This window comes from Chenopodium album, chromosome 5 (assembly GCF_948465745.1).
Source record: "Chenopodium album chromosome 5, dcCheAlbu1.1, whole genome shotgun sequence".
Taxonomy (NCBI): domain Eukaryota; kingdom Viridiplantae; phylum Streptophyta; class Magnoliopsida; order Caryophyllales; family Amaranthaceae; genus Chenopodium; species Chenopodium album.
Genome location: NC_137838.1, coordinates 20,901,872 through 20,973,960, shown reverse-complemented (window position 1 = coordinate 20,973,960; position 72,089 = coordinate 20,901,872). Strand labels below are relative to the sequence as shown.

At 37.0% G+C, this 72,089-nt stretch overlaps 4 protein-coding genes across 5 annotated transcripts in view; 1 reads left to right on the top strand and 3 right to left on the bottom strand.

The window, feature by feature from the left end:
- Positions 1 to 36,896: 36,896 nt before the first annotated feature.
- LOC145630582 (transcription factor bHLH129-like) lies at positions 36,897 to 47,963 on the bottom strand. Of its 2 annotated transcripts, none has more exons than XM_081682824.1 (6): positions 47,493 to 47,963; positions 39,228 to 39,580; positions 38,894 to 39,016; positions 38,495 to 38,560; positions 37,537 to 37,605; positions 36,897 to 37,397 (listed from the first exon to the last, which is right to left on the bottom strand). In XM_081682824.1, exons 1-6 carry the CDS (start codon positions 47,902 to 47,904, stop codon positions 37,344 to 37,346), a joined length of 1,077 nt encoding a protein of 358 aa, XP_081538950.1. In that variant the 5' UTR covers positions 47,905 to 47,963; the 3' UTR covers positions 36,897 to 37,343. The 2 variants fall into 2 exon arrangements, with proteins under 2 accessions (XP_081538950.1, XP_081538949.1); XM_081682823.1 differs by having other exon boundaries at positions 39,228 to 39,598; positions 47,493 to 47,962.
- A 9,340-nt stretch (positions 47,964 to 57,303) lies between these two features.
- Positions 57,304 to 58,202, bottom strand: LOC145632727 (uncharacterized). The gene is made up of 3 exons (XM_081685070.1): positions 57,762 to 58,202; positions 57,532 to 57,672; positions 57,304 to 57,318 (listed from the first exon to the last, which is right to left on the bottom strand). Exons 1-3 carry the CDS (start codon positions 58,200 to 58,202, stop codon positions 57,304 to 57,306), a joined length of 597 nt encoding a protein of 198 aa, XP_081541196.1.
- A 3,930-nt stretch (positions 58,203 to 62,132) lies between these two features.
- LOC145632014 (peroxisomal adenine nucleotide carrier 1-like) lies at positions 62,133 to 69,345 on the top strand. The gene is made up of 5 exons (XM_081684259.1): positions 62,133 to 62,521; positions 66,794 to 67,025; positions 68,170 to 68,316; positions 68,427 to 68,578; positions 68,704 to 69,345. The coding sequence occupies exons 1-5, from the start codon at positions 62,379 to 62,381 to the stop codon at positions 68,981 to 68,983; spliced, it is 954 nt and encodes a 317-aa protein (XP_081540385.1). The 5' UTR covers positions 62,133 to 62,378; the 3' UTR covers positions 68,984 to 69,345.
- A 710-nt stretch (positions 69,346 to 70,055) lies between these two features.
- Positions 70,056 to 72,089, bottom strand: part of LOC145630581 (putative GPI-anchored protein At3g06035) — a 2,202-nt gene continuing 168 nt past the window's right edge. The window contains exons 1-2 of the mRNA XM_081682822.1: positions 72,016 to 72,089; positions 70,056 to 70,657 (exon numbers count right to left, since the gene is read on the bottom strand). The exon at positions 72,016 to 72,089 is cut by the window's right edge and continues 168 nt beyond it. Coding sequence (XP_081538948.1) covers positions 70,155 to 70,657; positions 72,016 to 72,089 — 577 coding nt within the window. The 3' untranslated portion in view covers positions 70,056 to 70,154. The remainder of the gene's footprint in view (positions 70,658 to 72,015) is intronic.

Sequence of the window (72,089 nt, the reverse complement as noted above, 5' to 3'; positions counted from 1 at the left end):
CCCTCGCGCACCAATCAACCACCACGCAGCCACCTCCTATCATCCACCACTCACCTCCATTTCCCTTGCCCCTTCACGCACAGCCACTTCACCGCCAACCCAGCAACAATCAACCACAGCAGTCGTAACAACCACCAGCTCCACCAACAACCAACACCAACACCACCAATCAGAATTCAGAACTCCCCTGCTCCAATTCGCACCAACAACCACCTGACCACCAATTGCAGCAGCCACGCAACTCCCCTGCTGCCACCCAATCCACGCGCCAGCCTCAGCAACCCACCACCAATTTCATCCACCTACAACCAACGCACCTAGCAGCATCTCCACCTTTAGCCACCCAAATCGGCACACACATCAGCCCACCAAAACCAATCAACAACCCCTGCACCACCGTCCACCCAATCCACACCAACCTTAGCAACTTCCCCTGTTCCAATTCGAATCAGTAGCCACTCAAATCGGCGTAGCAACGCCACCAAAACCAAACCATAACAACCGACTGCAACGCTGCCTGGCAAACATCACCACCAGCCACTGCCAAAACCGCCATCAATATCCACCAAACCACCTCCAATCAACCCAATCAACTCCACCTCATAGCTGCTGCCTCTCTTACGCAACCCCTGCTTCACAACGCCAACAATTAGCAGCGGCAACTCCTCCCCGCATTACCAATCTGCAAAATCGCAAATTCCTGCAGCTAGAAGCTACCCAGACCACCGCGGGCGCGGCTGCTGCTGCCGCGGGCACGGCCTTGGGTCCTTCCATCCTTCTCCAAGTTTCGGTAGATGCCAAGGAGATGCCTAGCCGCGGCCGCTCCTTCGGGTCATTAAAAATCACGTGATTTTCTCGTGATTCCATAAGCATTTCAAAATCAAACGGGTGTGATTAGTTGTTGGTTAATGACCATAGCGGTGATGATGGTGTTTTGATGGGTGATTTGAGTCATTGATGATGGTGAGGCGGTCAACATTAAAGCAGCTAATTCGAAGAAGAAGAAAGAAGCTGATGGTTTTGGTGGGATTTATGGGTTTATTTATTTTATTTTCTTTTTCTTTTATTTTTATTTCTTTCTTTTCTTTTCCCTTTTTCTTATTTCTTTCTTTTATTTTATATTTAGTTTTCTTATTTTACTTTTCCTTTTTAATTTATTTTATTTTCTTTTCTTTTATTTTTCTATTTTTCCTAGCTTAGTATATATACCAATTTTTGGGGTAATTAGGGGAAAAAACAATGACCATCTATTCTACTCTCTAATTAGTTTTATGAGAGCTTCTCTCTCTAGGTTTAGGTTAGTATTAGGATAGTTTAGAGAGAGAAAGGGAGGGTTTCACCTTTGTTGAGCTTGGATATTGAAGAGGAAGATTGCTCATCTTGCTTGTAGATTTTCACATTCAATCAATGAGAATCTCTAACTCTCTCTCCTCTATTTTTATTTGCTTTTTTTTTATTATTATTTTAGTTGTTGGTATTTCTTGTTAATCATGTTTATTCTTGATTATTTGTTAATTAATCTTGTTATTAGCATGATTAGTGAGTAATTTCCCCATTAAGGGGATGGTTGTGGTGTAGTTGGATCTTGAGCATGTTCTAGGGTTTAGAATTGATTTATTTGTGATTAAAGTCTTTATATGCTTGATATTCTTTAATCTTCTTGCAAGTGCACATTGTTGGTTGATTAAAGGTGAATCATTGCTAACAAGAAACGGTAGTTGACTTAGTTAAGGTTCATTACTATCGATTGTTATTTAATAGTACCTCCTAGTATATGGTTCTAATGTGGAAACATAGAGGCTATGTTAGGAGAAGCCAATTGACCCCGGAAGGGGGCTAGATTGGATCCTTTACTTCAATATTCATGCATGTTTAGTTCATAATTAATTCAATTTCTATGCCTTTGTTTATGTTCAAGTGAATGTTAAACCTAAACCATTTCCCTTAATGTTTTATTTCTTGTTTTAGCATCTTTAGACTTTATTTTATTTATCTCCTATTCCGGACTAGCTTAATTATCGATAACATTTGGTGGTGTTTATCCGTTCTATGTGGTTCGACTCCTATGCTTGCCTTATACTCGTATTAGGTTTGTTTAGGTTGTATAAATTGTATTTGATCTAGGGATAGTTGTTTGACGACGCAATTATTCCCTCATCAAATTGGCGCCGTTGCCGGGGATGTAGTGTTGTTTGACGACGCCATTATTCCCTCATCAGAGGTCCTCAGAAGGGGAGCATATTGGCCAACTCTCACACAAGACACACTAGCATATGTGAAAAAATGCGACAAGTGTCAAAAGTATTCACCAGTCATAAATCAGCCGGCAAACGATTTAACCCCAATCCTCAGCCCGATCCCGTTTGCTCAGTGGGGAATGGACATATTGGAACCTTTCACCACTGGGTCAGCGGGCAGGAAGTATCTCATTGTGGCGATAGATTACTTTACAGAGTGGATAGAAGCCGAACCCACTAAGTACATAAAGGCAGCCCAAGTCAGGACATTCATATGGAAAAACATCATCACAAGATTCGGGGTGCCACAGTGCATAGTCTTCGATCACGGGTGCCAATTTGACTGTGACACCATAAAAGACTACCTGGGGGACATGGGCACCAAGTATGCAAGTGCCTCAGTCTTCCACCCACAGAGCAATGGTCAAGCAGAAGCAGCAAACAAGCTGATCCTGACAACCCTGCAGAAGAAGCTGGAGGAGTACAAAGGCTTGTGGGCTGACCTAGTCCCAGAGGTCTTGTGGGAAAAAAGGACCACTAAGAAGGAGTCAACCGGGAAAAGTCCCTTCACCCGGACCTACGGGGCTGACGCAGTTGTCCCAGTGGAAGTACAAATCCCCAGCCTGAGGATACAGCATTATGAGCAGCAAGGAAATGAAAAGCGTATGCTGGAAGAGCTAGACTTCCTGCCAGAAGTAAGGCTGAAAGCAGCTCTCAAGTTGGCAGCCCAAAAGAGCAGGATTTCAAAAGCTTTCAACAAGAGGGTCAAGCATAGGGAGCTCCTGCCTGGAGACTTAGTCCTTAGAAGGACAACAGCAGTGGGAAGAGGAAATTAGCATGGAAAGCTATCAGCAAACTAGGAAGGCCCTTTCATCATTCACGAGCAAGTTGGACCAGGACCGTTCCTCCTTGCAGATCAAGAAGGTCAGGTCTTAAGAAACAGTTTCAATGCGGATGTGTTAAAGAAGTATTTTGTTTAAACAGTCTAAAAAAAACAAACACAGTTGTTTTAAGTCCGAGAAATTCTTATTCAGTCCATGTTATGTTAATTAAGGCATTTGAGCCATTTTTATTAAATGAAATACAAGCCTCTACGTGAGGAGTATGCTGCGTAAATTTGTTTAATATATTATGCCCAAGCATCATATGCTAACATGTAGAAGTCAGATAAAGACAATAATAAAGCGTTAGAGGCAAGAAGCACTCTAGCGCAAAGTGGCAAAGTAAACGCATCCCTCCCTAAAACCTCACCTCACCTGCTCACACCAAAAAAGGGCACCACCTCGGGGATGCCTGAGGGGGAAGCCTGACACGTTCAACTTAAGTAGGAGAGGAAAGGGGAAAGAAGAAGAAGAAGAAGAGCTATGTATGCAACACTAAGGCTCTATTAGTCCCACTTAGCCCATCTCTTTGAGGGGGAGAGGAAAGGAGAAGACAACCAAACAATAAGCCCTTACGAAAAGAAGTAAGTAGGCACAAAATGACAAAGTCGCAGCATAAAAAAGTTGAACGACATAAATAAGTCGCAGCATAAAAAAGCTGAACGACATAAATAAGTCGCAGCATAAAAAAGATGAACGACATAAATAAGTCGCAGCATAAAAAAGTTGAACGACATAAATAAGTCACAGCAAAACAATGCTGAATGACAACTCACAAAATGGCAAGTCGCAGCATAAGTAAGTTGAACGACACAGATAAGTCACAGCAAAACAAGCTGAATGACATAAAAGGAATAGGCAAAAAGCTGATCGAAATAAATAAGTCTCAGCAGGGGTAGATTAAACAGCGCGCAATCGAACAAACCAGCCAGTGCACAGGCAAAACCTCTGCTCAGAGCCAAGTGGAGTGCGCAATGCATAAACACTTAGAGCAAATAGAGCAGGATGGATAAAATGTAACAAAGTTCCTGCTAAAGCACAACAGAGTACAAAGAAGCAGGAAAGCGCTAAGCAACTAAACCAAGAAGACATGGAGGCCCAACCTACGAGGCCCCGCCAAATGCAATAAAGATGCTGCAGCGCTAAAAGATCTGGATACTGCTAAAAAATGCATAGTTCCAGGCCAATCGGCAAACAATAAAATAAACAGCAGGCAAAGCAACAGAAGAAGATCACAAAGAGCATACATTATAAAGCTGAACACCTGCCCACCAAGGCAGAGTAAACATTCAGCAAGTCAGTCGCGGGACAAATAAAGCTGAGCCCTCGTCCACCAGGACAAGGAAACACTCAGCAGGTAAAGTTAGGAGAACACAAATCCAAGTTAAGCTGGGCAGACCCAGCAACAAAAGACAAAGTATTCAGGAATTACACAGAGAAACATAATCTTTGGCAGCTATACACCCCAAAGATAGTAACAAAAACTACCTAGTTACAACAAATCTGAGTGAGGGAAACTCAGAGGAACCATTGGAGTAGGAGGGTGACAGCAGCCATAACCTTTATTGATCACCAGTCAAGACTCCACTCCAATAGCTGCAGCAACATCAGGGCAGAGAGGCACCTCCAAGATCAGCACAGCCTGGTTGGGAATCTTGCAGCCAGCAGCACGAGGATGATCAGCAGGGAGGTCAAACAAACCAGCTTCACCTACAGCTTCAACCTTAGCCCAGAAAGCGTTGCAGCGAGTCTGCTGCTCCTCACCTTCACCATATAAACTGCTAACGCACCGAGCTGCAGCTTCCCATCCACCATCATGGCGATCAGCCAGTAGCTTAGCAAAAGCAGGAGAGAGCGCAAAATATCTAAGAGCCTCTTTCCTAGAAGCCTCAAGCTCAACAGTATGCGCAGCCCGCAGATCTGCCATTTCCGCCTCTAACGTCTTCACCCTGGCCTTAGAGGTCCCCAACTGTTCCTCGCAGCTCTTCAATTTAGTCTGAGTGAGCTGAAATTCTCCCAACTTGAGCTTCAGGGCGTCCGCCCTCTCCCACAGCGGAGTCACCTCACTGGCCATGGCATCCCTCTCAGCCTGAGCTTGCTGAACCTCCAAATTCCTCTAAGAGAGAGTTATGCCCTGATTCTGATACTCCTTCTCCACTGACAGCAGAGCGTTGGACAAATCTCCAACAGACATAACAAGCTGCAAGAAAAGCAGAGGAAGAGAAGGGTGAGCCAAAGCGGGAGTTAACAAAAGAAGTTAACAAAAAAAAAGTAAAATAAAACAGTGGCAACGAAATAAGCAGAGAAGAAAAGAAAGACTGAAACGAGAAAGAGAAAGATCGAAAGCAAAAACTAACCTTCTGCAGGTCATGGCAGGCCGTAGCAGGTGGGAGGCTAACTGAGCTACGCGTAGAATCCGCAAGAAGACGACCCCCTGAGTCAAACGGTACCCTAAGGTACCACCCTTCTGGGAGTCGTCCACAAATAAAGATTCGTCAGCCCTCACATTCATTAAGGGCCGAAAGGGAGCGTTCTCAGCTCCATCAGGACAAAGTATCGGGCGGAGATGAACATCAATGGGAACCTCAGCAAACTCAATAGCCCCAGTGGGGCGGAATGTCCCTCCAGTAGAGAGTGAGGACGCAGACAAAGGATTCTTAAAGGCATCGCTCAAGAACTGGTGAACACAGCGGTTAAGTTCACTGGAGTTCTGGGTGTCTTCCCCACCAGCATTCCCACCTGGAAGCCCAGTGTTGGCAGATGTGGAGGCAAGAGGGTCTGGACCAGGAGAAGTGCGAGCCTTTTTTGCTTCTGGCTCATCTCCGGCAGGGGTAGAGGACACCGGATCGTCCTCCAAATCAATCACTGGACGATCTTGCTGGTGAGAACCCCCTGCTCGGGAGAGCCCAACCCGTGAAGCGCTTCGGAGCCGCCCTCTCAGCCCGTAGGGACGCGGTGGAAATCTAGGAAGCTCCATGATAGACTCATCAAGAAGCTGAAAATCAGCAGCTGCAGCAAAAGGAACATCAGTGTCCTTCGCAGCGGTAGTATCATCAACAGAAGAAGGAAATAGCAGAACATGCTCAGCAGAAGAAACGGGTTTTTCACCCGCAGCAGTAGTCTCAATCCCCTCAGAGGGAAACTGGAGAACTCTGTCAGCAAAATCATCGGCAGTAGCCTTTGGTTCATCAGAAGCTTGGTCACGTTGCCTCTTTGCAGCAGAGGTTTGAGGTGCCACCTGGCAGGAAGCTGCGACAGACTACTTCTCAGGAGAAGCATGCAGCAGGCGCCACTAACGCCTCAGACCCCGGCCATGTTGGTGCGAATCTCTCTGAAGTTGCGCGGGGCAGCAAAGTTGGAAGGCACCCCCACCTAGAAGAACTTGTAAGTCCAGTCCCTAAAACGTCCAAGTTTTGGGTAGGACAAGACCCTACTCTCCTTGGGAGCAACATAGTACCACCCCGACTCAGTCCCAGAAGCAAACCTCTTCAAGCTCATGAGAGACTTGAACAAGTGCAGGGACTCAGAATACCTTCGAAACCTTATAAACCACAGTATGCAAATCAGGGTATGAAGGGAAGCAGGGAGCACCAGAGAGATACAGATATTGAAAGCACGAAGCAACTTCTCTAAGGTGGGGTCCAAAGGAAATCTCAAACCCAAATCTAGGTGCGAGGCAAACACAGCAATATGACCTGCAGGAGGAGCTGATAACTTCGCACCATTAGCGGGGAGAACCAACTCGTAACCCTCCCCAAAACCATAGAACTTCTGCCCAACATCAGCCAGACCCAGTCTTTCAGCATCCTTGCGCCAATTGATATCCAACACACAGTTCTTGGGCCCATAACACTTGTCGTCCAGGAAAAATTCAGTTTTGCCCTCCTCTACGGGCCCCACAACATAAATGGTCTGACAATCGTAATATGAGCAGTCACCAGGAGACTCAGTCATCTGCTTGATTGAACTGCTGGGGGAAGGAGACGGTGATGGAGTCCTAGTATTTCCACATCGCACTACATAATGATCAAATCGATGCATGTCATCCATGTCATCAAGCCACGCACAACTGTTTAAAGGCTGAACATGAGGAATGGGGCTAACAAGAGACACGTCGGGGGGATTAGCCTTAACAGCACCAGCTAACGCTTCATGGCGCATTGCGCGTAGCCTCAAGCGAGTAAGATGGGATAAAGGAGCCCCATCCAGCGTGAGCACTCGCTCGCAATAAGGATCAAAGAAATCAGGGCGGGGCCTGCGCTGGAATGGCGAAATGCGCTACCCTCAGCGGGACGACTACTGCCCGACCCAGACGCAGCAGCAGGAGTCGCATCAGTACCCGTCCCGCTCGCAGCGGGGGGAAAATTAGGAGGGATAACAGTTCGTATAGGGGTAGGAGAAGAAGAAAGAGAAATAGGAGAAGTGTGCGCAGGGCGCTCACCTGAAAGAGAAGATTGGGAAGAGGAATCCGATCCAGTGGCCGTTTGAGGCTCACTCATGTTCTGACTATCAGAAGCGTCAGACATTATGAAATCTACAAGGAAATACAGGCCCACAAAGGAAAGAAAAAGTAATGGGGCACCAGAAAATCAAAGAATCAGTTTAGGAACAATGAAGGAATAAGAAGAAAAAAGCCAAGAATGCAAATACAACAACAAAGAGAAGAAAAGGGAACAACGATAATTGAGAAGAATTAAAAGGCACAATCTTGCGAAGAAAAAGCAAAAAGAAGCAAAATTGGGGTAAGTACAAATAACAAAAGGTACAAAGTAAGTACCTTTAAGGAAAAAAGTTGCAGAAGCAACAGAGTACAACAACAATGGCGAAAACAATAGCCCAGCAAGACGAAAGCTCGAATCTGCAATTAAGAAGAACAAAGAAGAAACAAGTCAATGAAGGAGCAAGAATTAAGGAGGGAAAAGCAAATAAAGTGAAAATTAAGACAAAAACAAAGACTTAGAAGCAAGAACTTACCACAACAATGGAGAATCACGAACGCTTGAAGGAGGAAGAGCAAAGAGCAAAAATTTTGAAATGACAAATTAATGAAGAGGGAAGATGAAAAAGTAAGAGGAGTAAAAGAAATAAGTGAAAAGAGGGGACAGTGAAATTAATACAAAGTAAATGGGCAGTTAGACACAAGGCAAAGCAAAACCGCCATGTCACTTTAGTAAAATCAAACTGACAACCCGTATCGTCAACACGTGTCCCACTCATGCAAATACGATTCCCGCCCAAAAAAAAAGAAAAAAATCCTTCAGCGGGAGTGATCGAAAATCCTCTCTACAAGATCGTCATTTCTCAAACTTCAGCGGGAGTGATCGAAAATCCTCTCTGCAAGATCGTCATTTCTCAGACTTCAGCGGGAGTGATCGAAAAATCCTCTCTGCAAGATCGTCATTTCTCAGACATTAGCGGGAGTGATCGAAAATCCTCTCTGCAAGCTCGTCATTTCTCAGACTTCAGCGGGAGTGGTCGAAAATCCTCTCTGCAAGATTGTCATTTCTCAGCCTTCAGCGGGAGTGATTGAAATTTCTTCCCGCGAGATCGTCATTTCTCAGACTTCAGCGAGAGTGATCGAAAATCCTCTTTGCAAGCTCGTCATTTCTCAGACTTCAGCGGGAGTGATTTAAATTTCTCCCCGCGAGCTCGTCATTTCTTAAGACTTGAACCAACGTCACCATACAAACAATACGGCAACAGACTCAACAATAACAGCACCTGACCTCCCAAGTCTCCAGGGCGCATCAACACCCTAGAGACTTGAGGGGCTAGGAGTGTGCAGGTTAATTCAGCCAGACGACCCGTTGAGTCATGGTCGATAAGGCTACACGCTCAAAACAGCTGGCATGAAAAGAACCTCACGCCATCTCTTGAGGGGCTAGTTGTAGGGGCCGGGATAGCTTCTGTTGAGCTATCCCTTCCAGCTGGGCTCAGTTAAGAAGAATGTTCCTACAAGCAAAGAGTCGGCATGAGTGACCTCATACCACCTCTTGAGGGGCTAGTTGTATAGGATAGCTCCCGCTGAACTATCGCCCAGCCCCCAGGGTGCGCACTCACTACCGAGAAAGCAATTAAAGGAGGGCTCACTAGCCCGGCAGAGTCAGCCCGCAGGGCTGACCAGGCTGAACTCTCCACGAAGGAGATGGTACGTCTATAAATAGAGGGTAAAGTACAACGGAAAAGGGGGTGAGACACTCAAGTCATTATACTTTCTACATCTTTCTAAGTACACTTTCTCTCTCTAAACACTCTCTAACTTAAGCTTCGGAGGGGGGTTCCTCGAGCCACCCCCGAGGGAAGTTTACGTGTGCTGCCTTGTGTAGGTAGTTGACGGGACCCAGTTCACCCAGCAGAACCCTTGGATCCACACCCGGAACAAAAGTATTCAGGAATTACACAGAGAAACATAGTCTTCGACAGCTATACACCCCAAAGATAGTAACAAAAACTACCTAGGCACAACATATCTGGGAAAGGGAAACTCATAGGAACCACCGGAGTAGGAGGGTGACAGCCGCTGTAGACACCTAAAAATGTCTCCCCAAAACCAAACCCGATGATGAACAACCTTTCACCGCCATTATTGGTCGGGTTGAGTATTTAATCTTTGAGTGCTTAAATCCATATTTCCATTTCATAAACCAACCCAATTCCTATCCCATTTCCCCAAACCATAACTTATTTTCCTTTTTTCGTGCCTTAAAACCCAAAATAATTCATTTCGTGTCCTTTTTATAAAATGTTTATTTCCGTTTATTTTGGTCCATAATCTGGGTCCAATGATTAAATAGTTGGAAAGGGCTTGAAAAGAGATTTCCAACTATATATTATAAGCCCAAATCCGAGTTATAAAGAATAAGTAATGGCCAAATATTAAACTGAGCCCAAACCGAACCTAAGCCCACCTTACCTACTACCCAATGGTCATCTAGAGGGTCCAAATTATTTAATCCAATTCCTAAGCCAATTAGGATTAATTAGAAGCTTCTATAAGTTTCTAAAAGATCTTAATTATCCTTTTTGAAAAGATAAGATTAAAGAGTTTGAAATTGAATAAAACTCCTTTTTTTGAAAGTCCTAATTCTATCCGAATTGAAAGACGTTCAAAGATAGACAGATATTATTTTCTTGCCTCGTAGTTTTTATCCAAATTTTATATGGTTGGATAGCCCTTGAAATTATCTTTTCAATGATATATTATAATATCAATTCCGAGCTATAACGGAAAAGATATGAATAAAATGTCAAACTTTATCCAAAACTAACACCGTCTCACTATTTCGGCTATATCTTTTGTTATACAAAATATTTTAATCTGATTTCAATTGGGTTAAAAGGTAGACTTCAAGATCTTTCCAACAATATCTTATTCATCTTATTCCAATTTCTGGATCAAAATATATGATAAAAACAAAAATCGCAAAAACTGCTGTCTAACAGGGTAAAGTCGTATCCCCTAATCAAAAATAATTACTTAATTCACTAACTAAAGTAGATAGGGAAGTAGGGTCGATCTCCACAGGGAAACAAGTCTTTTTACTCCTAACTAAATATTATAATCTAAATTATTTAAGTAACCAATATTAAAAGTTGAATATGAAACTAAACTAAAAAGAGTAAGAAAAGGGAGAAAATAATATATAAAAGGATCTAGGGCATAGGTTCACCAATAAATAATACTCCGGGGCAAAATAGGGTAATCAATCATTGACATTGCATAAATAACATGATTAACAGGCTCTCGCAATTTATTAACCAACATAGATCTAACAGGCTCTCGCAATTTACTAGATCTAAGTTCTTATTGAAAATAGCCTTTAATATCAAATTAACATCTGCTCGATTCATCAGTTTAACATTGCTATACTTTTACAAGCCGCAATTGTAAAACATTAAAACAATCCAATAAGAAATCATCATGCAATACCAACAATCAATAATAGTCAATCATCAATGCATCAATTAACCAGATTGTAAAGGGCTCTCGCTACTTATTACAATCACACAATTAATTTATCGGTATTAAATCTCATCTCTCGAATCTTGACTTAACCATTTATAAATTAACTTGCCTATTGAAACTAGACCTAAACATTAATTCTCATCTCTCGATTCTTGAATCAATATTGTCAAACTCATGCATAAAAGATAGGCCTAATCTAGTCACAGAGCATTAAATCAATCAATAGGAAATTAATCTAGCATTGATAATCAACAAAAATAATTTACCCCTTCATATTATTTATTAGATCCCCATGAACCCTAGAAATTAAACTACTCACACATAATTAGATATAAACTAAACAAAGCAATAAAATAAATCATGATCAAAGGAATAAAATAAATAACTAAGATTAAGGGAAAAGAAATCATCACCAAAATAAATCTGGAATTAATCAAAGGAATAAGAACAAAGGTTTAGGGAGAGAGTTTAGAGAGAGAAAACTAAGTAGAAAGAGAAAGTCTAAAAGAGAGGAGATAAGGGAAGAAGAAGAGGAGAAGAAGATCTCCCCAAAAGAAGAGACGATCTAAAAACGTATTACGGAGGAGTATTTATACTCCGTACAAAAATCCTAAACTAAAACAAATTAAAACGACTCTAATTGTTTCCTAAATAAACACGCGCCCGATCGGGCGAGGCACCGCCCGATCGGGCGCGCCTTTTTTCACCTCTAATAACAATCTCGCGCCCGGCCGGGCGCTCCTCCCGCCCGACCGGGCGCGCCTCCGGGCGCCAGCCTTTTTGGCCGGGCGGATCATTTGGGCCACTATTTGGACTTTGATTGGGCTCCAATTCTTCGGGTCAATCTGGGTTTCCTCTTTGGGTCTTGAATACTCGGTCCAAATGCCCCGGTATCACCTTTACCGAGCCCTTAATCACCGGTTCGATGTCTCTAACCGGCCCTGGGCTATAAAATCTGGTCATGCTTCTCCAGTGCTCGTGATTGCTCCTATATATCTCGGGAAAATACTCCAAAAGCATAAATCCCTGCAAAAGTCAACCAAATCTACGAAAACACTAGAAAACACCAATTAGTAATAAAAGTGGCTCTAAAGAGCCAAAAACACTACTAATTATGACCAAGGGACGGGGGTAAAATACTATATAAAATGGATACATCAAACTCCCCCAAGCCAAACCTTTGCTTGTCCCTAAGCAAAGATCTCATCAATGAATCAATAAATATGCTTCACCCCTAAAGGTAAAAAAAATCAAGCACAAACGATCCAGGGTAAATCAAATATACACGCTTCAGAGTCAACCAATCAAATCCATCCAATTACCTTTCTTCCCTAACAATTGTCAAACAGAGCAAACCACAAGAGCATATAGAATTCAAGACTAGTGCTTACACACTCGACTCTCATTTATGTGGCGAGTAAAAGATGTACTCGATCGCTCTCCAACCACCCCTTTAATGTGAACAATGCCCTCCCAACTCACACTCTCGTGTGTATAAAAACATTGAACGCTCAATCCTACTAGTCGACTCGAAATATGCCAAATCATAACTTGCATTGATAAGCAACACTTTCACATTCATACAATTCTATGCACAAAGGTCGGAAGGTCTTTAAAGCTTGTAATGTAAGGCTAGGGTAAAGGGTAGGAATCATTTGAGAACAAGTGAGAGTAAAGCTATGCTTAAGGGAGCAATATCCTAATAAAACCCATGATCAAGAATAAATAATGATCAACATCTCCTACATAACCAACTCTAACATCAACCAAATATACTCCAATCATAATAAATAAACCCAACTCTTACAATTTCACTCATAAGATATAATAATGGAGTAATAGAGTGAATAAACAAACTTTATTTTCCAAACTTGAAATTTTTCCATTGAGGCTCAAAATTATTCTTTACAAACCTCCAACTAGAACATTTGAACATTTTTTTTTTTTTTTATAACATCATGCTTTATTTTTTCAAGAAAAATATAACTCTCAAACTCATCAAAAATAAACATGATCAACAACAAAACAACTTCTCAAAATCCCACCCAAATTGTGCAAATAATAAGTACACTACAAACTCCCTCACCTCACTCACTAATAGCTCCCCCAAGCCAAGCTTGGGACTAGTAACCAATGGGGCAAAATAGGCTTGTAATGTGGCTAATAAACAATAAAAAGTCAAGGCAACAACATGGGTAGCAAGAAGGGAACAAATGTATCTACAATATCTGGAGGCTACCTAAAAGAACAAATGCCTTCGTCCTCCACAATGTGCATAATAATGAATCATATAAATATTACTAATAGTAGCAAACCAATACTCAAATTCATTGACATACTAGGAATTATGGAACTATCACACAATCCTTACCAAATCAACTAGTCAAGCACTATATTCACAAGTAGTTGGACAAAATTGACGCATGTTAAGGTTTCAAGACAATCAAACATCAAATCATGATCAACTAATCCACAATGCTTATCATCAAATACCAGGAATCAAAATAATTTTTCTCAAGTAAGGGGCATAGGGAAGCATGATTTACAATTCATTGGAACAAAACTAACCTAAGAAATTAATAAAATCTATACTAAGAAAAATAAAAATAAAAATAAAAAGAGAAAAGAGAGAGTGAAAGATGTACCATACGAACACGCGAACCTCCCCCCAAGCTAAATCAGACAATGTCCTCATTGTCTTAAAGGGAAGCTAGTAGTCAGGGTGACTACTCTTCATCATCACCACATCAATGTCACCAAAGCCTCGAGGATTGCAATGCATCTCTTTGGAACAAAATTGGGCAAGAAAGAAACAAAGTGTTAGTGGGAAAAAGTTTAAATTTGAGTCAGGTGCACTATTCTGATCATAACTTTTGATGTATAAATGATAATACAGTGATTCTAATTGCATTGGAAACTAGACTTGAAGAGCTTTCCAACGACAGGTCACACGCAAAAATCGGATAAGAAACAGAAAAGTTATGGCCTGTCGAATTTGTCGTAGTTTGCTGACGCGTACGCGCGCCCGATCGGGCGAGCTCTGCCCGATCGGGCCCGTGCTACTGATTTGACGGGGCAGCTTGCTGCTGCTAATTGCCCTGGGATTCCTTTAGCCCTTCGATCTTTTCTCAACTTTTCTAGTATCTGTGCACAAAATCACACTCCCACAAATGTAAGATATACTCTCCTCTACCTCTCTAAAACAAAACAAAAAGAAAACACACAAACAAATAAATAAATAAAAAAAACTAAATAAAAATCAACAAAATACGGGTTGCCTCCCGCAAAGCGCTAGTTTATCAAGGTCCCGCTCGACCATACTCCTTCTCTCAATCGGAAGAATTCAATGCCTTGAGTAACTTATCAAACGCTCCTGCAAACATTTCATTAAGCACTATATAGGGCTTAATAGCAAGCACATTTATCCCTACAAAGAAAAAGTTAGGAGTACATAAAGAGAACTCAAGGTAGAAAGAAAAATCAAAAGAGGGAGATGAAAATATACCACAACCTTCTACTTCCTCCACTAAAAATTTAGAATTAATAGAACGAACATGGAGGTAGTCATTGTCTTTATCATCCAATAATGACTTTAAAATTTTACCCTCACAAATAACCTCATCATCAACAAAGGAATTATCAACCACCGTTTCTACAACTAATGATTTTTCAATCACTGATTCGTCAACCAATGATTTTTCAACCACAAATCCTATAACCGATGGTTCTTCATCCTCAATAACATTCATATTATTATAGTGTTCATAGACTTTTTCATCAAGAGCCTTCCAATAACTTTCATTAGCAACTAATCGTTTCCGAATATGATCATATGTATACGGAAAGACTCTAAAATCATCCGGAGCACGCACAAAAAACTCACTATAAGGGCATTCAGGATTTTCATGAAAAAGACGTTGACAACTACAGTAGTTAGGTGCTGCATAAAAATTATATAATTCTTGTAGTGACATAAGCATTGATATTTTCAACTCATAAAAAAAAATTAAAATTAAAAAATAATAATAATAATAATAATAAATTAAAAATAATCTAGACTCTAATAATAACTAGAAATAAAAATAAAACCGTTTCCCCGGCAACGGCGCCAAATTTTGACAAGGTAAAGTCGTATCCCCTAATCAAAAATAATTACTTAATTCACTAACTAAAGTAGATAGGGAAGTAGGGTCGATCTCCACAGGGAAACAAGTCTTTTTACTCCTAACTAAATATTATAATCTAAATTATTTAAGTAACCAATATTAAAAGTTGAATATGAAACTAAACTAAAAAGAGTAAGAAAAGGGAGAAAGTAATATATAAAAGGATCTAGGGCATAGGTTCACCAATAAATAATACTCCGGGGCAAAATAGGGTAATCAATCATTGACATTGCATAAATAACATGATTAACAGGCTCTCGCAATTTATTAACCAACATAGATCTAACAGGCTCTCGTAATTTACTAGATCTAAGTTCTTATTGAAAATAGCCTTTAATATCAAATTAACATCTGCTCGATTCATCAATTTAATATTGCTATACTTTTACAAGCCGCAATTGTAAAACATTAAAACAATCCCATAAGAAATCATCATGCAATACCAACAATCAATAATAGTCAATCATCAATGCATCAATTAACCAGATTGTAAAGGGCTCTCGCTACTTATTACAATCACACAATTAATTTATCGGTATTAAATCTCATCTCTCGAATCTTGACTTAACCATTTATAAATTAACTTGCCTATTGAAACTAGACCTAAACATTAATTCTCATCTCTCGATTCTTGAATCAATATTGTCAAACTCATGCATAAAAGATAGGCCTAATCTAGTCACAGAGCATTAAATCAATCAATAGGAAATTAATCTAGCATTGATAATCAACAACAATAATTTACCCCTTCATATTATTTATTAGATCCCCATGAACCCTAGAAATTAAACTACTCACACATAATTAGATATAAACTAAACAAAGCAATAAAATAAATCATGATCAAAGGAATAAAATAAATAACTAAGATTAAGGGAAAAGAAATCGTCACCAAAATAAATCTGGAATTAATCAAAGGAATAAGAACAAAGGTTTAGGGAGAGAGTTTAGAGAGAGAAAACTAAGTAGAAAGAGAAAGTCTAAAAGAGAGGAGATAAGGGAAGAAGAAGAGGAGAAGAAGAGAGAAGAAGATCTCCCCAAAAGAAGAGACGATCTAAAAACGTATTACAGAGGAGTATTTATACTCCGTACAAAAATCCTAAACTAAAACAAATTAAAACGACTCTAATTGTTTCCTAAATAAACACGCGCCCGATCGGGCGAGGCACCGCCCGATCGGTCGCGCCTTTTTTCACCTCTAATAACAATCTCGCGCCCGGCCGGGCGCGTCACCGGGCGCTCCTCCCGCCCGACCGGGCGCGCCTCCGGGCGCCAGCCTTTTTGGCCGGGCGGATCATTTGGGCCACTATTTGGACTTCGATTGGGCTCCAATTCTTCGGGCCAATCTGGGTTTCCTCTTTGGGTCTTGAATACTCGGTCCAAACGCCCCGGTATCACCTCTACCGAGCCCTTAATCACCGGTTCGATGTTCTAACCGGCCCTGGGCTATAAAATCTGGTCATGCTTCTCCAGTGCTCGTGATTGCTCCTAAATATCTCGGGAAAATACTCCAAAAGCATAAATCCCTGCAAAAGTCAACCAAATCTACGAAAACACTAGAAAACACCAATTAGTAATAAAAGTGGCTCTAAAGAGCCAAAAACACTACTAATTATGACCAAGGGACGGGGGTAAAATACTATATAAAATGGATACATCACTGTCTATCGCTAGACTTTTATCCGATTCGAACTCGATCTTTTCTTGATTCTTCGACCCTCTTTTTTCCCTATAAATAGAGGTCATATCACCCCTTTTTGAATCATCAACAAGCTTGATCATCAAATCCTTCTCTCTTTCTCTCTTTTACATAAAATAATTCTCTTCTCCCTCTTTAGCCTAAACACTAGCCTCCCTATTCTTTTATTCTTCCCTTAAGCCCTCCAAGGAGTCCATACAATACCTGAAGTTTTATACTTAAACCAAGGCGTGAAAGGTATAATTAACTGAGGGTTTGGACCAAATCAAATCTATATTTATTTAATTTAATTTTCATTTGCTTTATATTTTTATTGAAGTTACTAACAATTTATTCATGATGTAGCAATGTAAAGGAACGCGCAGAATGTGAGTAATTAATTAATTTAATTACTCTTATTTTATTTTCTTATTGCTAGTATCATGATTAGGTTATTTTGTATTTGATTTGACTAACGCTATTATTGTTGAATTGCTTCCAATATTAATGTGTATTTTATTATTATTTATGATCACCATATTGCATGTTTAAAGGGAGTATGTAATTGAAAATCACGCCTAATAAGATAATTTGGACAATCGGTTTAGGCTCCTTTTTAAACTTGTTAATTAATTCAAGTGATCACAAATATTTTATAATTATATGTTGCATTAATATTCAACCAATTTAGCTTAATAATAGATTGGAGCAAATTGAATCTTTGTTTGCATGCCTTTGAGATTGCAGGAATCACTTTTCACTATAAGAATCGAGTAGAGGCCAATACGGGCGAATATGACTCCATGACTCACCTCGTACCATCATCCCCAATCCTCCTTTCGTGGTTCCGAACCATATGGAGTTAGTAATCTCATGGATTATGAATGGGGTGTAACCTTCACAGGTCAATCGTTGTTGCCTATCGTTGTCCCTTTATTCGTGGTTGCCTTAAATGATCCGTGAACGGTTTACAAGTTCCTTAAAAACTTGTTGGCGGCTCCCTACTTTCCTTGTCCCTAATCGTATATGTCAATTCCCACTTCCTATGAGTGCCAAGCATATTCACCACATGCTTTTACGTAGGCGCACTTCGAGCGACGCCTACAATTTGGCGACTCCACTGGGGAGGATTCTTGGTTAATTATCGATTTGAGTGATCGATATTTAATTAAGATGAGTGGATGAGACTTGAAAGATTCTTGAAAAATATTCCTGTGATTAATTTGGCATTTTTGCATATACTTTTTAGGTTACCTATTTTGCCACAATAGTACGTGTTCTACGTATGTGGCTAGCCCGGGGGATTTATTCTCTATCAACCCGAAAACATTAATGACAATAAGGGTTCATCCGAGTTTTTTAAATCCACCCAAACCATGGATTCGAGTTCGATTTCATCACGAACTCGCGGAGCCGCCCGTTGGCATACACCCTCAAGGGAGGCTGCCTTGCTAACGCGTCCAAACTCTTAACCATGGTACCCTTTGACACCCAAAAGCTTGACCATAGTCGAACATAGAACTTGACTTTAGGTTGCGAACTTCATTGCATCATGCGTGACGATATGCTAATGTGTGCATTTTTTTATCGACCTTTTTTTTATTATTTTTTTTAATTTTTTTCTCTTATCAAACCCCTTTTTTTTATTATTAGAGTCGAGCCATAGATTTTTTTAATTTTTGAGTCACCCGGATTTTAATTCCCGTATACTGCACAAGAGTCAACTTGTTTTGGTCATACCAGGAGTTCTAGAAAGAGTTACGTGTCGTGCCACCAATGGATCTGTAGCCCCGCCTGGTTGGGAATTTGCAGCCAGAAGCACTAAGATGATCAGCAGGGAGGTCAAACAAACCAGCCTCACCTGCAGCTTCAACCTTAGCCCAGAAAACGTTGAAGGGAGCCTGTTGTACCTCACCTTCACCATATAAGCTGCTAACGCACCGAGCCGCAGCTTCCCATCCACCATCATGGCAATCAGCCAATAGCTTAGCAAAAGCTGGAGAGAGCGCAAAAGATCTGAGAGCCTCTTTCCTAGCAGCTTCCAGCTCAACAGTATGCGAAGCTCGCAGATTTGCCATTTCCGCCTCCAACGTCTTCACCCTGGCCTGAGAGGTCCCCAACTGTTCCTCGCAGCTCTTCAACTTGGTCTGAGTGAGCTGAAATTCTCCCAACTGGAGCTGCAGGGCATCCGCCCTCTCCCTCAGCGGAGTCACCTCACTGGCCATGGCATCCCTCTCAGCCTGAGCTCGCTGGACCTCTAAATTCCTCTGAGAGAGAGTTATGCCCTGATCCTGATACTCCTTCTCCACTGACAGCAGAGCGTTGGACAAATCTCCCACAGACATAACAAGCTACAAGAAAAGCAGAGGAAGAGAAGGGTGAGCCAAAGCGGGAGTTAACAAAAGAAGTTGACAAAAGAAATAAAAGTAAAATAAAACAGCAGCAACAGAATAAGCAGAGAAGAAAAGAAAGGCAGAAACGAGAAAGAGAAAGACCAAAAGCAGAAACTAACCTTCTGCAGGTCATGGCAGGCCGTAACAGCTGGGAGGCTGACTGAGCTACGCGTAGAATCCGCAGAAAGACGAACCCCCCTAAGTCAAACGGTACCCTAAGGTACCACCCTTCTAAGGGTCGTCCACAAACAAAGATTCGTCAGCCCTCACATTCATTAAGGGCCGAAAGGGATCGTTCTCAGCTCCAGCAGGATAGAGTATTAGGCGGAGATGAACATCAATAGGAACCTCAGCAAACTCAATAGCCCTAGTGGGGCGGAAAGTCCCTCTAGCAGAGAGTGAGGTCGCAGAAAGGATTCTCAAAGGCATCGCTCAAGAACTGGTGAACACAGCGGTTAAGTTCACTGGAGTTCTGGGTGTCTTCCCCACCAGCATTCCCACCTGGAAGCCCAATGTTGGCAGATGTGGAGGCAAGAGGGTCTGGACCAGGAGAAGTGCGAGCCTTTTTCGCTTCTGGCTCATCTCTAGCAGGGGCAGAAGAAATCGGATCGTCCTCCAAGTCAATCACTAGACGATCTTGCTGGTGAGAACCCTCTGCTTGGGAGAGCCCACCTCGTGAAGCGCTTCGGAGCCGCCCTCTCAGCCCGTAGGGACGCGGCGGAATTCTAGGAAGCTCCATGATACACTCATCAGGGAGCTGAAAATCAGTGGCTGCAGCAGAAGGAACACTAGTGTCCTTCGCAGCGGTAATATCATCAACAGAAGAAGGAAAAAGCAGAACATGCTCAGCAGAGGAAACGGGTTTTTCACCCGCAGCAGTAGTCTCAATCCCCTTAGAAGGAAACTGGAGAACACTATCAGCAAAATCATCGGCAGTAGCCTTTGGTTCATCAGAAGCTTGATCACGTTGCCTTTTGGCAGCAGAGGTCTGAGGTGCCACCCGTCCGGAAGCCGCGATAGACTGCTTCTCAGGAGAAACAGCAGGCGCCACTAACGCCTCAGAATCTGAAGCCTCCTTTTGAGGAGCAAGGCGAGTCTCACGCCTACTCCCAACAGTAGAGGACGAAGGCTCAGGCTCAGCACGGCTGGACCCAGCGCACTCACCAGTAGCTGCTGTGCCAACGACAGCCCGCAGATCAGCAGGATTCAGGCGCACCTCACCCTTTAGAGAGCCCGCAAACACCTCCAGCGTATCAAAAAGCTGAGGAGGATTCTCAGGAGTGGCGGTCAAAGGGTCCTTCCAATTATCAGCCAGCCCGAGCATACGTTTGTCCAACTTGTCATAACCTGAAAAACAAACGGCGGAAAAGTCAAATAAGACGAGGAAGGAAAAGAAAAGGCAGAAAGCAGAAAAACTTACCAGAATCACGCGTACGGCACAAGCACATGGCAGAAAGCTGTTCATTGCCCACAATGTAGATGGAGTTGGGCAGCCATACCTTGGGAAACTTGGAGTCACCAGTCCTCGCTCCCTGCAGAGCCTCAAAAGCTTCTGTCTCACGGGCAAGCTCGGAGGGGGAAACTGTGACCCCAGCCATGTTGGTACGAATCTCTCTGAAGTTGCGCGGGGCAGCAAAGTTGGAAGGCACCCTCACCCAGAAGAACTTGCCAATCCAATCCCTGAAGCGTCCAAGTTTTGGGTAGGACAAGACCCTACTCTCCTTGGGAGCAACATAGTACCACCCCGACTCAGTCCCAGAAGCAGACCTCTTCATGCTCAAGAGAGACTTGAACAAGTGAAGGGACTCAGGATACCTTCGAAACCTTAGAAACCACAATAGGCAAATCAGGGTGTGAAGGGAACACTACCTAAAATTAAGGTTTTTGCGACCGCCTCTAACGGCCGCAGAAAATAGCAAAAACAGTCGCAATTCATAATTGCGACCGTCAACGGTCGTAAAGGGGGTGTCGTTATTTACTTGGTCGCAAAAAAAAAAATTGCGACCGGTTGACGGTCGCAGATTTTTTGCGACCGTTTTTAATATTTTCAACGACCGTTAGGGGAACGATCGCAAATATTAATAATTGGGACCGTTTTAATCGACGGTCGCAAAATTGGATTTTAGCAACCGCTTAAAGCCGTCGCTAAAAGTTTTCAAAAAACAAAAAAAAGGCACCCACAGCCAGCCTGTACTTCACAGGGAGCCCCATCACCAATGTCCACCTAAAACACTACTAACCACCACTAATACACCACCCAACCACCTCGAAAGCACTAGCCCACCCCTTAAAACTCACCTTGCCACTCCCGTAACTCCACCAGCCACCCCCATAAATCTCACCCAATAGAGGAAAAAAAAAAAAAAAAAAAAAAAAAAAAAAAAAAAAAAACTGAAAAAAAAACGTTCAAACACACAAAACAAATTATACCAAAAATCAAACAAAACCAAAAAAAATCAAACAAGGAAAAAAAATCGAAGGACATTCAAACACACAAAACCCACAGAAATCCAGAAAACAAAGGGGAAAAAAAACAAGAAAATCAAGCTAAAAAAATCCAGAAAATCAACACCCAAAATATGAAAAAATTTACAAAGTATACGAAAACTAAAATCAAACTCAAAATCAACAAAATTCGAACATCAACGAAATTGAAAATCAAACCCAATATCAACGAAATTCGAACAATGTATGAACAAAAGTCATGAAAATCGAACAAAATTAACAAAAAATATAATCAAACCCAAATAACAGAAAATCGAATAATATATGTAAAAATTCATGAAAATTCGAACAAAATTAAGAACAAATCAGAATCAAACCCAAATCAAAGAAATTTGAATACAAACTCCAATCCAACAAAAATCACAAAAATCGATTAAAACACGAAACAAAATCACAAAAATAGAAAATAAACAAAAATTTCAGAAAAACCAACATACCTTCCCCAATATTTCTTCCTCTTTGGGTTTATATGTTCAAATTCGACCATAAAAACTCCAGATCTGGAACTTTTATGGGCGAATTTGACCATGAAACCCATAATTCGTTTGTTGAAGATAAACCCTTTTCCATAACTTGTTTGTTGACAAAAAATCCGAACACCCAAACTCAAGATCTGAAAAGAATGAAGAGAAAAAAAAGGAGGGTCGTGAGATCGAAGGAAAGAGGAAGGAAAGAAGGAGGAAGGAAAGAGAAGGAGGAAAGAAGGAGGAAGGAAAGAGAAGGAGGAAAGAAAGAAGAAGGAGAAGGAACGTGAGATTGAGAAAGGAAAAAGTAGAAAGAGAAAGGAGAGAGAAGAAAGAGGAGGACGTGAGATGTGAGCGCTGAGCGGCTATCAACATATTAGGGTTAGGAGTAGAGCACTTTTATACCCTTTTTTTAAAATAAAATAAAAAAACACTTTTGCGACCGGTATAGCGGTCGTAATTTTGCGACCGTTTGAGAAGCGGTCGTAATTGTCACATTTTGCGACCGGTATAGCGGTCGTAATTTTGCGACCGTTTGAGAAACGGTCGTAATTTTGCAACCGTTTGAGAAACGGTCGTAATTATTGCATTTTGCAACCGCCACTAACGGTCGTAACGAAATTAATTTAATTTTGAATTATTTTTCACATGACTTTTATTTTTAAAATATATTTAAATACCTTTGCAACCGTTTTATAACCCAAAAACGGTCGCAAATTTGCGACCGCCTTAATAACGGTCGCAAATTTGCGACCGCCTTAAAAACGCTCGCAAATAACATATTTTGCGACCGTTTTCATAACGGTCGTAGAAAAACGGTCGCAAAACGGCCGAATTTTAGTAGTGGAAGCAGGGTGCACCAGAGATATACAGATATTGAAAGCACGAAGCAACTTCTCTAAGGTGGGGTCCAAAGGAAACCTCAAACCCAAATCTAGCTGCGAGGCAAACACAACAATATGACCTGCAGGAGGAGCTGATAACTTCGCACCATCAGCGGGGGGAACCAACTCGTAACCCTCCCCAAAACCATAGAACTTCTGCCCAACAGCAGCCAGACCCAGTCTTTCAGCATCCTTGCGCCAACTAGAATCCAACACACATTTCTTGGGCCCATAACACTTGTCGTCCAGAAAAAATTCAGTTTTGCCCTCCTCTACGGGCTCCACAACATAAATGGGCTAACAGTCGTAATATGAGCGGTCACCAGGCGACCAGTCATCCTGCTTGATTGATTTGCTGGGGAAGGAGACGCTAATGGAGTCCTAGTATTTCCACCTCGCACTACATAAAGATCAAATCGATGCATGTCAGCCATGTCATCAAGCCAAGCAAAACTTTTTAAAGGCTGAACATGGGGAATGGGGCTAACAAGAGACAGGTCAGGGGGATTAGCCTTGACAGCATCAGCTAACATTTTATGGCGCATTGCGCGCAGCCTCAAGCGAGTAAGATGGGATAAAGGAACCCCATTTAGCGTGAGCACTCGCTCGCAATAAGGATCAAAGAAATCAGGGCGGGGCCTGCACTGGAAAGGGCAAAATGCACTACCCTCGGCGGGACGACTACTGCCCGACCCAGACGCAGCAGCAGGAGTCGCATCAGTACCCGTCCCGCTCGCAGCGGGGGGAAAATCAGGAGGGATAACAGTTCGTATAGGGGTAGGAGAAGAAGAAAGAGAAATAGGAGAAGTGTGCGCAGGGCACTCACCTGAAAGAGAAGATTGGGAAGAGGAATCCGATCCAATGGTCGTTTGAGGCTCACTCATGTTCTGACTATCAAAAGCGTCAGACATTATGAAATCTACAAGGAAATACAGGCCCGCAAAGGAAAGAAAAAGCAATGGGGCGCCAGAAAATCAAAGAATCGGTTTAGGAACAATGAAGGAATAAGAAGAAAAAAGCCAAGAATGCAAATACAACAACAAAGAGAAGAAAAGGGAACAACAATAATTGAGAAGAATAAAAAGGCACAATCTTGCGAAGAAAAAGCAAAAAGAAGCAAAATTGGGGTAAGTACAAACAACAAAAGGTACAAAGTAAGTACCTTTAAGGAAAAAAGTTGCAGAAGCAACAGAGTACAACAACAATGGCGAAAACAAAAGCCCAGCAAGACGAAAGCTCGAATCTGCAATTAAGAAGAACAAAGAAGAAACAAGTCAATGAAGGAGCAAGAATTAAGGAGGGAAAAACAAATAAAGTGAAAATTAAGACAAAAACAAAGACGAAGAAACAAGAACTTACCACAATAATGGAGAATCACGAACGCTTGAAGGAGGAAGAGCAAAGAGAAAAAATTTTGAAATGACAAATTAATGAAGAGGGAAAATGAAAAAGTAAGAGGAGTAAAAGAAATAAGTGAAAAGAGGGGACATTGAAATTAATACAAAGTAAATGGGCAGTTAGACACAAGGCAAAGCAAAACCGCCATGTCACTTTAGTAAAATCAAACTGACCACCCGGATCGTCAACACGTTTCCCACTCATGCAAATACGATTCCCGCCCCCCCCCCCCCCCCAAAAAAAAAAAAGAGAGAAGAGAGCACTTCAGTGGGGGTGATCGAAAATCCTCTCTACAAGCTTGTCATTTCTCAGACTTCAGCGGGAGTGATCGAAAATCCTCTCTGCAAGATCGTCATTTCTCAGACTTCAGCGGGAGTGATCGAAAATCCTCTCTGCAAGATCGTCATTTCTCAGACTTCAGCGGGAGTGATCGAAAATCCTCTCTGCAAGCTCGTCATTTCTCAGACTTCAGCGGGAGTGATTTAAATTTCTCCCCGCGAGCTCGTCATTTCTTAAGACTTGAACCAACGTCACCATACAAACAATACGGCAACAGACTCAACAATAACAGCACCTGACCTCTCAAGTCTCCAGGGCGCATCAACACCCTAGAGACTTGAGGGGCTAAGAGTGTGCAGGTTAATTCAGCCAGACGACCCGTTGAGTCATGGCCGATAAGGCTACACGCTCAAAACAGCTGGCATGAAAAGAACCTCACGCCATCTCTTGAGGGGCTAGTTGTAGGGGCCGGGATAGCTTCTGCTGAGCTATCCCTTCCAGCTGGGTTCAGTTAAGAATAATGTTCCTACAAGCAAAGAGTCGGCATGAGTGACCTCATACCACCTCTTGAGGGGCTAGTTGTAAAGGATAGCTCCCGCTGAACTATCGCCCAGCCCCTAGGGTGCGCACTCACTGCCGAGAAAGCAATTAAAGGAGGGCTCACTAGCCCGGCAGAGTCAGCCCGCAGGGCTGACCAGGCTGAACTCTCCATGAAGGAGATGGTATGCCTATAAATAGAGGGTAAAGTACAAAGGAAAAGGGGGTGAGACACTCAAGTCATTATACTTTCTACATCTTTCTAAGTACACTTTCTCTCTCTAAACACTCTCTAACTTAAGCTTCGGAGGGGGGTTCCTCGAGCCACCCCCGAGGGCAGTTTACGTGTGTTGCCTTGTGTAGGTAGTTGACGGGACCCAGTTCATTGGATCCACACCTGGAACACTATATATATATATATATATATATATATATATATATATATATATATATATATATATATATATATATATTACCCCACTTACCTTTTATTTTATACACCATATAAGTCAATCAAATTGCCTAAAAGTATGTGACGATCAAACTGTAACACTTATTGAAACACGAAGAGAGTATATATATTAGACAGATCATACATAAGCATGTGTATCAAATTAAAGCAATCTTACCCTTATAAGATCACTGTATAAGTGGATTGAGCTGAAAAAGTATAAAAATGAAATATGATCACCAATCTGTTGTTCCCTTAATAAGACGATCTTAGGTCTTGTTTAGTTCAACTTATTTTACTTTAGAAAAAAATAAGTTTGAATCAGATCATATATATATATATATATATATATATATATATATATAAAGCTAAACTTTTAGCCAGGTCACGAGGCAGCGACACTTGGCATTCTAACTTTTCGCCAAGTGTCGCGCCACGTTGGATAGGTTTGAATAGACTTCATAAGATAAAAAAGTTAGTTTATAATTCTGTTTTGAATCAAATTTTGATAGAATTTTAGGATAAAATTGTTATTTTAGAGTTTTATTTTTGATAAAATAAAATTTGAGTGTCGCGCCACGTTGGATAGATTTAAATAGACTTCATAAACCACCCGGGCATCGCACGGGGCACAAAACTAGTATATCATATAACTAATATATAAAGCTAAACTTTTAGCCAGGTGACGAGAAAGCGACACTTGGCGTTTCAACTTTTCGCCAAGTATCGCCAAGTGTCGCGCCACGTAAGATAAAGTTATATAAAATTCAATTTGTAGGATAAAAAATTAGTTTATAATTCTATTTTCAGTCAAATTTGGATATAATTTTAGGATAGAATTGTTAATTTAGAGTTTTATTTTCGATAAAGTATCAATATTTCATAGGTACAAATTGAATTATTATTTTATTCAAAAAATAATTAGATTATAACTCTCATAAATTATCATATAAATTTATTTTTTGTATCATAATATTTTTTTGGAACGAAGGAATTAGTTCAAAATGCACCACATCCATTATTTATAATATATTCTAATCAATTTGAATAATATATACTTCATAATCTAATATAATTTTATTACTAAGTGTAGAGCTGTCACTGTCAATCGAGTCTGGTCACCAGTCATTTCAAACAGGGTCATTATTTCAGGTTACGGGTTAAGAAATATTTTTCACCAATATTATTATTATTATTAGTCATTAATTACATGTCTACTACATAGTTTAAATTGTCACAAAAACACATCAATTCCTAACTAATTTTGTATCAATGATATATTTATAATATATACTAACCGGTTAAAATAATATAGTTCACAATCTAATAGAATTTTATAACTATGTAGACCTGTCAATTAGGGTCGGGTCATGAGTAATCTGGGATTGGGTCACTTCAGGTTACGAGTCAAAACTGTTCAACCCTTGCCCAAAGTTTTGGGTTCGAATCAACCCAACGAGATTTGAACATTTATTTAATTTAATTTATTTTTTGCTAATTTTTAATTTTTTTATGTATTAATTCGAACATTTCCACTAATATTATTAGGCATTACATGTCCACTAATCGTCACAAAAGCACATCAATTCCTAACTAATTTTATATCAATGATATATTTAAAAATTTGATATATATAGAATAAAAATTTATCTTAAAATTTAATAAACAACCCGGGTATCGCACGGGGCACGATACTAGTATATATATATATATATATATATATATATATATATATATATATATATATATATATATATATATATATATATATATATATATATATATATATATAATGGTTTAGATCAAATTATCGTTTTATGTGTAGTTTCTTATCGCTAAATATCTTTAATTTCGTAATATAAAAAATAACAAAATTACATATTAATAAAATCCACTTTATTACGAATCTAACATAACTTCATTTGATACATTTTTTTCTTTACAATTTATCGTGATTAAATTGGACAATTAAATTAGATTAAATAAGTTCAGATAAACAAATACTTCGTAATAGTATAAGAAACTACACATCGCTTTAGACAAATGGTTTTTTTACTCCTAATAAAAACTGATTGACTCAGTACGTGGGAACTATCACATTGGTATTAAAAAAAAAAAAAAAAAAATTACTTCACCCTGGTTTCTCTCACATCAAACACTAAAACAGCGCCACTCTCGCTCTTCCTCCAACTGATCATTCATTCTGTGTTTTCCTCTTTTTCTCAGAATGTATGTAAATTTATAATCAATCACCTTCAAAATTAACAAAAATTGCAGGATTCTCAATTCTATCTCCTGAAGAAAACCAATGGAAAAATTGAAAGAAACAATCTTAAAAATAGCTAATTCTAATCCAAATTCACCCTCTTTGTCTCCTTCCCAAATTGCCCTCATTCAACAACAACTTTTACTTGCTTTCCCTGTTCTTCACACTCCTACTCACCCCACATATGCTTCTGTAAGTTCTTTTTATTTATTTTATATATTTTCTTATGTTTTTTCTGGATTTTCTGTAATTTTTTTTTTCTAAAAAAATTTTAATTGTTTTTTCTGGGTTTTTTGTAACCTGGATTTTCTGAATTTTTATTCATTTTATACTTTGAACATTTTCATGGTAAATTATTTAGGATTTAATGGTTTTAGAAGAAATAAATTACTTCCATTCACTAATAATTGCAGTTCTCTTTTGAAGGTTTAAGTTTAAAATTTTTTACCGTTGATTTTCATGCATACATAATAAAATTAGGTAAAAAAAAAAAAGCCATTTGACATTTTGTTGGCTTCATCTCCATGAAAAATTTCAAAATATTAAAATTTATTAATTTTATTATTTACAATCAAAGATGTTCATGGTCAAATGAATGTTTAAATGACCGTAAAAAAAGAAGGGAAATTTCCTGTTTCTAAATAAACAAAATTTGTTGTTTTTGATGTGGACATTTTCGCGAATAAATCAACAATTTTTTATTATTATTATAGGCTATATAATTAAATAAAATTAAATGAAATTGTTAGATTTATTTATGAAAATGTCACGTGAGAGAAAATGGGCCATCCCCATATAATAATTGATGAGATGTTGGTAACAAGGTAATGCTAATAATGACTAGTACGTATACATGACTCATTTAAATTATATTTAAAGGTCGATATGAATGTAATAGAACACACAAAAGACAAATAAATGCCACTCCCTCTAAAAAACGATCCATTTGGCCTAATTTTAGTCCAAAAAAGAATAACCTATTTGTTTTTCCCAACATCTATTCATTTCCCTTTCTTTTAAAAGTATCAGCTTGGCAATCTTGTGTATTTTAATTACGGCTATTTCACCAAATGCCACCGACAAATTTAAAAATTCACCAAATGCCATCGGACTTTTCAGAATTCACCAAATGCCACTCAGTTTTTAAATAATTCACCGAGTGTCATTAATGACTAACGGCCGTTAACTCCGTTAGTCATTAGGGTCTAATCATGACACATGTCATGATATGATTAGTCTATTTATTTTAATTCTTAAAAATTAAAAGAAAATAAAAAAATTAAATAAAAAAACAAAAAAAAAAAAACCCAAATTTTCCCAGCCACCTTCCCACCACCTCCAAACCCTAGCCCCCTCCCCATTTCTCGCCGGAAAACAGCCGGCCACCCCCTTAACCACTAAAAAATGGTCGATCGGCCCTTAAGCACTCCACCTAACCCACCGCCGACCCCCAAAACCACTCACACAACCTGCCCCGACCCCAAATGCCACCAACATGAGCTTTGATTTAAACACCCATCGTTTTCCAACCACCGCTCAAAACCACTCCTCCTATCCTCCACCCTTGAAACGATGAAATCGGCCATAGAAATCGACCATTGTAGATTTCCATGGTTGATTTCGATCGTTTGAGGGTGAAGGGTTTCCACAATCGGGTTTTATTTTGGATTTCTGGGTTTCCATGGTCGGTTGTGGTGGCTATGTGATGCGTCGTGTTGGTGCGTGAGGTGGTTGCGGGGGTTGGGGTGGGCATCAGCGCAAGGTCGTCAGGTAAACGGAGTTTTGTGGGTCAGTGTGTGGGTGCTGGAGTTATTGGGCATTGCGTGAGATGGTTGCGGTGGTTGGGGTGGTTTTTCGAGGGATTAAGAGGAGTCGACGGTTTTGACGGGGTTAAGGGGTTCCGGCGGGTTCCGGCGGAAGGTTAGAGGGTTCCGGCAGGAGGTCAAGGAGTTCCGGCGGTTGGCTTTGGGCAGGTGGTTACGGTGGTGGGGTTGGGTTGGGTTAGGATTTAGAGTTTTTTTTTAATTTAATTTTATTTATATTTTTTAAACCAATAATCGATTGCCATGTGTCATGATTAAGCTTCCGTTAGTCATTAATGGCACTCGGTGAATTATTTAAAAACTGAGTGGCATTTGGTGAATTCTGAAAAGTCCGATGACATTTGGTGAATTTTTAAATTTGTCAGTGGCATTTGGTGAAATTTCCGTTTTAATTATATTGGTTGTTGTAAAACAATACTTTAATTTTATCGGCTAATAAAGCATCACATGGATTAGTGCATTATTACATTATGCTTATTAGGCATAGGATAAAGATAAAAACTTACATCTAGAACTTTCTCTCTTTAGATATTAATTGCAAATTATTACTGATTTGTGTTTTCCCATACCTTTGTACTTGCAAATTAAGTTTCTTAATACCCGCAAAATCAACCCAAATGGGTCGTTTTGTTTGGGACGGAGGAAGTAGTAAATAAATAAAATTTTCTTCGCAATAAGAGGGTGACATGTGGCAGGATGTTGCGTTTTAATAATAAACCAGTGTGCGGCCCGAGCGTTGCAACGGGTCACCACTTTGATTAAATTGTTTTTTTATGAAATATATTATCTTTTTTTTTTTTTGACAAAAATGAAATACTACCTCTGGTCTAAATTACTCGCAACTTTGGAATATTTTATATCTCACAAGTAATACCCTAAAGTTGCGAGTGATTTGGATCGGAGGTAGTATATTATCATCGATTATGTATATTATGTATAAATGTTAAAAATAATGGTATTAATTGATAAAGAGTATAGAGAGATAATTTTTAACACTCATTTGTTTGTGAAATGTTGATTTTATTTATTTATTTTTTTTTTCAAACTGCTTATTTCGTATTTCCTTTTTAATTGATGCATGTGATTTATAGTTATATTTATATGTATAGATGACATCAATTGTTATTGGATAAGATCATAAGATGGTAAATGAGTAGATCTTGCTTCCTTGAGGTCCAGTGTTCGAAACCCATCAATTGTGGCACAATGTTATGAGAGGGGAATGACGTGGCACATAAACGATTTTAGGAACGCTTTTTAATATATAAAATAAGTATAGATAAATAAAGTAATCCCTCCCCCCTTTAATTATATTCCTAGTTCTCTCAATTATGTGAGGAATAAATGTTAGAAGTAAAAATCTAATAAAGGGACGGAATACAATACTTTTAGATTTTACAACTTATAACAAGGTTTTCATATTGTTTTTATGTAGATGATACAAAATGCAATTAAGGGGTTGAATGAGAAAGAGGGATCAAATGAGGAGTCAATTTCGAAATATATTAAGGCAAATTATGATGGTTTACCATGGGCACATAGTGCATATTTAAGCCATCATTTGAATAAACTTTGTAAGAATGGTGAAATTGTGTGTTATACTTCTTCTACTAGTAAGTGTTACACTACACCAGCAGCGGCCTTATTCAAAGATCATAATTCGAGGAGACAACTGATTAATCACAATTTGCCTAGGGAAAGAAATGAGTCTGTGATAAAGGGTGAGGAGGGAAATGCAGGTGGAGAAGAAGTTGTTGAAGTGAGTAATAATCTGATTGGACTTGAAGAGGATGGTGTATTGTTTGGGAGGAATAGGGTGAATCCTAGGAGGCGGAGTTCATTTGTTGTTGAAGAAGATGAAGTTGCAGGAACTGCAGCTGTTGTAGGACAGCAGAATATGGGAAATATCAGCAGTAGTCTGACAATGATGGATATGCATGATGATACTGCTACCAGTGCTGCTGAACTGATGCTTGAGCCTGATGAGTGTGTGCAGAAGTCATCCTTGACCTTATTTACTTCTGTAGTATCACATGTTCGTGGTGATGCTGCTGAGCTTGCTGTAAGAGAGTTGGGTTGTAAGGAAAGCGAACTTGTGATAGTTCCTTATGAGGGTGATGCTCTCATGTCACCAGAAAGAATGAATCCTATGATTGTCTGTGGTTTGGCACAGGAAGCATCACTGAAAGAAAAGAAGCATCAGCCAAAAAGGAAATCGAAAGCTAGCCAAGATAAAACAGAAGCCTCTTTGGAATCAAATCCATCTCTCCCAGCTTTCTCTAAACAGCATCCCCTGAAAAGAAAATTGAAAGCTAGCCAGCAAAAAATAAAAGTCTATATGGAATCAATGCCAGCTCACCCAGCTTTACCTGTGGGTCGTAATCTGCTTGACCATGACCCAGAACGTGAGCTTTTGTCTCACAGAGGTCTTGAGACCAAGGTACAGTTCTGAAGTTTGGAAATAGCTGAAATCTTATTTGATTAGTCCTTTACTTTATATATTAGTGTCATTTCTCTTGTATTAGTTGTATTAGATTGATTAAAAATTTAAAATTAACTTAAGTTGGTGGTTATGGCTGTAATTCTGTAAATACTTGATAAATCAATGACTTTAAGGCCTGGAAAAGGAAGAAATAGTAGATTCATCAGTTATATTAGGACAAAAAAAAAAAAAAAAAAAAAAAAAAAAAAAAAAATTCAATCAAGAAATGCTAGTAATAAGTAATATGGTTGTGTTTTGTGTTTGTGCATTTCACACATTCACCTGCATGACTGGATTTGATCTAGATTCGCGGCTCACAAGTCACAATACTGACTCATAGTTTGGTTTCCAATTGCTTACCTTTTTTACTTCTTTTTTTTTTTGGGAAAATACCTTTGTTATATATGATTTTTATCCCGGTGTTGATAATGTAGGCAAGTGGGATGGAGAGTGAAACGGGGCCACCATGGATGATGCCTATGTTGAAGGGGCAGTACTTCGTCGCTTGCTCACTGCATGAATATTCAAAGAGGAGTGAATGCAACATGTTCTGTTTAGATTGCATGGGAGATGCCTTTTGTCTCAATTGTTTGTACTTCCACAATCAGGATCATCGTATCATTCAGGTACCTAAATCATTAATACTCGTATCATATCCTTTACTGATAATTGATAATCTGGTGTCGACTAACATGCTTAACTTCTAATCTGATTCCCTTGTCTTAAATGATCAGAATATTTCGATTTTAGATCACTCTAAATGGCTAGTAATGGTGATAATGTGGGTAATACAGGTAAGAAGATCATCATACCACAACGTGGTGAGAGTGAATGAGATACAAAGGCACCTAGACATATCAGGCATTCAAACATATGTTATTAACAGTGCAAAGATTGTGTTCCTCAATGCCCGCCCTCAGACAGCTGCAGGCAAGGGTTTCCACACCTGTGAAATTTGTTGCCGCAGCCTACTTGATTCCTCTAGATTTTGTTCTATTGGTTGCAAGGTATGTGCGAAATTCGGCGTGTTTCCTAGCTTCTTAAGTATAACTCTAAACTCTTAAATACCCACTTGATTAGGTAAGCAAATCATGCTAACCTAGTTTTTATATTATTTTATTTATTTTTTTGCTGGCTATGTTATAAATATCTTTTAGAACATGGACTAATAATAATTGAATATTAAAATTTGTCTTAGGGGGATTCTCGTTTCGTAATTGTCAAAGTAATACATAGAACTTGGCTCATATCATTGCCAAAAGAAGGGTTGTACAGATGGTAAATGAGGTGAGAGCTTGAATGAGGGTTATAAAATCTTTATGGGATGGTCATGTTCAGGTTGAGAATAATTCTGAGATGGGTCATGAGTGACACTGGGTGTTATAAACATGATTTACTTTTCAAAACATATAAGGGTGACTTACATAATTAATTTAGAGATTATGAGTGACTTCTAATGAGAAATGGCTCTGCAACTGTTATGTGTCATGCTAGAATTTCTCTCATGTAAAACATTTTGTTGAGGTCTAGCTCATTTGAGAGGACTTTAGTTGATAATAAAATTAGGTGTTGATTAACAACTTCCGAAATTTTATTGCACACTATGGGTTTTGGCATGCTGTAAGTGTGCAGTGCTCATTTGTAGATGCTCAAAAATTGTCTTTGGAATGAATTCAAGCATACAGGAATGTTATATACAATCTACATCCAAACACATTATGATAGTCTAGTAAAGGAAAGAATCGGTATGTATGTTAAGAAATATTGAAGGATCGGATTGTCAAGTCTGATATACAAACCATATACAAAGTGGAGAACATGTTTTGCCACATCCCAAATTTAAAAAAAAAAAAATATAAACTGATGTATATTTATACGTCTGAATGTTTCCATTTCCTATTCAATTTAATTTCCTCTTAACTAATTTGTGATGCTTATTTTCTAGCATTTTGCAACACTGATGGATTCTGAAAAGTTCAAGGAAAGTGAAGAAGCCTGTAAATCATCATCTATGCTCTTAGATGTTCCCATTGAACTGTTGGAGAAACAGAAGAATTTGGACCCTTTGCACCCAAATGGCCTTGAAGAGCTTATGCCAGTGGAGGATGACGAAGATTTGCCTCTTCGAATAGTGTTAAAGAAGCGTGGCAAGCGAAAAAAGGATGCAGTGCAAAAACCAACAACAAAGTCTCCTTTACTGACTGAGATATCTTCTGAACCAGAAACTAATATGATTGTCGAAGAAGAGGCCTCCATGCTTCGCCAATTTGACAAGATTGAAAGACATGAAGAGCATGAAGTGCCAAATCTGACAGAAAATACTCCTTTAGGGATAGATGCTTCATCTGAACCAGTTACCAATCTGAGTGTAGAAGAGACAACCTCCATGCTTTGCCAATTTAATATCAAAAGTCAGGAGGAAACTGATAGGCAAACAGTTCATCTAGAGGTTGAGCCATCAGGAATACTTGCAACTGGACATATGACGTCAGACAATCTACAAAGTGAGCAAAAGAAACACCAAGACCAGCCAATCACCGAGTCACCTTTATCAGACCAATCCTTGCAGAATCCCGAGCATGAAATAGAAGGTCAAGGACAAAATGAAAATAATGTCCAACTTCAGGATCTAGAAGCACCTGCGGCCACATTTGAAGAAGAAAATATCCCCACAATCTTTGATAACTATGAGCAGGACATGAATCAGTTGATGAGGGAGTTCGAAGGAAGACCACAAAAACAATTAGAAATTAGCAAGGAAGATAAAATAACCTCATCAAATGAGCATCTTCAGCAGCAGGAAAAACGTTCCGTAGAACTGGAGCAGCAAAAGGAGCAGCAGAAAAGAGATGGCCGAGGGAGGCCTAAGAAAGAAGGAGACAATGGAGTGGTTGATTCATTTAATTTACAACCTCAGCAGCTAAGCAAACGGATGAAGAAAGGTGGCCAAGGAAGGCCAAGGAAACAATTGGAATCAACTAAAGAAGATGCAATAGCTGTGTCGAACTCACTTCTTTGGCAACAAGAAGGGTTCTCTGAGATAGCAACTGATCAGCGTTCTCAGCTGCAAATCAACCAGAAGAAGAAAGGCCGGGAAAGGCCTCGAAAGCAAACAGAATCAACCAAGGAAGACAAACTGGATTCTTTAAACTTGTTTCTCAACTCACAAGAAGGGTCATGTGAATTCAAGATTCCGAAATCTTTGCAGAAAAATAAACTTATAGAAACGGATGGCTCAGGAAGATCACTTCAGATAGAAGGAACCAATGAAGATGCAGCAGGTTCTTCAAATTTGCATATCCATAAACAAGAAGGGTTGTCTGAAATAGCAACTAATCAGCAATCCCAACAACAAACTAAACAACTGAAAAATGGTGGCCGAGGAAGGCCAAGGAAACAAATAGAAACAACCAAGGAAGTTGGTGCAGATTCATCAAATTTGCCTCTTCAGCAACAGGCCGGGTCCTCTGCACCAGAGCAACACCATATTTCTCTGCTGCGAGTTGGAATGCGCAAAAAGAATGGTCGTGGAAGGCCACGAAAACAAAAAGAAGGAACCAATAAAGATCCAGCAGCTTTAATAAATTTGCATCTTCAAGAAAACAGCCAGCTTAATAAGGATGGCCAAGGAAGACCAATGGTACAAGATTTAGCAGATTCATTAAATCTGCCTCATAAGCTGGAGGAAGAGCTATCAGATAAAGAAAAGGAAGTGGGTGATTGTCTCGATGCCAAAACTGAGAAACTACTAAGCGAATTTCATGAGACAGCTGAAACAGGACAAGCATTGTCACCCATAGATGTTAATACTCATCAAAGCCCGAAGAGGGATAACTTGGAGGACGAAGGTCAGCTTCCTGAAGCAAGTGCACTGACTACCCCCTCAGATAATCAGCCTGATCATCAGTCAGAAGATCAACACTGCCTGCACAATAAGGAGAGAGAAGGAAATTTTGATGGCCTAGCACAGCCTCCTAAAGAAAAGCCATCAAAGATTACAGCAATACAGGTTCCCCTGTCCTCGAAAGATCAGCTGCGCTCCAGGGTAAAGCGCCAATGTCAAGATAGCACTTGAAGTAGACTTGATAAAATTCTTTCTTAAGCATCTTTAGTAGAATAAATTAGCATAGCTGTTTATTAGGAGTTAAGTCTATTATTCATTTATTTTTTGGTGCTTAACTTTACTGCATTGAGAACAAGAGTAATTTATAAGTTTTGTTCGTGGAAGCCAGGAGAGATATAATGTAATTTTCTTGCTGAACAATACAAATACACAATAAATTATTGTGCAACCATTCTTTCGTTTCACCATAACATGTAAATAGCAAGTTAATTAGAATGTGCACCTACTAGAGTAAAACAAGAGTCAAGACCATTTAGCTGGAAATAATACTATGGTAGCTGCATCTCTTATCTCATAACACAAATAAATCATACAAGATTAACCACTAAATACAGTGTATGTGCAGTACTTATTTTACCCATATTAGAGAAACCAGATTGCTTCGATATGGAATTCTAGTTTCAACTTTAGGAATGTTTTGCTAAGATTAACCACTACATAAAAAGCCGTAAAATCACACTATAAACCAGCTTAGGCCGTGCCTTTTACTGTTGCACACTCTTGCAGTCTTGCTAAATGCTTTGAATTTAGATAAGCTAGTTCAATTAACAAAAGTAAAATTGCATGAACAATGCTTACAAAAATTGAACAGCATAAAACTACCAAATGAAAAGAGGGAGGGATCATCTATTTAACTCTCTTAAACCTCCCCAATTAATTAGTTAGGAAGGAAAAATTACATGTTTATGTACAAACAAAAATCCACTGGTTCAGTTTTGGCAATCGATCATTCTTCGATAACCAAGCTTCCATTGAGGCAGCCATAACCTGTTGAGAGTCGAGACTTCATTCCAGAGTTAGGACTGCATCTTAATTATTTGGCTTGCATCCACATGTGCAATGATCTAGGTCTTCATTCAGTTTCTAAAAACAAAACAAATGCTTGAGTTTAGACCATGTAAAAACTGGCAATCCAAGAAAGTATAACTGAACTAAGAAGTGTTTCGGAAAAGACAGTTGTCCCTTGTTCAATATATATATGCGTGTGATCTAGAGAGTTTACCTCAATCTGGCCTTGAAGTCCTTTGATGTGCTGCACTGCTAGGTCTAGCATGTCTGAATAGCTTGTTTGCTGCAAACAGAAAGCACAGAACAAATGGAAAAATCGTTATAGCAGATATCCCAGTCCCAAATTATTACGTAGAATGTTACTTTTTACATATTATTTTACTTCGTCCCAGTACAATATACCACTCACGTAGTCATGTATTTGTTAGTTTAAATTCCAAGTAGCAATTCTAATTCCCATGTATTTTACCCTTGATCACCGCGAAAACTAAGAAATTCTTCGTATTTTGTCCAAGCCAAAGTGAAACATGGGGTTGATACCCTTCAATGAGTTTGAGATGAAAATTATGTTGGTATGGTAGAGATGTAAATATTATAGTAGTAGAGCTAATAATGTAGTAGACAATAAATTATTGTATTTTAGCTAAACTCCATAACAAATACTCCACAATTCCACATAAAATGAGTTGTTTTTAGAGTTTTTAAAATAGAAGGAGAGATAGTAATTCAGTCTTTCTAAAGAATGTGCCAGACTAGTTGAGTAGTTGTTAAGCTTTAAATATATTGTACTTTTAAATATATTGTACTTTTGGCAGCTTCGTCACCAATGTCAATGAAGTCAATGAAAAGGGGTAAATATAAGATCATTTTTTTTTATTAAAATAGAAAAATGATGAAACGCAAAGGTAATCTAGCTATTCACCCTGTAATTTCTTTACTACATAAAGCTAAATTATTTCCTTATCATAAACAATGTATTACTATGGTATCATAAATTAATCACGGTAACCTACCTATTCACCTTGTAATTACTACAGTATCGTAAATTCGTAATTACTTAAATATAGAATAAAACCCTTATAGAATCATACTCTCAATAGAAAAACAAATGATATTTTTTCAAAATCGCAAAATCAAATGAAACGAGTTGAAGCTTGAAATAGAAAATTCACCTTGTCCATATTGGGAACAAGCTCTTGTAACTTCTTTAATTTCCCACTTATCCTAGTTCTTCTTTCCTGCAGCATGAACATTATAACAAGAATGTAAGTAAAGATAAAATCTAACAATTCCATACACGAAATTACGAAAAACATGAAAGCATACGGAGTATTAAAGAATCAATCGGATTGAAGGTGATTACATTCTAAGTAATGCAAATTTATATTTTCTGTTTAGATTTTAGCTTGAGAGTAATGTTTCATTATCAACAACAGTCATAAGATCATCAATTACTAAAATTATATTTCATAGATGAATTTATTGCCAAATTTATTCCATCTCAACTTTAGTATGCTGAAGTAATTAGCATTCAACTAGAAATGAAATGAAGCATATATATTTGTACTGACCCTTTCAGCAATGCTTCTAGGGTGAGTTGCAAATCCACGCTTAGCACGAATTTTACAAGGGACCGAATTCTCAGGTACTTGCATCAGCCTCTCCATTGTTGCCATCTCTAACGCCATTGCTTGCTATAAAAATGGAAATAAAAACAATTGTGAACATATACAAGTCTTATGACAACATTCAATTTTATTTCATCTTCTCTAATGTTTGACAACACATACATACATGTTCGTGCACAACACATATCTAAGAAACTCAACAGACTAATGCATGAATGTAAAGTGTATACATCTTGCTCTAATACTCTTAATAAACCTACTAGAAAAAAGCAGTTACCTGAGAATCAATGGCACCTAAACCATTAAGGATATCATCATTGATAGTCTTTCCTCGTTTGTTTGATGATGTCGAAATAACAAAGTTGTTTTCATTGCTGTCATCCCAAGCAGTCAATGAAAATCCAGAGGGTGACCGAGACTGTGAAGGAACTGATCTCTTACGTTCATGATCATCATGGCCATGGGAGCTCATGCCTTCGAGAACACTCTCATTCATCTCTGAAATTTGAGAGAGAGAATGATGATCTTTTCTTGTGAAGCTCAATTGAGAGCCTAACCTTGATAACATGTGTTGATCATGACCTATTGATGAACTCCCAGCTAGTCCATTATTGTAGTTCACATCAAATCCTTTTGGAACAGAATATCCTACATAGGTAAATATTTTCAAATTGGTTCTCAAGAATACACACACACACACAAAATATTGGACATTTCATCATGGACATACATATACAACAATTTCATTTTGTTGTTGACATTTAACATTAGCATTAATGAGACCAAATATGTAAACAAATGTCTTTAGGGGTATAAATGTCCACACATTATTCATAGTAGTTAAAAAAAAAAGGCAATTAGAATCAATGAGCGCATATAAGCAATCAAAACAAATACAAACGTCTATGCACTATTCATAAGAGTTTACTTGAACTTTTTAAAGATAGAGAGAATAGAAGTGATATTTATAGCTTGGTGGTAGAGAAGCAAAGAAGACTCCTTTTGGACATTACTTTGAGTATTTTTTTTATTTAAACAAAAAAACTTACTTAAAGAGCTTTGAAAGACTTGTTGTGTTATTTTTTATTTTAATTTTTTTTTTTTTTTATTGTCAGTATAATAATAATACAAGAATAACAATAAATTATTTTGGATTACTTTTTTTTTCTCTACAATCTAATATATATTTATGTAGTAACTAATTAAAAAAGTAATAACTAATAAGTGTGGTCTTCATTCAATGAGCTCTATCTAGTATATATTCCAGTCTCTTCGAAGACATTTTTAGTTAACTATACATGAAACAAAGATTGTGGAATGGGGCTGGGGATACATGTGACACATTGACATTTTTACATTTTTAGAAACACTTTTTAATATATAAGTATATGTAAGTATTACCGCTATATGCACGGCGATGCCTGTTTTCCGCAAATTTGTACTATGATTGTGATACTTCACATGTATAATTGCTTTTACAACTCCGACATCTTGTTTAATGCCTTTCAAAATCTTGTATAATGCCTTTCAAACTTGATTTTGAAGTTTAAAAAGCCTCTCAATTATTTATAATCTAATTTTTTTGAGGTCTTCTTTCATATTTTATGAAAATTCTTGATTGTATAAAGGGTATAATTCTTTACATGTGTAATATTAGTAGTATATTATTTGATTTGGTGTTATTAATAACTTAATATGTTGAGTTTCCCTTTAAGGACTTTTTTATATCTTTGGAAGATTCTAAATTATGGTTAAATTTAGGAAACTAACATTACTATAAAGGATATGCATTTGGCGTGTTCGGCATTGGCATTTGAGTAGCTTTTAGTGGTTAAACTTATTCAAACCATTATTAAGTAAAAAATATTAGTGTTAGGCAATTTAATGGTGGGAGTTGTGTTTAGTGGTTGGAGTAGCATTTTGAATAGTTAATATTATTAGCTTTTGTGAAAAGCTAGGTAACTAACTGTTGGAGTTTTTCTTCTATATTTTTAGAATTTCACAACTAATAGCTAGTCAACTAATTATCTATTTTCACAGCGAACTGCTACTTGGACTAACAGCTATACATACAGCTAACAACTACCTCGCTCGATAGCTATATCTTGTCCAACATGTCTATTATTATTATTATTATTTTAAATTTTATGAGCAATTTAGACAGTTCAAAAGTTGGACACCAACTTTTTACACGTACTCCCTCCCTATCCTTGGCTTTTATATTAAATATAAAGATAGATAGATATAGATTATTCAACTTAAGGTCACTGTGTGCATGGAACTATATCATATAGTGATAAAGAGATGACACATGTAAGAATCTATTCTTTTCAACTTATTTCAGCTAAGTGAATAATTTTATGTAGTAATACTTTTATTGAATTTAGATTATTTTTTATAGGTTAAAAATTATTTTTACCAATTCTTTATTATATTTGTTCTTTGAAGTTTTTATTTTAGATCCTATTATATTCACTTTATTTTCACTTATTCTAATTCTCATAAGCTTAACTAAATTAAGATAAACTAGTTAATTCGATTAAAACTTATTTTTTCACTAAATATTATAAGAATCGAATGAAGAAAATATGGCCTAATTAAGAATATTATACTTATTCTTTCTAATAATCATGATCAAAATTTAAGGACCAAAAAAATTAACTAATAGGTGTAGTATTAAACTCTCTCCACTTGTGTTTGTATTTTTTCATATATTAAAAGACGTTCATTTCAAAGGAAAGGTGTCCCTTTTAGCTTGCTACTTCATTTAACAAAATAAATTATGCTTTGAGCAAACTCGTAACCTCCAAAATACAAAGGTCATACATTTACCATCTCAACCAACTTTGATTAATGTCTTAATTTCACATAATTAACATTATATTTTCCTTTAATATAATATTAAGTAAATTAGAGGTATATTTTTATTCATATTTCACAAGATTAGAAAATAAATACATATGAAGTATAAATATTTTATTTATATTTCACAAGGTATATTATATAGGAAATTTTAGAAAATAACACCACAAAAAAACCCAAATTTTGATTATAACACCACAACAAAAAAAACTTTTGTAATAACACCACAAAAAACCTCGAAATTTTGATTTCACCACCTATTGCTAACGCCATCCAAAAAACCGTTACTGGACCCCACATTATACACGTGGCAGTAATCTATTGGATTAAAAAAATGAAAAAATTTAAAAAAAATAAAATAAAACCCAAAAACCCTAACCCAGCCACCACCTTCACCACCGGTGCCGATTCCCCCTAGCCCCACCACCGTCACCCTAACTCCCACTGCCGGCTCCTCCATTCGAGCACTCTCGACTGACGAAATCCGCCAAGCCGACCACCTGAACAACGACGCACCACACTGTACCCAACCCCAGCCTAGCCACCAAGCCCACCACTGGCGTTCACCCCGGCCCCATCCTCCTTAACCAACCCTAAAAAGCCTATCGTCCACCAGACGCACCGATTAACCCAGCCCGTAACTCCCTTTACCTTAGCTACCACCGAAAACGGCCACTTCCAGTTGCAATCGGCCGGTTTAGGGCCGAAGTGGTCAAATTCGACCCTAAAGTAGTCGATCTCGACCGCTAGTAGCTATTCCGGTGGCTGGGAAGTGCGAATTCGACTTGGTGTTGTTGGAGCTGTGAGGCAAGGTGAAGTTGCGGTGGTTTTCGGGGAGGGGGAGGAGAGGGTTTCGCCGGTTTAGGTGGGGTAGGGGTGCCGACGGCTTGTGTTAGGTTGTTGGTGGTAGGGGACGTACAGGTGTTGTCGGTGGTGCAGTGGGCTAGGTTAGGTTGTTTAGGGTTTTTTCTTTTTTCTTTTTAATTTTTCTTTTTTTATTATAATTTTTTTAAAACCAATAAGTTATTGACACGTGTCTGTTATGGGCTCCACTAACGGATTTCATCTACAAATCCGTTATGTGGTGGTGAAATCAAATTTTAGGAATTTTATATGGTGTTATAATGAAAAAAAATTTATTGTGGTGTTATAATCAAAATTTGGGTTTTTTTGAGGTGTTATTTTCTAAAATTTCCTATTATATATATGTATCACTTGAGACAACACCCAAACCACACACTAACTATACAAACAGTTGAATATAATTATCAAATTAAAAAAGTACAAACTAGCAACTCAAGGCATTGTCGGGCCACATACTAGTTTTATCTTTACAAGCATACATACTTATTAACAGCTACTCCCTCCGTTTTTAAATACTTGCTCCATTTTTCTTTTCCCGCCGTTTTAAATACTTGCATCATTTCCTTATTTGGAATTTTTTTACAATATTTAATTAATTTCTCTCACAAAGTGGACCCAACAATATTAATTCCATATTCCCTCTCCTTCAATTCTCTCCACTACTTTTGGTTTTAAATTTTAAAATTTTTATTCTTCCACCGACCCACTACCTCCATATATTATTACTTTTTTCAATTTCTCTTAAAATTCCGCGTATGGAGAAATGGAGCAAGTATTTAAAAACTGACAGAATAATATTTTACTCCCTTCTTCCCAAAATGAATATTTTACTCCCTCGATCACAAAATTAATATTATCTCCTTTTTTTTAGTTGACACATTTTAATCTTTGACACTATTCACAAACTGAGTAGTTTTTAAGATTATAGCTATGTTAAAATATACTTTCATGTGAGATCTTGTTTGAACCATCTCAACCTTAAATTTTTATCAATATCAATTTTTTAAAATGTTATAATGTTAAAAGCCAAAGGTATTAATCGTTAAAATTATGCGTTGGCAAATGTGATAAAAGATACATAATTTTATCATAATACACCAATTTAGAGCTTGTTTGATATAATTATTATTTTTTTTTTAAATAAAAGGCCAAATACACAAGAAAAAAAGGTTTTTTTCACTTTTTTGTTAGAGCAACTACAATGGTTGGCTAATTCATTTAATACTTTGTCATGTCACATCATCTTCTTAAGCTAAAACAATTCTAGCTATTGGTTGCTCCAATGGTTAAGCTAGTTGTAAATTAATTTATTTTTAAAATAATAATAATTTTTATCTAATAAATATTTACCAAGCTAATTTGCTTGGCAAAGCTAATCAACAGGATGTGCAACAATGGTATAGCTAATAGCTTAAGATTTTTAAGATTTGCAAGCTAATCCCTTTTCCCAACCATTGGAGTTGCTCTCGGTTTTCAAAATCATCATGATATTAATATGTTTGACTAATTTTTGAATCATTATATGATTTTGAAAAAAAAAAACACAACGATACCAGACATTTTATTTATCTTTCAATAAGTTTTTTTTTTTGTTGCCATCATTTAATTTTTTGTATGCCATATAAAATACACCTATATCTCCATCCAAAAAAAAAAAACAAACAAACAAACAAACAAACTTACTTTTATCTAAATCTGCATAAACTGGTTGTTATGTTTAAATGTTAGAAAGAAAGGGGAAAAAAGGTATTGACCAATTATTTATGTTATTAAATGTCATTTTGAAAATATTATTCACTCTTTCCACAAAAAAAATATAGAAAAAACTACGGATAAACAAACCATATGTATAAGACGCAGAGAATTAAACATCGAGACGATTCAAACTATATCTCATACACATATTTTTAATATACTTTTATATATTAGTTGGTAGAGTATTAATTTGTATGTGAATTAGAATCTATAAAATTTTTATAAAAGTACAATATAATGATGAGTATAATATTTTTTTGTACAATATAATGATGAGTATAAACAAAAGAAATTTTGTCACAATGAAGTTATAACCTAAATTAAATAAATACAGTTGGTTTACCTCTTTCTTTAAAAAATGATTTATTGCATCCATTTATGATTCTAATTCAATTACATATTAACTAGATAGAAATAAGCCGATAAAAACCATTACACATGTATTAGGATGAATTAAGCCATTATAATAATTAATTTTGAAAGAGAATTTATTGACTTGTATTCAACAATAACATAAACGAACAAGATTCTTTATTAATAATTTTATTTGAAGAAATAAATTGAGAATTGCCTTATGTTTGACTAAGGTTTTGTTCATTTCACCTTAAAAAAAAATATGATATTCAGTAAAAATAATTTTAATTCAGTAAAATTAATTTTGATTTAGTAAAAATCAATAAGTTTAAAGAAGAAATACAATAGAGAATCAATAAAAATAATTTCAGTTCAGTGAAAAAATTTGGGATTAATAAAAATCAATAACTTTAAAGAAGAAATACAATAGAGAATCAATAAAAATAATTTCTCTTAAATAAAAATAACTTCAATTAAACAAATTAAGTTGAAGTGAATTAAGCCTAATTCAAAATTGAAGAATTTATAAATCTCCCAAGGATTACCATTTCTACAAATATATATATATATATATATATATATATATATATATATATATATATATATATATATATATATATATATATATATATATATATATTTGACCATTTCTATATTTAATCCCTTTTCTATAGGAATTTTAGCAACAAAGCTTCTTTTTGTAATTTAACATATGCCAATTAGCAATTGGGCATAAATTAAATAAGTTGATGTCTTGATGACATCAAATCAAAATGTAGCACCAAATAAACGACTTGAAATCTATTTGTGGAAATTTCCTAAGCTAAAAAATAAAAATCCAGTGATAGAAAAAAAAAAAAAAAAAAGGAATACTTCCTTAGTCAAGATTTTGAATACATACATGAGAAAATTCTCGTTCTCTAAAGCTAATATATAGTAGCCAAGTAGGTATATATCCATTTAATGACTAGTTAAATGAGTGGTAAAACAGTTATTTTATGTTAGATTTTTATGTAATCAAGTCATCTCGATATAAAAGAATATTTCTCGTAATTTAGTTGTTACATTAGTATTTTTTTTGGGAATTATAAAAGAGTAATGATATATTGATATTATTGCTATATGTAGCTCTTATGGTTAAAAATATGTATCATATTTTTTTTTTCTTATTTGATATTAATTTATGAATCTAGGACAAAATCATGCACAAATAATGTAATTAATATAATTTCTTATTTTTGTTTTTAACTCTTTATATGCAGCCTAATGACTAGGCTCTGTTCTATTCACCTTATTTCCACTTATCTTATTTCAGGGTTAATAAGTTCAGATAAGGGTTAATAAGTTCAGATAAGGGTTAATAAGTTCAGGAAACATAAATTCAGATAAGTTGTGATAAGTGTTAATCAGGGCTACTAAATTTAATTTATAACTAAAACAAGTTTTAATAAGGGCTAATAAGTTTAAATAAAATCAGATAAGTTCAGATAAGTAAAAATCAGGTGAATAGAATACAGCCTACCGTAATTTCCATTATAAAGTACCATAAACATATTGAGTCTACCAGGCTACCACAGTTCAATTCCTAGATTAAAGAGTTAAACATTTCATGTTTCTTCACAAATATATTGAGACACGCACAATTGTATAAATTCATAACAAGTAGGGCATAAATGAGAGAGATCTACAATATTGGTACATATTATTATATCATTATTACAAAAATATCCACCAAAAAAAAAATGTAAAATTGTCATTTAAATGTAAATTTTAAGCAGATAAACTTGGAATTTCCCAAAGCATCATATCATATAATAACTAATATATAAAGCTAAACTTTTAGCCAGACGACGAGACAGCGACACTTGGAATTCTAACTTTTCGACAAGTGTCGTGCCACGTAGGATATATAGAGTTATATAAAATTCAATTTGTAGGATAAAAAAGGGTAGTTTAGAATTTTATTTTCAATCAAATTTGGATAGAATTTTAGGATAAAATTGTTAATTTAGAGTTTCATTTTTGATAAAGTACCAATATTTCATATGCACAAATTGAATTATAATTTATTCAAAAAAAAAATTAGATTATAACTCTCATAAATTATCATATAAATTTATTTTTTGTATCATAATATTTTTTTGGAGCGAAGGAATTAGCTCAAAATGTACCACATCCATGGTTTATAATATATTCTAATCAACCTGTCAATCAGGTCGGGTCACGAGTCATTTCAGACAGGGTTAAAAAATATTTTTCACCAATATTATTATTATTTGTCATTACATATCTACCAGTTTAAATCGTTACAAAAACATATCAATTCCTAACTAATTTTGTATCAATGATATGTTTTAAAATTTGACATATAGATTAAAATATATCTTTAAATTTAATAAATAACCCGGGCATCGCACGGGTACAAATCTAGTATCTAATAAGTCAAATAAAATTCCAATTGTCTCTAGTTGCATGGTAAAGCTTTTCAAAAATTTCTCAACCTAGTAATTTCTAATACTTGAGTATTATATATTAAAATTGCACATGACATAAAAACATTAAATTAGTTAAGCAAGTTGTTCATAAAATATCAACCCAAAAAGTTGTAAAAGAAAGATTCAAAACAAAAAGGTGCAAGTTGATCATTATTTTACAAACATAAAACAAAAAAAATTAAAAAACAAAAGAAGAGGAAAAAAAAAAGTACCAATATCAGAAGCAAGATGACTAAGAAACCCCGCCGGAGAGCTACTATGTCGAATCAAATTCGAAGACGACGTCGTCTTGGACGTAGAATCCATCCCATTATTATTATTACTATTACTATTACTATTATTATTACTCGACGATGACTTGGTCAAACCGTACGGACCTTGATGGAGCAAGGTGAGCGTATCTCTTGACGAGTTAAGTTTTGTTTGATTGGATTCGAAGAAGTGGTGTTGGTGTATTTGGTGGTTGTGGTGGTGGTGATGGTTACCGACGATGGAGTCGACCGTGTTGGAGAGGAGGCTACTCGGGGCGGAGTCGTAGCGCATGAGATTAGGGTGGTTATTGTTGTTAGATTGGGTGTTGGAGGATGATTGTTGCTGTTGGGAGGAAGAAGAAGAGGAGTACATTGGTGGTGTAGGGATAATTCAGGTTAAGAGGGTTAGGAGTTGGGAAAAGAGAGAGAAAGAACGAAAGAAAACAATGGGCAAAATGAGAAAGTGGGAGAAAACAAAAAAGCGGTATCATTTGATTTATTTAAACAGTACGGTTTTAGACTTGAGAGCGCAAGTCAATTTCGTTTATTTTTTGTTTTTAATTAATGAATATTATTAAATTATATACTCGAATTGGATGTCTTTAGATAGAAATTAATGTGTGTATTTTTCAACAACTCGAATTGGATGTCTTTAGATAGTAAATATGTTATGGAGAAGAAGTGTTAAAAATTATTTGAAGCCGAAATAACACTAACACTTTGTTTGGATAGGAAGAAATGGAAGGAAAAGAAGAGAAGAGAAATGGAGGGGGACAAAATCTCTTGTTTGGGTAAAAAATTGGAGGAAGGAAGGGGAAGGAGAGGGAGGGATCCATTTTCCCTTTCTCTATAATAACCATAATCTCTTCAAAATTGGAGAGATTTGGAGGGAAAATGGAGCTCACCCCCCCCCCCCTTTCTTTTCCCTTCCCTTTCTCCATTTTCCCTCCCCTTCTTTTCCTTCCTTCTTTGCTATCCAAACAAAGCATAAGTGATGTGATGACCTTGTAAAATTAAATTTGTTATTTAGCGTGGTTAAATTTAGGGCCTGTTATTTTCAACTTATTTTCAGTTTAGTTTAGTTCATTTCAGCTCTAATCACTTCAATTATAATAGTAATCAGTTCACTCCAGTTCAGCTATAATCAGTTCGGTTTAGCTCAATTCAGTAAATCAGAACAGAAGTGACCTAATGCAACTAGACAGCCCCGACCAGCCTACCCCAACCGATAAGGTGATAACCATAAGTCACTCCTCTACTATGGTGTAGAGGAATTGGGTAGGTTCGGTTGGGTCTAGTAAGGTTAAGTCTATCTAGTTTGTCGGGTTTGAGTCATGCTATTGTGCCCACGGAAATCAAAAACTAGGTCGGGCTATTTTTACATCAGATTATGTCCAATTTAGTCAAGTCGAGTTAGTATTTGACACTTCGTACATATGAGTATATACATATACGGAGTAAGAAAACAAAATGACATTACTATTGATCAAACATTGCATGCATTGATTGACATTCATGTAAAGGATAAAAGTGTAGATGTTGAAGCTTGAAGGTTTTGATAATGATGAATTTAAACTAAGCAAACTTCGAATCTAATAAGAGTTTTCTAAGTGTTGTGATCCAAACATGTGAAGTTGACTTTGGAATTGGAAGAGTAACTTTGTTTATCAAGACATTCTAGAAGGCTTAAGAAAAGTTAAGATAGAAAGAAGAAGAGTTCCCTCACAGGAACTAATAAAGTTCCTTTACAGGAACTTGAAGACAACAAGGCATGAAAGTGACTCGGTCTGCAACGAAGACATACAACAAGTTTTGAAAAACTTGGTCTGCGAAGTTCCAGTTTAAGACTAGAAGAATATTGACAGCAGGAACTTAGTCCTGGACTGCGTGAAGCCCAAGTATCTTACATGATCAAAGTATTGGCGCATCAATTTGGTTTAAATAATGTCTCATCTTTAGAAATTGTTGTAAATATGTTAAGTAGGTTGTGCATGAGATTTATTAGAAAATATGACAAAAGCTGAATTGGCAAGCGCATTAGATTTGGAAAATTAAAAAGATAAGTTTTAAGAAAGGGTACGGTTTTCATTAGAAAAAGATTTAATTTCTTAAAAAAACTGATTATCTCGAAAGATTTTATTCTTTGAGATAATTTATCTTTACTAAATTTTCTTAAAAGATTTTGTTCAAAGATTTTACTTAAAACCGTGTTTTTAGATTAGTTTATGTGTGAAGAATATCTAAGAGTGCTTTATTGTGTAAGTTTGCCAAGCCTTTAGCTTTGTCATAGTATTTTTCGGATTTCATGCATTGCTTGCCTCTCATATAATAAGTCTATTCTTTGTAATTGGTTGGGATCTTGGGTGTGTGATTGTATTAAAACTTTGCATACAATAGTGAGATTTGTATTTAGGAAGTACGAGTGAGTCTAAGTCAGGGACATAGACTGGGTAGGATAGAGTCCTACTGTGTAGCAAGTTCATTCTGGAACTTGTGAGTAAAAGGTATGATTATAGTAGGTTTGTAACTTATGAGGTTTGCCCTATTATAGTGAATTGGTTTTGTTTGGAAATCCCTTAGAAGAGTCGAGGTTTTACTTCCAGTTGGGCCCTAGAAGGTTTTCTCGTAAAATATTGTGTGCTTTGCTAGTTCCTTTTAACATTGCTTTACATTTTACGAAAAATAGTCATTAGGAACTCACATACAATTCACTCTCCCCCTCTTGTAGTGTTCGTCTAAACTAACAGTAGATCTAAGGAACTAATATAGGGTATAAATAATACAAATTTTTATATAGATTTGGTTCACATTAATTTACTGTGGACCACTATTATTAGAAAAACTATATATGTTTGTTTATTAATTATAAAAAAATAAAAGTATGTTAAATATATTTAAACAATTTTGGCACACTCTCGTCGGTACCACTTCCAAAGTTCCAATCTCTATTGTTGTATTTGTGGGAGGTTACTGAAAATTAAAGCAGTTGCCTTTTTGTTATTACTTATCAACTATAAAATGGAGACACATCAAATATAATTAATACTAATAATAAAGTTAGATTCATTAACGAAAACCAGCTGCATATTAAGTTTATGCATGTATTATATTAAAAAGTATAGGGTACATCAACTATCAAGCTCTCATTTTTTCTTGATTGGAGAATACAAGTCATATTTAATCCTTGGAATAATAATTAATTGAGTAATTAACTAAATAAACTATTGAATAAACTAAAGAAATAAAAGAATGCTAGATTGAATCATGTGCTAACGACCAAGTAACCAGAGATAGTGGCATTAAAATTATTCATCAAGTGGACAATTAAATTTTTAATTATATCTTTTTGAAATTCAAGTGGACTTTATATTAATAATAAAATTCCAATTGTATATTTTACTTTGGTAAACCATGCATTAGATTCATTGAATTAAGATGCAATAGATCCCTTAATCCGTCATCTCTGTCTGTTTTACTGTTTTTAGTAGGATATCCTAATGGTCCGGCGGCAGTTGGTTTACATGTTAATCAATTGTACAGATTGTACAATTGTGGTAGTACCCCATATAATATAACGTATTACTTTGGATAAAATACGTTCTAGTTTTATTAAATATAGGACCATAAATGTTTGTTAACCCTAAGTAACCAACAACCTTAGATTGTTGACCAAAGAGAGTATTTTGTATTCCATTTGTTTTTTTTAAAGTGACACACTAGCTTGGAGTAGTTTCTACTAGGAGTTTGAGGAGAGTCCTGTAAGGTATAGACCAGCACATGCACTACATGTTATCAAATGCAGCTATCTAGGATCTAATCGACAGATTAACTGACAAAGGTATGGAGAAGACATAAGGTTGTTTAAATGAAGTGTGGATATGTATGAGGAAATGCATAGCAAGGGGCAACAAAATCATTTGTTAGGCAGTTTGTAAAGGTTAGCGGAATTTCAACTCAGCCCCCGTTATGCTTTTTGGTCTGATGAACAGTACCCCATTTTGCCCTTTTGTGTTAAGGCAACATCTTTGATAGATGTGCCATGAATTTGATAGATGTGCTTCTAAGAAAGGAGGAGGGGAAATCTCTTCCAAAGAGAGAAATTTTCGACTCCTTGCCAATTCCAAAACGAATGTTAGTAATTCCTTTGCAATTCGTAACTCAAGGCTTCGATGTGGGAGTTCCAAATCGCCATATAGCTATGTTCTTCACCAAGGAGGAAATGGTGGGGATTTTAATTCGAGTAACCTATCTCAATCCTCCAAAGAGTTACCAAGAAGTGCATGTGTTGCCAACTCCGATAAAATTAGAGGATTTGGGGCCATTGAATCTCATGGAACAATGGAAGGATTGGGAGAGATTCTTCCTTTCGCCTCATGCATGGTCGAATGATGTGCCAAAGGTTACTTTGTAGTGTCCTCTTCTGAATTTGAATATGAAAATCATAATATGGAATGTCAGAGGAGCTGCTAGGGATGAGTTTGTGTGTAACACTCTAGAAATTCCTTTCCATTAAAATTTGTTTTGCTCTTTTTAAAATACGAAATGAGGAAAACCGACACCGTGATAACGACTAAGGCAATTATCAAGGACACACAGTGAAAGACTCACTTAAAAACCATTCAAAGCAAATCAACTTAAAAATTCAAACCAAGCAAAAGGTAAAGTCAAACTAAAGTCAAACGAAGTCATTTTAGTCGTTAAATCAATAAAAGACGCTTGGACAGTCCCTTGGCAAATTAAGCATGTTATCTAAGACACTAGTTCTCTCCATTCAGTTTAATAATTGGAGTATCCAACATATCTGTCGAGAGGCAAATCGCGCAACGGATTGGATAACTAATATGGGAAATTTAGTTCTTGATAATATGAATATTGATATTCATTTGTAATAACTCTAGTTTGTTCTCTATTCTTTCTTCTAATACATTAGGAGTTCCCCTCGTGAGGAGGACATCCTAAATTCCTAATGCTTGATATATAAACTTACCTTTATAAAAAAGAAAAAATCACTACTTTTTTTTTATATAAAAATTTAATATAGCTCTTATGAATAGTATTTGGATAATTAATTACACCCTCTAAAATATTTATTTATTTATGTGTTGTAATTAATGTTAATTGCCTCTTTTGCGTTTTAAAACTCTTTAGAGTAGTATGTTGGACATTTATATAGCCCCAAAGTTATGTATTTACATATTTCCCCTGACTAATGCTTGATATGTTCATTTTATATAGTATTTTACCCCCGTCCCTTGGTCATAATTAGTAGTGTTTTTGGCTATTTAGAGCCACTTTTATTACTAATTGGTGTTTTCTAGTGTTTCCGTAGATTTGGTTGACTTTTGTAGGGATTTGCACTTTTGGAGCATTTTCCCGGGATTTTATGGAGCAACTACGAGCATTGGAGATGCACGACCATCCTTCATAGCCCAGGGCCGGTTAGAGCCATTGAACCGGTAATTAAGGGCTCGGTATATGTGATACTGGGGCATTTGGACCGAGTATTCAAGACCCGAAGAGGAAATCCGGATTGGCCCGAAGAATTGGAGCCCAATCGAAGTCCAAAGAGTAGCCCAAGAGTGCCGCCCGGCCATTAGAGGTCCCGCCCGAAGGCGCGCCCGGCCGGGCGGGGGAAGCGAAGCTGGCGCCCGAACTCGCGCCTGGCTGGGCGCGAGAGACATACCTGAGAGTAAAAAGGCGGGCCCGATCGGGCGGTGCCTCGCCCAATCGGGCGCGTGTTATTATTAGGCGGTTTAATCGTCGTTTAAGTTTGTTTTAGTTTAGGATTCTTGCTGAATATAAATACTTCTCCGTTAAGCGAGTTTAGTATCTTCTTTTACTCTTTCTAAATTCTTCTCTTAGATTTTCTCTCTTTACTTAGCTTTTAGATTAGTTTCTCTCTCTAATACTTTGTTCTTAACTCTGCTCTTAATTCCAGATTACTTTGGTAACGATTTCTTCTACTTTAATCTCAGTCATTTATTTTAATTCTTTCATCATGTCTTATTTTATTGCTTTGATTAGTTTAGATTTAATTATGTGTGAGTAGTTTTATTTCTAGGGTTTGTGGGGATCCATAAATAATATGAAGGGGTAATTTATTGTTGTTGATCATCAATGCTAGATTAATTTCCTATTGATTTGAATTAATGCTCTGTGACTAGATTAGGCCTGATCTTTTATGCATGAGTTTGACAATATTGATTCGAGATTCGAGAGATGAGAATTAATGTTTAGGCCTAGTTTCAATAGGCAGGTTAATTTATAAATGGTTAAGTCGAGATTCGGGAGATGAGATTTAATACCGGTAGATTAATTATGTGATTGTAATACGTAGCGAAAGCCCTTTATGATCTGATTAATGTATGCATTAATGATTGATTATTATGTTTTACCCTGGAATATTATTTATTTATTGGTGAACCTATGCCCTAGGCCTTTATTCATTGTTTTCTCTTTACTCTTAATCTCCGTAGTTTAGTTTTATATCCATATTATCAAATTTGTTACTATATAATTTAGATTGCTTTAATTAATTAGGAATAGAAAGACCAGTTTCCCTGTGGATTCGACCCTACTTCCCTATCTGCATTAGTTAGAGGATTTAGGAATTACTTTTGATTAGGTAATACGACTTTAGTCTGTCAATGCTGCCAATAACTTAAGTAGTGACAGAAGACCAAATTGAAAAAACTCCTGGGACATGACTAGTTATGGCGCGCGCATTGCGCACGTTAACCACCCTAATACAATTAAAATTGTTGCATGTTTCCAAATAGGGAAAGTAATAAGTATATAAGGCAGGGGATGGATTGTAGTTTACTGGGATTTGGTTTGGTCCATGGTTGGGCTTGATATGTTAGCCTATGGGTCAAAACTAGGTTCTACAAGGCCTAAAAATGGGCGGAGAAAAGGTTCCTACGTGCTTCGAATCTTGTTGTTGTTTAATTGAGTCAAAAAAGAGGGACTGCTACTCTTTTTTACCTACTTAAGTTCTTAAGACTAGTACTTGTAGAATTGAAAGCGCCACTGTAGACACCTAAAAATGTCTCCCCAAAACCAAACCCGATGATAAATAACCTTTCACCGCCACTGTTGGTCGGGTTTAGTATTTAATCCCGGGAGTGCTTAAAAAATCGTATTTTATTAAATTCATATTTTTGAAAGGTCTATGGATCAGTCTTAGTGTTTGATAAAAGCATAGTTTTAATTTTAGCCCAAGCTTGTTAATTAATTTTAAACCCAAACCTTTTTATTTTATTATTTATTTTTGGCCCAAATATTTTTTTTTTTTATTTTATTATTTTCTTATTTTAGCCCGAATAATAAAAGTCAGAAAAAAGCCCGAAATTATCAATCGGCACTTAAAAGCCGAAAGAAATTAGGGTTAAAAATGAATTTAGACGGAAAAATGGACTGGAACTGACCGTGTCACGGTACAGCCTGACCGTGTCACGGGAACCCTTCCCGTCTGACGGTGGGACTTCCCGTGACACGGGAGGTCTGCCGTGACACGGGATGTTCCGTGTCCTTTCCGCGTAAACCCTTAACGCGTTTTCTGTTCCGTTTTCTGAAAATTTCCCGCGTCACTCCAAAACTGACCGTGTCACGGGAATGTGTACCGTCTGACGGTACAGTCTAACCGTGTCACGGTACAGTCTGACCGTGTCACGGGATACTTTTTTAGGGTTTTTGTCATTTTAGGGTTCCGTGTGCTCCCTCGGCACATTTCCCTATAAATACCCCCTCATTTCTGATATACGAGGCAACGAGAATTTTATTATTCTTATTTTCTCTCTTCTATGCTCTTAACCTAAAAACTAGCCTACCCTTTTCACTTCAAAATTCCTTCTTCAAGCACTCAAAGGAGTCCATATTTTACTCGAGGTTCTGTCCTTAAGCCAAGGCGTGAAAGGTAGAATCGTTTGAGGGTTTGGCCCCAAAATCAACCTTGTTTTACTTGATTTAATTTAATTGTTGTTTCATTATTTCCTTGAAGTTACTAACTCGTTTATTATTTTGTAGTTGCAAGCAAACAGATTCAAAGTAAGGATCATGCTCTTTTATTATTATTTTTCTAACAATTTTATGTTGTTGGAATTATGATTAAATTGGTTTTTATATTAATATTGATTCTATTATTATTTTTATGATCACCATATTGCATGTTTAAAGGGAATATGTAATTGAAAATCGCGACTAATAAGATAATTTGGACAACCGGTTTAGGATCCTTTTTAATCTTGTTATTAATTGAAGTGATCACCAATATTTTAGAATAATGTGTGCATTAATTTTGAACCAATTTAGTTAAATAATAGTTTGGAGCGAATTGAATTATTGTTTGTATGCCTTTGAGATCACAGGAATGCTTTTCACTATAAGAATCGAGTAGAGGGCAATACGGGCGAATGTGACTCCATGATTCACTTCGTACCATCATCCCCGATCCTCCTTTCGTGGTTCCGAACCATATGGAGTTAGTAATCTCATGGATTATGAATGGGGTGTAACCTTCACGGGTCAATCGTTGTTGCCTTCGTTGTCCCTTATTCGTGGTTGCCTTTTTATGATCCGTGAACGGTTTACAAGTTCCTTAAAAACTTGTTGGCGGCTCCCTACTTTATTTGTCCCTAATCGTTGTCCCTAATCGTAATGTCAATTCCCACTTCCTATGAGTGTTAAGCATATTCACAATATGCTTAACGTAGGCGCAGTTCGAACGACGCCTACAGCCACCCTTTAGACCTTCCAATCGAATACACTTGTCGTTGGACCCACTTGTGAACGCTTTGACTTGATCGACCTTCACAAGCCTCGACTGACTCTTGCTCTCTTTTTTTTTTTGGTAAATAGAATAATTTTATTACCAAAAGTAAAAGGTTACAAATTACAAGAAAGCTAAGATGAAACCAACCCAAACACCGCAAGACCCTTAGGGCCAACCAAACACCTACCAAACAAAGCAAAGCACAAACAAGGGCTAAAACCTATAGGCAACAAAAAGGAACAGACCACCATCTAGGATGGGCACCTGAACCAAAAGCAATCAACCCCAACTGCACTAGCAACTACTACATCCACCTTCTAGGAAGGGTGCTACAGCAGAAACCAGGACAGAAGGAGAATACAAGAATCTAGGCACAAGAAAACAGGAAAGAGCCAGCCTAGACTAAACAGAACAAACTATAAAACCAATTATACAATCAAATATTTCTTACTAGACTCAGGAAATCTACAAGTTGTGTTAAAAATAATATCCCTGACTAAGGTATCAACAGTCTTGCATCTCGCATCTCCCTGTAAACAACACATAATATCTTTGAATCCAAATGCTATGGACAGCTTTAATGAAAGCAACATGCAAAAGCTGACTTTTAATGTTGGATTTCCTGCAATGCTTCTTTATCCAGTCAACCGTACCTATGCATCAAATCTCTGCACAGGTTTAGGAATATGTAAAATACTTTAAATTTTGCCCCAAACCTGTCTTGAAAAATCACAATCAAAGAACAAATGTTGCACACTCTCATTTTCTTTCAGACAGAAAAAGCACTTAGGATCACAAGAGATATTCCATTGCAAAAGCCTATCCTTAGTGACTAACCTATTCCACAAAGCCAGCCAAAGAATGAAAACACTTTTAGGAGTTGCCAAATTGTTACAAACAACCCTTTTCCAAGGCATCTTAGGAACTTAGGGCCTAATAGCAGAATAAAGTTTCTTGATTTTCATTTTATTGACTTAAATGATGCTACCCCATCCTCCTAAATCATTCACAATATCTCTGCAGCACAAAATTTTCTTCAAAAACCAGGAACAGTACATTTAGCAAGAATAGGGGCAGTCCAGCAGTCTCTATTTTTGAAATAATAGATATGCACCTATTTCACCCATAAATTGTCAGCCTCGCTTGTGAGCAATATCCCAAAGCAGTTTTGTGACATATAACAGCTTTGTTCTACTCAAGAAGAGACAATAAATTCCAACCGCCACAAACCTTAGGGAGACAGACATTGTTACAAGCAACCAAATATTTCCTAACTAGAGCAGAGGAGCCAGTCCAAAGAAAGCATCTGAATCTGGCTTCAATCTCCTTCAGGAATTTCTCAGGTAAAATGAAAATTTGAGCACAGTATGTCTATATACAAACAGAACACTCTTAACTAGTTGGAGTCCCCTAGCATAAGACAAGTGTTTAGCCATCCACCCATGGATTCTTGCAGTTACCTTCTCAGCAAGGGGATTACATTGAGCAATAGTAAGATTCTCAGAGGAAAGGGGAACCCTAAGATACTTTAAGGGAATAGACCCATGAGAAACCCCAAGAAGATCCCTAAGTTCAGTCTGAATTTCAGCAAGAACCCCACCAAAATAGACTTCACTTTTGTCAAGATTAGCAAAAAGGCCCGAAGCTTTATATAACTTTGAAAAAGCCTGGAAGAGAAGCTTGACAGAGACACTATCAGCTCTAGAAAACATAAGCAAATCATCAGCAAACATCATATGAGTTAGACAAAGTTTTTCACATCTAGGGTGAAAATTGAAGTCAGGGTTCAGGCTAAGCTCATAAAGGCATCTGGATAGGTATCTCATACCTATAGCAAAGAGAAAGCGGGACATGGGATTGCTTTGTCTAAAATCCTTTCTTTGCATCAAAGGGAATCCCATTAATGAGAATAGAATAAGAAACTAAGGTTAAGCATTTCTAGATCCAAGCAATAATGAGGAAAGCCTAACTCTTGGAGAACAGTCTTCAAAAAGCTTCATTCAACTGAGTCATAAGCTTTCTTCAAGTCCACTTTGACCATACACCTAGGGGAGATAAATTTATGATTATACCCCTTAATTAGCTCAGTTACAAGCAAGATGTTATCACCAAAATGCTTTCCTGGGATGAAACCTACTTGTGCATCATTAACAATATCACCAAATAACAGGAACAAGTCTAGCTGTAATAATCTTGGAAATGAGCTATGGGCTAAAATCCTTAACATAAGAAGCATTAGGGACTTTAGGTACAAGAGTTACAAAAGTGCAGTTCCACTATTTTTGCAACACACCATTGTTAAAGAACTTAATAACACTAGCATAAATATCATCTTTCACAATATGCCAAGCCCTCTTAAAAAAGAAAGAATTGAAGCCATCAATACCGGGGCCTTAGTGCTATCAGTACATTTAAGACCATCATCAATTTCAGCATGAGAACGAAATAGGTTGAATAAGGTACTGGTGAGCAGTTGAACTAAGTTGCTTACCCCTTCTCATAGTAACAAGGTTATCAATAAGGAGACAAGGAGCTTTAGCCCCTAAAAGAGACTTATAAAAAAGAGATTATCTCATTTGAAATAGCATCAGGATCCTTGAGCAGCACCTTGCTAGAGTCATAAATAGAATCAATCCTGTTCCTGGCTTGCCTAGTCTTCATCACTGAAGATAAATAGTGAGAATTACCACCTCCAAGCTTAATCTAGTTAATTCTAGACTTCTGCCTGAAGATGCTTTCCTGAATGTCAGTTTAGTGTTTAACAATTGTGATAACATCAGCTTCCTTAGCATAAAACTCACTGTCATCTGAATTCTGAATAATCAGATTGTAAATATTTAAAAGATCATTATGAGCCTGATCAATCTTCCCTGCAACATCATCAAAGTTCTTGTAGTTTGTTTAAAGATTTTATACCAGCTTTAACAACCTTGAGCTTTTGCCAAATTCCAAGGTTACTAGAATTCCAAAAGTGAGAGATAATATCTAAGAATTCAGGATGATCAGCAATACAATTCAAGAATCTAAAAGGCCTACCCTTCCTTGTAGGAGCAGGACAAATATCAAGTATAATAGGACTATGATTAGAAAGTGAATGAGCCAAATAGGACTATGATTAGAAAGTGAATGAGCCAAATAGGACTATGATTAGAAAGTGAATGAGCCAAATAGAATGTACAAGTGACTTTGAAAATCTAATTTAAACCACCAAATAAGTCGGATTATAGAGTCGCATGCATATATGAGGCGACTTGTTAACTTATCAAGTCACCTCATATATATTAGGCGACTCGTTAGGTGCTTTGTTGATTTTAACCCCAACTTAACAAGTCGCCTAATAAATATGAGGCGACTCGATAGGTTTATAAGTCGCACTTTATGTACAGGTGACTCTAAAAGTCCGACTTATTAGGGGTTTTTTGTAGTAGTGTCTATCATGAATAGAGTGGAGCCCATATACAACAGTAAGCTGAATCTAAGAAGATAAGTCCTTATTTAAGGCAATATAACGAATAAATTGCTCATGAATTTGTATATGTTAACAGTAACTCTATTAGCATTCCAACCAACCCAAATCCTGCCCTTAGGAGAGCAACAATAATTACTAGTCCAAGACCAAGCAGGGCCAAATTTCCTTTGGAAACCAGCACTATTTTTAGAATTAACTTTTGTTTCAAGAATTCTAATAACATCAACTGAATGAGAATAAAGAATCCTCTTTACATAAGCTACCTTGCTAGGGTCATTTAGGCCCTTGACATTCCAAATAGAGATAATCATGATACCCAAGAGGGATTAACCTCACCCCCGTTTGGATTGATAGTAAAACCACCAGCACCCTCTGCCTCATTTGCAATTAAAGCAACAAAAGCATTTGAAGTAGTAGCTGGCTAATTAAGTCTTGTATGTTGATTCTTTGCCTTCCTTCCAACTATTCTCCATCCCTCATCTAAGTTGTTTTGGGTAGTGGTAACATTTGGTGTGATAATAAACTGCCCATGAACAGAAATATCTGAAGAAGCAGCAACATCAGGAGCAGCAGGAGCTTAATTGGGCTTAGGAACCCAAACTTGCTATTGTTTTGAAGGTGCTGCGGGAACAGCTGGTTGCTTAGGCTGAGTCTGATTAGTAGTAACAGGCATAGGTTTGACTAAGCAGTCATGGACAACCTTATTGCACTTAGAGAAAAAGGGTGGGATCCATTCATGCACTACCTTAAGCTCCAACATTTCCCTTGAAGGGCTCTCAACGAAAACAGATTTAGGCATAGGCTTAGTAACATCAATTTCAATTAGGACCCCAACAAAAGATACTCTAAGCTGCCTAGTTGTGCATTCATCAGCACAAATTGGCACTCCAAGCAGACTACCAATACGGCTAAAAGTATCAGGTCCCCAGCAATTTAGTGGCAGGTTAGGGAACTTAACCCACAAAGGGATAGTTCTCATAATTTCTGCACTAAAAACAAATTTAGGGCTCCATGGTTTAACAATTGTTGGTTTTCCAAGAACCATATGTGGACCAGAACAAAGTATAGTATCCTTATCATCAACCGAACTAAGATAAATGATAAAGTACCCATCATCATGCCAGAAAATGTCTGGTTTCTACACACTGCTCCATTGTTGAGTTATAAAACAATGAACAACAACAATAATAGGATAAAAACCAACCACATAAAACACTAAAGCATTAGACCACTTTTTATTACCTTCAATAAGCTCAGAGTCCTGCAATTGAGCAATCGGTTTCCCATCTTGAACCATCGGGGCAACATAGGACAAAGTAGCTCCTTTAGCAGACAGCTTACCAGTGAATGGACCAGGTCGATCTTCACCATCTTTGTGAGCATTCTGCTCCGGGGGAGATGAAGAATGAGGATCGGGAACAGTGGGCTCAGATCGATGACCACCAGCTCCAGAACCCAATGGAACAGTAAACCCCGAAACCCTAGGTACCGTCCTATTGGAAGCTTAAGCTGCCGGCGTAGAAGTTTTATAAAAAAAAACATTGCAATAGTCTTAGCATCACTTCGGTAAATAGGACCAGAAGCTGGATTAACCAGTCCCGGCGCCTGAGTAACCAACTCATCAACTTCATGAGTTGGACTTAGAATAAAGGAAGTGCCTGAATTTTGCAAATTCCGCAAAATTGTATCAAAGGGTTCATGAACAGTCTTCTGCTGTACTAATTGAGGTGTAAGAATGTTCTGCTTCTTCTTCTTAGCCATCGGAGATCAAGCTTGATGAAAAAAACCGATCATAATCGAAGAACCATGGAGAAGAGAGAGAAGAGAGAAAGTCAAACCTTAGGCCCACCTTGTAAAAATTCTTTAATTCCTGACCCTTATTCTTACTTTTTTGCCAATAGACAAGAGTGCTTCTAAGACGCCTTTTTACTTGTGTTGCTACTTGCTATAATCCATTTGAATATTTGGCTTGCACCTTCATCATAATAGACGAGCGTGCACCACACCGATCAGGTATCAAATTCTCGGACCGTGACAGTGGTATCAAAGTGGTCCCACATCACAAAATACTAAGTCTTGGCCCAACACACGACCTAGCCCTAACAATATCGGGTCGGGCTGTCTTTAGCAAGGCCGAGCAGTCCCAACCCATTGCCATCTTTACTTGTGTATAAAAATGGTATTAACAAAAACGACCCTTTGGCTACCTAGACTAGCCATCAAGCCCTTTTGCGGCCTCGACTAGCCAGCCTCCAAGCCCAAAATATCTGAAAGATGCCCATCAGCCAGCTTCCATGCCAAACAATTTAGGACCCACAAATCTTAAAAAAAGAAACCAAATCCAAATTAAAACCAAAGTTAATGAGAAGAACAGGGTAGGTGGGTCTTAAACTCACAATTCATAACATGTTCTAATTACGAGTACTACACAAATATTCATGACAATTTATTCACTGTTCTTCACCGAACAAAAATCATTCATCATACAAACCTCCCCAATTTTCCAATAATTGGGTTTTGGGGGTTCACTCTTTTTCTTCAATAATCATAGATTTCAAATAAATCTGGGTTATTTTTTATAGTTTGAGAGATAATTATAATTATATCAATGGCTTTGGATTTCGAATCATTAACAGAGGCGACTTCTGGAGCCATTGGAGCTCTTGTTAGCACCACCGTTTTGTACCCTTTAGATACTTGTAAAACTAAGTATCAAGCTGAAGCTCGTTCTCATCATCAGCAAAGATACAGGTTTTCAATTTTCTCTCTCTTTGATAGGTCCTACTTTCTCTTTTTTTTTTTTTAAAAATAAAAAATTGATGGGTTTTTAATTTAATGGAAGTTCTTGAGATGATGTTGAAGTTTATTTGTTAATTTTATGTTAAAGTTTTGATTTTGACTCTCTGATCTTAATAATTGTGTTTTTTGTGTGATTATGTTGAATTTTAGTATAAGAAATTAAGAATCATGCATGTATATAATATTTGTAATTTCTTGAATTTGGGCGTCTAATATTGGTTTAATCTGAGCTGTTTTGCTTAAATTCGTTCTGATTGAAGATATAAAAGTTGCTTAAGTTGTATTGTTAGTGTATATAACTGTTCAGATTTTTGTGTTGTTGGGAGTTTGGAGATCTAGGCTTTTACGAAATATTTCTTTGTTTATATATTATAGATCATGTTCATATGTAGAAAAGTTCTACCTTTGTTTGAAAAGGTAGATTCATTAGATTAAATTGAAAATTGATAATCAAATGCTTATGATTGCATGTGTTTTATTCATGATTATTTTATTAATTTTCATGAAAAGTTGAGGATGAGCAACTAGATGAAGTGGAGTTTTAGAATAGTGCTCTAGTTTGCTGATTGGTATAATGCATTGTTTATGGTCTAAATTTCCCTTTCGATTCAATTTCAATGCGATTGAGGTCAATAATTGTGGAGTGACAGTCACACAAGGTTAGTAAGTCGACATTTGAAAGGAGCTAATGGTGTAGACAGTGTTTATGGGGCTGCTGTATAGTGATAATGTTGGGAAACCGGAAGGATTTATCTAGTGTTCCGTTATGATTTCTTCATTTGTCGTGGTGATTCTTGAACTGATCAAAGATTTCAAAGTCCTCGTAATATTCAATATTCTTATCTTTTTTCCCTCTATTTTTTATTGTATTTGTCTGCTTGTTTCAAATGTATTATTGCCCTGAACTATAAGCTGTCAAATTTCATGTGTAATGTATACTTCATATGATTTAGTTTATTTTGAGAATATTCCATTTGTCAATTATTAGCCATTGGCAAACTAGTATGCATTGCTTATCATAGTCTTTTTAAATTTTTAGATCTTGACTATTCCATACCTCTTAATTCTTCAAATCCATCCACCTGCATCTTGGTGACTTACCGGCACTAGCAACTTCTTCCCTCCACCGTTCTTTGCACTTTCCTAAATTTGATTGTTCTTTGTAGATATAAGTTGTTCTCATGGTAAACAAACTAGATAGGGGTTGGATGTCATGGGAGACATAGAGAGGAGGTAGAGAGAAAAGGGGCTGGAAGATGATAAAAGTAGAGGACATTTTCTTGCGAGAATGCTGCTTTGTCCCTGGACAACTTTTGGGAGGGCTTGGGATGTTATAGATTCTTTAGTTAAGTGAGCCTTGATAAATTGAAGGAAAGGCTTGATGCATTGATTGTCCTTGAGTAAAATTGACTTTGGTTTAACTTATGTTATGGCATGACCCGAGCTATAAAATTAAAAAATATAAAATGAAAATAGATATTATTTGTCTGCTTGTTTCAAACGTATTATTGCCCCAAATTATAAGCTGTCAAGTTTCATATGTAATGTATATGCTTTAGTTTATGTTGAGAATATTCCATTTGTCAATTATTAGCCATTGACAAACTAGTTTGAATTGCTTATTATAGTCTTTTTAATTTTTTAGATGTTGACTATTGCATACCTCTTAATTCTTCAAATCCATCCACTTGCATCTTGCTGACTTACCAGCACTAGCAAGTTCTTTCCTCCACCCTTCCTTGCACTTTCCTAAATTTGATTGCTCTTTGTTTTAAGTTGTTGTCATGGTAAATAAACTAGATAGGGGTTGGATGTTATGGGAGACATAGAGAGGAGGTAGATAGAAAAGGGGCATGTAAGATGATACAAGTAGAGGACATTTTTGCAAGGAATCAATATTTAGGGGAAGGGCATATTAGTCATCGTCTATTAGTAGTAGCTTGGGGAATAAGTTAGAGTTTGTTATGGGAGTTTTTCTATAAATAGGCCTCATTAGGAGGAATAATCATCATGTTGAATATTGTTGATGTAATGTTATTGGGAGAGAGTGAGCCTCTCGAAAGCTCATATTAGGAGAGAATCCACCTCTCGAAAGTGAAATTATCATCCAATTTAGTTGTAGTTCTCATCTTAATGCTATAATCATCTTCTTCATCTTAATTTCTGCCATTAATTTCTTCATCCAATTTAGCTTGGTTACAGCACTATTAATGGCAGAAATTAAGATGAAGAAGATGATTATAGCATTAAGATGAGAACTACAACTAAATTGGATGATAATTCCGCTATCGAGAGGTGGATTCTCTCCTAATATGAGCTTTCGAGAGGCTCACTCTCTCCCAATAACATTACCTCAACAATATTCAACATGATGATTATTCTTCCTAATGAGGCCTATTTATAGAAATACTCCCATAACAAACTCTAACTTATTCCCCAAGCTACTACTTATAGACTATGACTAATATGCCCTTCCCCTAAATATTGGTTCCTCGCAATTTTCTTGCGACAATGCTGCTCTGTCCCTTGGAAAACATTTGAGAGGGCTTGGGATGTTATAGACTCTTAAGTGAGCCTTGATAAATTGAAGGAAAGGTTTGATTCATTGATTGTCCTTAAGCAAAATTAAATTTAGTTTAACTTATGTTATGGCATGCAGGCATGACCGAGCTATAAAATAAAAAAATATATATAAAATAAACATTTTTAAAAAAAAACTTTTCAACTACTAAGCAGTAACCAAATTTAATTATTGAAAAACATTGTAACTTTTGAAAACAGGATGATAAATGTTAATCAATGCAAATAGTGCATATCAATGAGCCAATTTGATTTGATATTGCTCAATATTATTGAAGAGTTTCAATAGTACTAACTTTGAGTAAGAAATTAAAAGGTAATAAATATTCATGAAATCAAGAGGAGCTGAGGAGTGTTTAGGCATGCAGTTATGCATAGCTAGACTTTTCAAGGCTGTGTAAACATCAGATCTAGCTTATATCATAAAGGCAACTCACTTTTAAGTAAAGGAAATTGCAACTCATATAGATTGTCATCATGAGGAGGGCTGAATGGAACAGCCGCAAAGCTTTCACCTTTTGTATGTCTCATAATAAGTGTAAAGGTTTCACTTTTTGTATGTCTCAAAATAGTTTAACATTTCTTTCTCATGATTTTGCTTGTGCTCACACTAGTTTATGGTGTGTCAAGACTGTCAACACTACTTTATTCCCTTTCTTGGATCAAGAGTGCTAAGTGAATTTATTGCATTTATTTTAGGCGGGAGATATCATTTATAGATTTTTACCTAGTCAGGAAATATTTATAGGCTACGTGCAAAAAATTCTAGGCATGGAATGGAGAAGAAAGAGGATGAAATTAAAGAAAGGTGTTAGATTGAATAAAGTTCTGGATGAAATTAAAGAAAGGTGTTAAAACGAATAAGTTTCCTATTGATGCGTGGCAATATCTTAGGCTGGTGTTGAACAGTCATATATATTTTCATTAAGTTGTGAAAAACCAATAAATCGCAGAAAACTGGAGGAAGTGCACTTTAGTGTTAACTTTCAAAATCAAAGGTGATGTACAATGTTTTGAACATGGTACCAGTTATTGAGAATAAATTGAATGATAATTGACTGAGGGTGGTTTTCATTTAATATATTTAGCATGAAGAGCATACTGTAGAATTAAAAGTTAGGATGATGAAGATATTAAAAGGGTTAAGTTACACCAAGCAGCATCAGTGGCCATAGGAGTATGAAATGAGATATAAGGAGTATTGTGCTTGGTCTAATTTGTATCTTTACCTTTAAGAACTCAATTTGCGCTTCGATCATTGATAGGAGTAGAAATGTAAAATATTGGAATTCTGTCTTGTGTCTCTTTGAAATTTTTGTACGATGTTTGACCTTTCTTGAAACGTTTTATCATGCCTTTTGTTCTGCAACTTACTCAAACAAGAACCGCAATATCTATCCTTTTGCTAGACCTTTACAGGATTTATTGTTTTCCCATCGCATTCTGAAAATAAGTTCGTTACATTGCCTTTTGGTGTTGGCAGTCTTTTGTGCAGTGTTTCTGGCTAATATCTCAAAGAGAGCTCCTGTTACAATTTTATTTAATTTTTTTTTAAAAAAAAGAAAAAGATCATAATGGCCCATTTTTCCTTTGCTTATATTATGCTGCCTCCAAAAATTTACTTATGCTGTTGTATTTTTGCAGGCACCTTTCCGATGTTTTATGGGAAGCTATTCGTAACGGTCAAGTTCTTTCATTATATCAGGGTTTAGGGACAAAGAACTTTCAATCTGTTATACAACAGTTTATTTATTTCTATGGGTACAGCTTTTTAAAGAGGCTTTACCTGAAGAAAAGTAATTTCAAGTCAATGGGCACAAAAGCAAATTTGATTGTCGCTGCTGCTGCTGGGGCTTTAACTGTCGTCATTACACAGGTTGTTAGTTGCTCTTATCCCTTGTTAATAGTAACTCTGAATATTGCATGGATATATCTCGGTTACATGTTTTAAGCTGCCAACTTCTTGAGTTTTACACACTTGATAATCCTGACTGAAGATTTTTATTTTTGGTTTTCATGAAAATAACTGTAATCACATGTCTCTCTATAACACTTTGTTTGGATAGAAGGAAATGGAAGGAAAAGAAAGGGAGGGGTGACAAACTCTCTTATTTGGGTAAAGGATTGGGGGAAGGAAGAGAAAGGAGAGGGAGGGATCCATTTTCCCTCTCTCTTTAATAAGCATAATGCCTCTAAAATTAGAGAGATTTGGAGGGAAATAAAAGCTCACCTCCCCCTCCTTTTCTTTCCCCTTCCCTTCCTCCTATACCCCTTCCTTTCTTTCCTTATTTGCTATCCAAACAAAGCGTTAGTGAATTATCAACTTCTTGCTTTATATTTTTTTTTTGGGTGTGTGTGTGTGTGTGTGTGTGTGTGTGTGTGTGTGTGTGAGTGTGAGTGTGTGTGTGTGTGTGTGAGAGAGAGAGAGAGAGAGAGATCACCAGGTATAAAAGGTTAGCACTTAGCTTGGCATGATCAAGAATTGGTGTCAATTTTAGAAATTGGGGAAAAAAAAAAAAAAAAAAAGGAATACAGGATGGGCAAAAAAATGAAGCAAAGTTGCTTTTAAGATGGAGATAGAAATAAGGCTCTTGGGATGGAGATAGGTAAAGGGTCCCAATAATACTTCCTATGTTTCAAAAAGATATTTTATTACTTTGAATTGACTAGCACGCTCGCCATTATAAAAATTTACAATGAAACGAACTCAAGAACATTTTACTTGATAATACGAAGCAATTGCTTTCAATAAAATCTTGTGGAAAACTTGGTATATGGATAGTGCAACACTAAATGGTGTTGTAATTATTATGAAACTGAGGATGTGTATCAATCATTGACTTTGACTAAAATGTATTATTAATTTAGATACCATAAAATACCAAGTGTGAAGTTCTTGGGACGGTAAGTTTGCCAAGGCCAGTGTGTCTGTAGTTCTGAAGTAAATGGATCTGCTAATTTATATAAGAATCTTGCTTGGAATATGGTCTCATGCCCATGGCTTTGCTTTGAGTTGACAGCCTTTGGATACAGCATCATCCAAGATGCAAACTAGCGAGTTTGGAAAGGCAAAAGGGTTCTGGAAGACCCTTACTGAAGGGAATTGGAGTGGTGCTTTTGATGGCCTTGGCATCTCTCTCCTATTGACTGCGAATCCATCTATTCAGGTATGTAATTCCAACTCCTGGTTTGATGCTTATTATGTTGCAGATGTTTAGTTTAGCAGGCATATATTCCAATCGACTGCTAACAAAGCTGACTTCTTCTGTATTGACAGTACACAGTTTTTGACCAGCTCAAAAACAAACTCCTGATAACCAAAAACAAAAATTCTGACTCATCACCACACGCTCTCTCTGCTTCCACTGCCTTTTTGTTGGGGGCTCTCTCAAAGACTATTGCCACCTGCTTGACTTATCCGGCTATTAGGTTGGTATATCCTTTGTTTCCCCTCTTTCTTGGTTGCTACTTCAACAGACTAATACTTTCCTTTTATGAAAGAAAGCATATAGTCATGATTATTGTAATTTGGATTGATGTGAAATGCCGTGCAGGTGTAAGGTTGTGATTCAGGCTGCAGAGAGAGAGGAAGAAAAGCTTCCAAATACACAAAAGAAAGAAAGTAAAACTATCTCAAGAATATTCTGTAACATCTGGAAACATGAAGGAATTCTTGGATTTTACAAGGGTTTACATGCCCAAATTTTGAAGACTGTTTTGAGCTCTGCCCTCCTTCTGATGATTAAGGAGAAGATCACAAAGACTACTTGGGTCCTGATGCTTGCTCTTAAGAGATACCTATTGACAACTAATGCGAAATTGAAAAGTGCTTGAGTTTATTGTGATGGAATTATTGTGTATATAACGAAGACTTCTTTAGGCTGTGAAGCTTAGAAGGATTTGTCAATAATGCAGAAGAGATCAGTGGACGGCGAATGCTCCCTCTACAGGTCCTAAACTCAATACTAGCAGCATGATTTGTTAGTTTATCCTTGTAATATTTATGAATGTGATTCTTTGTAGCCCTAAGGTCAAAATATGTTTTCTCAGGAAAAAAAAAAGTCCGAATATGTAGGAATGATTTGAAAATATGTGATTATTGCACTCCTTTTTGGCTCTGTGAAACAGCTTATTATTGCTTGCAGTTTGAACGTTTATTTTGTGGATCCGGAAATAAAGTCTTGGAATTTATTTTAGTGTTGGCGTAATTAGCTGATAGCTTACTTAATGCCAGGGTAAGCAGGGTTGTTTCGTGAGTTGTTAGCTACTCCGTATCAGATTATATGATTTTCTAACTGATTTGGATTTTTTTTTTAAAATTATTAAGTACACATATCTCAATATAACTCGATACTAACTTGCTGAAGTAATTGACTACGAATTCCAATAAACAATCTTGCCCGTTGATTTAGCTACTGCTCTGTGTTTTAACTGTATAAAAGAATAATAAACTTGAGCTGTGACATGTTTGTGAACAGCTTTGTAGGCTCAAACTTCCCAAGTTGTTGTCAATATTCACAAAGGTGCACGACCAACCAGCAAACCCAATAAGCTTAAGGTGTGAGTTTCTTATGAACAACTGCTCTGACTCGAAGTTCCTAATCTCTCACCAAAAATATAGTTTATCAAATTACAAAACATAGCGTCTAAAGTCATAAAAGAAAGAAAAAAAAAATGGCAATATCCCAGGGATACGTGCTTATGTAGTTGGTCCAAACTTAAGAGCATTCAAAACCTAGCTCAAGGTATCGATATCCATGGATTTGGGAGTAAATGTTTTCCACTAGACGATAATGAAAATAGTATGAAAGAAAGAATCTTTAACAAAATGTGTAACCTGTTCTTCATTGCTGAAAGGTCTTCAAGTATATTAGGTTAATTTTGGATTTTCAACAAATGAGGTACATGATGTATTCAAATTCACATTTTCAAATGACAGAACTGTCTCAAGACAGGATTAAAAAAACAAAATGAATGATAAAATGGTATAACCATCCGAAGTAGCTTACAACAAAAAGAAACAACCCATCAAAAACACAATCATGTAGAAAATGTGACTGGGTCTAGAAATGAAACCGGCAGCCTTGTAGGTTTCAAAGCTGCCTTCTGAAGAATTAGTGGTAAGAACCACAACAATCCAATTACCCTCAGAAGCAATACCAGCTCCTACATACTTGGTATCGTTTAGGTTACCTGAATACTGGGACTTTGTAAAATTCCAAAGCACGAGGGTTGGATCCAAGTTTGGTACGCAGGCAGGCATTATCATGCCATCTGCGGTGTTGCTGATGTTTAAATGGCAATGAGCTAGAAAGTCTGGGTAGTTGGGAAACTGGTTCTCAGTGCCTGGTACAGTGTTGGACCCTGTGCTGTTTGTACAGGGTTGGTCCTTGAATTGGTCAGCCATTTGTTCAGCAAGACACTCGGCATTGTCATTCTTTGTGAAGGCTGTTAAGTTCAATGATGTTCGATACTTGTTGATGCCTTGAAGAAGACTGTCTTCCTCATCTGAAGTAAAGAAAATTATTAGCCAACGGAAGGCATGTACACATCATTATCAGAATGCAGACCATGTTGGTTAGCAATAGTACAACTACTTGATCTAATTTGAAAATGGCGCAGATAACTATATCAATTGAGCTAGAATATCTTTAAGCTTTATTTGGCTGTTTAAAAATAAATATCAACAAGCAATCATGAATTTGAAGTCGCACAATATATGCAATTAAACCCAAAAGGTGACTCAGGCTGAAAAATGTAGGTTTATATACTAGTAAGACAATCCAAGCGCATACACAGATTACACACTCAGCTCTGTGTTAGAATGTACGCCACCAGGCTCACCACACTGGATGGAATGCTTTTGATTGCTGATTTCTTTGCTTAGTATAAAATCATAGGAGCAGATGTGTAAATCTGAATACTCTTAGTGAGGCTGGACTATGTTGTACTAAAACGACTTAGTATCTACCACAATGGTGTTTCGTGTGAGTCAGGAGTGAATGCAATTCTCACACAAGTTTTTCCACCAGGTTGCATTCGGGCTACACAATTACAGTTACGAGCTACTAACAAAACCCAGGGCAGCTTCTATATCCCAAGCTTTTCACTTAATCTTAGTACAAAAATGCCAATTTAGATAAGGCTATTCCATCTAACTCTAGAAACGCAAACTCTTGTAAAAGACTGAATTCTCCAGATATTTTGACCATATCATCCAAAACTCAGCAAAAGTAACCCCACTACATAGCTAATCCTAGTTTTACCGTACACCAATGTGAAGAAAGACTCAGTCATTCACGCAATAGGCCCTATTATGCGCCGCCCCTGATATCGAATCAGGATACTGATGCCCTCTCCCTGGCTTATGGTAATGTCTCAAACAAACTACCACCCAATAACCAACATATCTATATGTTCACCTCACAAATTGTAATACTAAACAATTTTCAAAATAATGGATTTTCAATTTTTCATTTTTCACTAGTAATGATTACCCTTTTTGTAACACCTTCTAGTCTTATCAGATAAAAAACTTTAAGATTAATAAACACAATTAACAAAGCACAATTCTGCAAATTTATTAGCAACCTCCCAGAAAGAATATTAAACATTTTGCTTCTTTCTCCATTAATTCGATAAAACAGGTACCGCGGCAGTATAATTTGAACTAGCAATGCCACAACTAAATTATTAAGGATGTAGCATAAGATCAGTAAGCAAGATCAAACAGAAATTCAAAGTCAGATCTGAAAAAACAATCAAGCAATGAAAAAACACAGAAAGCAAGAGCTACCCATTAAAGGAAGTCACTAAAGCAGAAGATTAATTAACTAAAAAGACATGTTTGAGAAAGAAATTAATACCATCAGATCTAACTTGGTGGTTAATTAAGACAATGGCTAGAAACAGAAAGAGCAGGAAAGTGGTGTTGTTGAAG

Coding starts and splice junctions, on each gene's coding strand:
- LOC145632727 (XM_081685070.1), bottom strand. CDS start 58,202: ATGGGATTCCCTTTGATGCAAAGAAAGGATTTTAGACAAAGCAATCCC. Junction 57,673..57,761: donor GTAATCCCCTTGCTGAGAAG/GTAACTGCAAGA, acceptor GTTTGTATATAG/ACATACTGTGCTCAAATTTT.
- LOC145632014 (XM_081684259.1), top strand. CDS start 62,379: ATGGCTTTGGATTTCGAATCATTAACAGAGGCGACTTCTGGAGCCATT. Junction 67,026..68,169: donor TAACTGTCGTCATTACACAG/GTTGTTAGTTGC, acceptor TTGAGTTGACAG/CCTTTGGATACAGCATCATC. Junction 68,317..68,426: donor CTGCGAATCCATCTATTCAG/GTATGTAATTCC, acceptor CTGTATTGACAG/TACACAGTTTTTGACCAGCT.
- LOC145630582 (XM_081682823.1), bottom strand. CDS start 47,904: ATGTACTCCTCTTCTTCTTCCTCCCAACAGCAACAATCATCCTCCAAC. Junction 39,017..39,227: donor TAGGTGCCATTGATTCTCAG/GTAACTGCTTTT, acceptor CCATTTTTATAG/CAAGCAATGGCGTTAGAGAT. Junction 37,398..37,536: donor GACTTCAAGGCCAGATTGAG/GTAAACTCTCTA, acceptor TTTTGTTTTTAG/AAACTGAATGAAGACCTAGA.